At 28.8% G+C, this 72,089-nt stretch overlaps 4 protein-coding genes, 8 long non-coding RNA genes and 1 other non-coding gene across 14 annotated transcripts; 11 read left to right on the forward strand and 2 right to left on the reverse strand.

Moving 5' to 3' along the window:
• The first annotated feature begins 4,844 nt into the window (after nt 1-4,844).
• LOC114414375 lies at nt 4,845-5,365 on the forward strand. The gene is made up of 2 exons (XR_003667202.1): nt 4,845-4,964; nt 5,063-5,365. It is a non-coding gene; the product is annotated as an uncharacterized LOC114414375 (long non-coding RNA).
• Nucleotides 5,366-17,685: 12,320 nt separating this feature from the next.
• Nucleotides 17,686-18,263, forward strand: LOC114414367. Its single transcript, XR_003667197.1, has 2 exons — nt 17,686-17,802; nt 17,929-18,263. It is a non-coding gene; the product is annotated as an uncharacterized LOC114414367 (long non-coding RNA).
• A 1,817-nt stretch (nt 18,264-20,080) lies between these two features.
• On the forward strand, nt 20,081-20,677 carry LOC114414335. The gene is made up of 2 exons (XR_003667187.1): nt 20,081-20,198; nt 20,326-20,677. It is a non-coding gene; the product is annotated as an uncharacterized LOC114414335 (long non-coding RNA).
• A 1,894-nt stretch (nt 20,678-22,571) lies between these two features.
• On the forward strand, nt 22,572-23,139 carry LOC114414346. The gene is made up of 2 exons (XR_003667190.1): nt 22,572-22,681; nt 22,804-23,139. It is a non-coding gene; the product is annotated as an uncharacterized LOC114414346 (long non-coding RNA).
• Nucleotides 23,140-24,793: 1,654 nt separating this feature from the next.
• On the forward strand, nt 24,794-25,378 carry LOC114414278. Its single transcript, XR_003667172.1, has 2 exons — nt 24,794-24,917; nt 25,040-25,378. It is a non-coding gene; the product is annotated as an uncharacterized LOC114414278 (long non-coding RNA).
• A 1,650-nt stretch (nt 25,379-27,028) lies between these two features.
• On the forward strand, nt 27,029-27,625 carry LOC114414328. Its single transcript, XR_003667185.1, has 2 exons — nt 27,029-27,162; nt 27,287-27,625. It is a non-coding gene; the product is annotated as an uncharacterized LOC114414328 (long non-coding RNA).
• Nucleotides 27,626-29,283: 1,658 nt separating this feature from the next.
• Nucleotides 29,284-29,871, forward strand: LOC114414285. The gene is made up of 2 exons (XR_003667174.1): nt 29,284-29,408; nt 29,533-29,871. It is a non-coding gene; the product is annotated as an uncharacterized LOC114414285 (long non-coding RNA).
• Nucleotides 29,872-31,520: 1,649 nt separating this feature from the next.
• LOC114414207 lies at nt 31,521-32,118 on the forward strand. Its single transcript, XR_003667157.1, has 2 exons — nt 31,521-31,654; nt 31,779-32,118. It is a non-coding gene; the product is annotated as an uncharacterized LOC114414207 (long non-coding RNA).
• A 6,000-nt stretch (nt 32,119-38,118) lies between these two features.
• TRNAA-AGC lies at nt 38,119-38,191 on the reverse strand. The gene has a single exon. It is a non-coding gene; the product is annotated as a tRNA-Ala (tRNA).
• A 5,859-nt stretch (nt 38,192-44,050) lies between these two features.
• LOC114417031 (kinesin-like protein KIN-14N) lies at nt 44,051-50,189 on the forward strand. Of its 2 annotated transcripts, XM_028382113.1 has the most exons (17): nt 44,051-44,291; nt 44,377-44,687; nt 44,873-45,017; nt 45,111-45,220; nt 45,320-45,439; nt 45,565-45,747; nt 46,725-46,934; nt 47,021-47,095; nt 47,271-47,417; nt 47,504-47,642; nt 47,749-47,858; nt 48,189-48,350; nt 48,431-48,630; nt 48,933-49,014; nt 49,139-49,243; nt 49,327-49,431; nt 49,757-49,936. In XM_028382113.1, the coding sequence occupies exons 2-17, from the start codon at nt 44,418-44,420 to the stop codon at nt 49,934-49,936; spliced, it is 2,343 nt and encodes a 780-aa protein (XP_028237914.1). In that variant the 5' UTR covers nt 44,051-44,291; nt 44,377-44,417. The 2 variants fall into 2 exon arrangements, with proteins under 2 accessions (XP_028237914.1, XP_028237916.1); XM_028382115.1 differs by having other exon boundaries at nt 44,051-44,687; nt 49,757-50,189.
• Nucleotides 50,190-53,661: 3,472 nt separating this feature from the next.
• On the forward strand, nt 53,662-55,419 carry LOC114417032 (thioredoxin-like protein CXXS1). Its single transcript, XM_028382116.1, has 3 exons — nt 53,662-53,844; nt 53,960-54,082; nt 55,001-55,419. The coding sequence occupies exons 1-3, from the start codon at nt 53,743-53,745 to the stop codon at nt 55,154-55,156; spliced, it is 381 nt and encodes a 126-aa protein (XP_028237917.1). The 5' UTR covers nt 53,662-53,742; the 3' UTR covers nt 55,157-55,419.
• A 4,182-nt stretch (nt 55,420-59,601) lies between these two features.
• Nucleotides 59,602-63,802, forward strand: LOC114417033 (transcription factor ILR3-like). The gene is made up of 5 exons (XM_028382117.1): nt 59,602-59,893; nt 61,466-61,528; nt 62,448-62,525; nt 62,636-62,798; nt 63,203-63,802. The coding sequence occupies exons 1-5, from the start codon at nt 59,754-59,756 to the stop codon at nt 63,467-63,469; spliced, it is 711 nt and encodes a 236-aa protein (XP_028237918.1). The 5' UTR covers nt 59,602-59,753; the 3' UTR covers nt 63,470-63,802.
• Nucleotides 63,803-67,645: 3,843 nt separating this feature from the next.
• Nucleotides 67,646-70,858, reverse strand: LOC114417034 (probable galacturonosyltransferase 12). The gene is made up of 6 exons (XM_028382118.1): nt 70,389-70,858; nt 69,717-69,772; nt 69,453-69,608; nt 68,768-69,358; nt 68,366-68,668; nt 67,646-68,217 (listed from the first exon to the last, which is right to left on the reverse strand). Exons 1-6 carry the CDS (start codon nt 70,597-70,599, stop codon nt 67,933-67,935), a joined length of 1,602 nt encoding a protein of 533 aa, XP_028237919.1. The 5' UTR covers nt 70,600-70,858; the 3' UTR covers nt 67,646-67,932.
• Between the last annotated feature and the right edge of the window lie 1,231 nt (nt 70,859-72,089).

The raw sequence follows: 72,089 nt of genomic DNA on the forward strand, positions 1-72,089 counted from the left end.
GGGACATCCTTATTTTTTTTTTGGGGAAATTATGTTTTTAATTTTGAATACGTATGTTTAGATGTCATACAAATTGATAAGTGATTAAAAATATAATTAATTAATAAATAATTATATATTATTTTGATGATATGACGTGTTAATAAAATTCTAACATCATTATCTCATCAATTAACATTGTTACTTAATAATAGGAATTTAAATAACAAAAATTAATTAATAAAGGAGTATCACCACTGGGGATCGAGTGGAGGGAAGGGATGTTCAATATTATACGAGGAGAAAAACTATAGATTACTGTAGGATTATAAAACAAAGAGATGTCAAGTGTAAATTGTAAGCGAAAACCTTAGGAACATGCATAATTTACTCTAAAATATATATTAGAAAAAATGTTAATTAAACTTAAATTATGACAAATGTTACCGTGGAACAACTTCATAGGTGGTCTACGATGCACCATCTTTATGTGGTAGGATTTAACTAGTCCTCATAATTATACTATGCACCTCTCACACTAGATTGCTCATTCTCTAATCAAGAAAGACTGAAACTCCCTCACTTCCACTGCCTCCACCACCAACGCACAACCGCTGCCATCTCCGCCTCATGTCAGAAACTTTTCCAATATTGCCTTTACCACTAGCCACAACTGTCATGAAAACACTAGAAGGCAAATTCAATCCAAAACTCAAATAAAAAACATATGGCAGTTGGTGGTGATCAGGTGGTGGATCCATATTTTCTCTATCATGTCACTCAAGCAAATAATTAAACTTGCATTTTCTTTTAGTCAAACATTTTGAACTGCTGCATGTTATAATTACCATGTTTTCTTCTACATGGTAAATGCATGTTATGAATTATGATTAAGTTAACTTTCAAGAGAATATATATACCATCGAATTTAATATAAAGGGGTGGTTGTATTAATTGTATCTACTTGCTTTTGCTTATTGTTAATGTTATTTTATGCTAATTATCTAAATTTTTAAGCAACTAAAGATTTAACAAAGTATTATAGTTTTTTAAAATATAAAATCACTTAATATTTATGAAATTTGCCCTTGGCTAATCTTGTTACATTAAGTATTTTTCCACTCAAATAATTCTTTTGTTATATTAAGCCTTTTGATTTTACTTACCTTTGTTTAAGTCTCATCAGCTTTAGATCAGCCCTGGATCTTGTGAAGGAGGCCATTAGCAGAACTGGTTATGATGAGAAAATAAAGATAACACTTGATGTTGTTGCTACAAATTTTTGCATATGTAATTTTAAGTTTCTCCCAGTACTTGTGTACTTTTAGATTCTCAAGAAGATAGCACTTGGTGATACTTGTTTTATCTAATTGAATAAATTTGGAAGGAAATTATTGAGATAAGATTATTGTTGTTATTATTAGTTTTATTTGATTTGTCCGTTGCTATCATAATACTTGTTGCAATGTGAGTTGGATTATTTTACTAGAAAGCAATTGAAAATATTATTTTTATTTTAAAATGGAAACCAATCCAATGCTTAAAACTAGTTTAAAACCAATTTAATTCATCAAATTAGTTGAAAAATTCAATTTACAAACCGAACCATTTAAATCAGTTCAAAACCATTCGGTTTGATTTTTCCCCGAACTAGTTTGTGATCTAGTGCTGATTGGGCAATCTCTATTTGTGATCCACCATCAACTAAACAATGCTTTGACATAAAACATGGTGCATGCAAATTGTGGTCTTAGAATGAGTGTGGTTTGTGTTAGGATATGAGACGTGGTTATGTCTTTTTTCTATGGAAGAATATACTATAAATGTATGATAGAAATGACGGGAGTAGGAAGATGATGAGTTTTCAAAAAATTGACACATTAACTTAAATTGTGCTTATTAGTTTCTTTACTTACATTACATGACTTGTTACAATTTATGCCTTTATATAGGTTACATAGGTGATTTCTAGACACTTCTATACTACTTAGTCCTAAAGTCTTCTAAACTCATCTATCATCTATCATTCATCTCTATAATGTTCTAGGTGTTTTTATGACTTTAGATAATAAGATATTTTTCTACATCCATTAAGAAGTTTCTACACACTACAACATCTCCATAGATGTAGAACTCTCTCGATAATAGACCACAAATTATACATCTACACTTTTCTAGATTAATCTTCAATAGTTTGAGGTATATCAATAAAATGTGCAATTGTGAATCACCATGACATTGTTGAATTAAACATTAGTTACCTTAATAAAATACATATAATTTTTTTGATGATTTTTCCTTAGTTGATAATGTAAAAAATTTACACTAATATAATACATAGAATTTCATATTAGACTATAAATAATCTTTACACTAATAATGCAAATATTTTTTATATTGTGATCAAATTACAAACTAATAATTAACCACCTTATAATAATCATACCGCTAGTGATTTCCGATAGGTCGATAGTGTAAATCACATCAACCGAGCATAGAAATTAAATTCTTTCTTTGAAGATGGCTTGACTTGTGACATGTGTATGTACTTTGATGTTAAAGCCAAACCAATGAGCCACAGAGTTAACAAGGAGGCAGAATTTGCATATGGTGCTGGTCAGGTGAACCTTACAAGAACTGTGAACCCTGGATTAGTTTATGACATGGATGACTTTGCATATATCCAGTTCATATGCCATGAGGGCTATGATGTTGATCCTCTCTATCAATGTTAGTTGGTTCTCCCGTGAATTGCACCTCTTTGCTTCCAGGGCTTGGCCATGATGCTATTAACTATCCCACCATGCATGCAACTAAGTGTTAAACAACACAGGCACAACAGTAGTAGGGTTTTTAGGAGAAGATTTAGGATTTGAGATCATGAATAATCTATATACACCCTTCTCCTTTAACGGATGGAAATGCTTTTAACAGAGACAAAATCGTGATGAGCTTCCAAGCTCCTAAGCCAACTAAACATCATACAATGATCCCAACCATGTTTTTGTATATATCTTCTCAAATAATGCAAAGATAAATGGAAAACAATCTCTTGCAAATCATTACAACTTTTTTAATTACTATAATTAGAATGTTTTCCTCCTCAGCAAACTAGTTATGGAACTAAAGTTCAACTAAAGCATGAGTTTTCTCTCTGATCTGGACACAGTATCAAATCTCTCTCCCTAAACAGTCCAACATGAATTTCAAATATATGCCAAATAATCTTCCAAATGGACAAAACCTTTACACACACTTATGTATTTTTATTTTTTTGGATAACCCAAATAGGGATTATATATATATACATACATACGTGTGTGTATATATATATATATATATATATATATAAGTAACAGTAATAGGGTAGTCTACACGCACAAGAAGTGCTGGTTTACATGTAGGCAGACACACTAACACAGAATATTGCCAAAGTATCCTCCAACTAATACCAGTAAAATATCAAAATAATCACTCAAATCCCACTTAAATAGCCCTGATGCCTAAGTACCTGCAGAATGTTTGCATATACATGTTAATGATGCATATATGAAGATTTCAAGGTACTGACCCAAACGGTAACCCTGTGTTTGAGCCCCTACAACTTCCATCAGTTTACCCTCAGTAACCCAAATCTTACTCATCCATATATATGGACATATATGGGATATTACAGAGCATCTTTAGCAAAATATGATAGTAACTTAAGTGGAGTACGTGCCGATGGTTTTTGTCAGCAACTTAAGCTGAAGTTGAACGCCCTCTCTAATGATGTATTTTACAGGAATAAAATTTAAGTAAATTAATCATATGTTTCTTAGTGAACTACATCTTTTTGTATACAATTAATCAAATAATATAAAATACAACCTATCAATTGAAAGCATGCTATTAAGGTACATTCTAAATTATTAGAAATTCATCAGGAATGCATGGTCCATGAGATGAGATTCTTTCTGCTCATGGTCTCTTCATGGTTTAAATTTAAAATTATAGACACTAATTAAACACCCAACAATAACAACTAACAAAAACATGAAGCGATGAAATTAATTTTCAGAAGATGAAAAAAAAATATTAATACTTGTGCTCAAGTCAAAAAGTATTGAGAACGAATTGTACGTGTTTTATAAAACAATTTTTACAAAGGAATACCATTTCAGAAAATAAACAACTATTCAAACCCTTTTATAAATTAAAAGAAAAAAAAATTAAAAGCAGTTTTCGGAAACGTCTCAATAAATTTTAGTCAAACTCCTTGGAAAGACATGTAAGGTCCCAATAACAAAATATAAGATAACTAGTAGAAAGAACGCATCAATTGCGTTGGTTTACGTTACCTTGACTAGCTACTATTATATTCATGTACATATATTAATCTATTAAACTAATAAATATATTATATTCAATAAACGTAATATTGATTATAATTATAATTTTAATATTGAATTGCATACTATATAATTAAAAATTAAAATTGAATTTTATATATATATATATATATATATATATTTAAATATTAAAACTTATACTATTAAGGAAACATGACCGGCCATTTAATAAACATTAACATATAATTAGGCTAAAAAAACGGTTAAAACGTGTATTAACTAAATATATAAATATATATACTACTTGTTTAATTAATATTAAATGCGTATATAATATATTGAAAACAAAATAGTTTTTTACCTATAAAATTTTATAGAAAACTGCATTTTGAAACATATTATATTTAGTCAAATTAAAAAACATTATCAAAGGTTATTTTAATAAATATAATATATTTATTAAATTTTTGTAACGAAACAATTGATTAGATAGTACTATAAATATGTAATGGAAGGTATCAAACGAATCCATAGTTAGAAAATTCTATTGTTTAGGTCTCAACCTAACAAACACCACACTAAAACAAGGCGTAGGGATGACTTCAGTCAAGATTACTCTTGCAGCGCTGGTTCTTGCTTTAATAGCTTGCAATGGTAAACTCCCTTGACGTCTTAAATTGAGCACATGAAAACACATAAAACTCAAGGAATGTTCTAGTAATACCAAAATTTGTATTTTTTTTTTTTTGCAGGGCTTGGATTCATGGGTATACCAAGAATGCTGGGCAATGGTGAATGTCATCTAGATGTTGAATGCATCTCAATTTTACCTTACTGTAAAGAAAAAACTATTTGCAATAACGGCATTTGCATATGTGACCAGACTAAAGCAAGCCTAAAATCTGGATGTAAAACCAATGCTGATTGCGCAATCTTTATTTGTGATCCACCTTACGTTAAACCGTATTGTGACATAAAACATGGTGTATGCAAATGTTCGCGTTAGAATGATCGAGATTTGAGAGTAGATCAATAAAATGTGTAATTAGGAATGACCTTAAGTTAACATTATTATAAAATACACTTTCAACATCGGTTATTTAGAACATTCTACATCGATTTTAAAACTGATGTTGAAAGTGACGATGTTGAATGTATGAATGTTAACATCGGTTTTGGAGAACCGATGTTAACATACATATGACAACATTAGTTCTCTAAATAAACGATGTTAAACACAATAAACAACAGCAAAAAAAGTGTACGCATGATGAACGTTGACATCGATTTTCTAGTAAAATCGATGTTAATATGTTAGTTTAACATCAGTTTTTTGAGAAAAATCGATGTTAATATATGCCCTTAACATCGATTTTTCTAGAAAACCAATGTCAACGTTGATGATGCATACACTTATTTGGTGTAGTTTTTTGTGTATAACATCGGTTAATTATAAATAACCGATGTTAATATTCAAATATTCACATCGGTTATTTATAATTAACTGATGTTAATGTACACTAGTTGACATCGGTTATCTACAGATAACCGATGTTAAAATACAAATGCTGACATCGGTTATTCTCCAAAAACCGATGTTAATATACAAACGTTAACATCGGTTTTGTATTATAACCGATGTTGGTAACGATATTAACATCGGTTTTTGTTAATAACCGATATTGTTTTCAAATATTTTTTTTATATATACTTTCTATTTTTACCGTAACCCCAAAATTGTACCTGTCAAATGCAATTTCAGGAGGCCCAATTCACAGCAAAGAAACATTTTATTCTGTTTTCCAGCAGTTTTAATGATAATAAACATCAAATAGCAGATTTATATATTATAAAGAACAATCAACAAATGAATTCAATGTTCATGTTACATAGAAAATGTAAAAAATGTAAAAAATGTTAAAAAATGTCCCTAAATCCTAGGCTTGATCTCTAATTCGGAGATAAAACTGTGCCCACTGGATCTGCAATGCTTTTAATCTCTCATGCTCCAATGGTCTAGGGTCGTTAACATACTGCATGATTAAATAAATCATATTAAGTTAATAATGTAATACAAATTATAAATAAATCAATTTTCTTTGAAATAAACTTACTGCTTCCCAATTATTTGTAAAAGTTCCTAAAATGATGGTGAACATCCAGTGCATGACATAGTAGCCGCACTCAGTAGTTCCTTTTTGTCTATTACACTAAATACATAATGAAATTTGGATATTAATTAAACAACTAGTGTGCAGACACATAAAGAAATATATATAAGTAGAAGTTTTATGTAAATGACGTACCTTGACGACAATCCACCTAGCAGGAGCCTTTGATTTAGGCTGTGGAGCATCATCAAGACCCTTGATAGTACTGTTCCATATGAGTAACAATTAAAAACTGGTGTTATACGTTGAGGTATTACAATGCAAATGTATTGAAAACAACACTAACCTATTAATAATCCCCTTAAGGTAGTTGTCTGGCCTGTTATGCAATGAACAAAACCAGACAACTAAGTGTTCCTTGAGCAGGATGACCACCATCTGCCAGTGTCCGCTGCAATGGAACCTAAAATGGGTTAGTACATTAGTAACATTAATTAAATTTTGTTATTTTGTGACTTACCCATTTAGGTAGGCTCCAAGATACACATCGCGTTGTGAACTCTGCATCCAACTCTTTATGTAACTTTCATATTCAAACTGCGATTGCCCAAACTCTTGAATGGATTGAGGCTCGAGGAATCCATAGATATCAGAATTCCCCGCTCGCATACATGTTTCAGTGAGATGCCTGTTTATGTTAAGTCAAAGTTAAATATTTATGAATTGAAAGCCATAACTTAGGTAAATAAAAGCCTTTTATATAAAGACTTACAGAATCCACAACTGTAACACTGATATGCTGAGACATTGACCACCGTGTGCGATTTTGGAGAGGTCTTCGTGCTTTATGTACAGTGGGAAATCTGGATTAACGACCCCGAACACGGTGACATCCCATCTAACCTGATAAGGCCTCAAGAAAAGCTCTGGGATGGTCAATGTCATCAGATAAAGCGGATCATCGACCTCCGAATCGCGCTTCAGAGGTGGTTTTGACGGAGACACAGCTACCTGTTCATGAAACAAAGTTAAATAGCCAAATTTGAGGCACGCTTAATGAATTAATTTAAAAAGAAGAAACATATAGTAAGGACAATAAGTACTTGGTTTGATAAAGACTTGATCAGATGTGTCGGCCAAGCAAGGAAGGTGTGAAGTGTCTGCCCCACTAAGGAAACCTCAGCAGTGGGTACAGGAACTGCAGCATCTGCATCTTTAACCTCGTCCACACTCACCTTTACTTGGCCAGGCAACAAAGGAGTGTTATGAACAAGAGTGGATCCCTCATAAACTCTCCCCAAGAGTAGAAAAGTAAGAAGAAAATAACAAAATACAAGATAACAAGAAAAAAGAAAAGAAAATAGCAATACTGATAACAATTGCTGCAATCGAGGTTGTAACACCCTCTACTCCGACATATATATAAATAATAAAAAAACATATAAAAAAACTGAAATTTAATTAAACTAATTTTATTCAAATTATGTAAACAAAATCATGTGGGTAAAAGTATCACATTTGCTTTACTATTACCAAATAAAACTTATTAAAAGTATATCTAGCTCAGAACAAGGTTGTCCAAGTTTACAAAAAACTCAAGTTAAGCAGTGTAATAAGATAAAATAAAAAAAATCTTCAGAATATCATGCAATTGAAATAAAAATTCATGCCTCAAATGTCACATCCTATCAGAGCATTGTGTCTCAACGTCCTCTAACAAGAGATTCTTTAAAGTCAGTCACCTAATCTTTTGCTCCCACGAACACAAGGTTCAAAATCATCAGAGGAGGATCCAAATACACACAACACACAGGAAATGAGTTATCACATTCATAAACAGGTAGAGATAAACAAATCACACATATCTAATATAAGTATAATGAGCTCAACTCAGCATAATTCACATCATTTTATCACTCATTGTGTAACATTACTTATCCCAAAGATTTAATCACAAAATTATATTGCACACCTTCACATTAATCACATGTTCAAAGCAACACATCTCAAGTACAACACAATGTCTCACACTCACATAATTCATTACCCATCATCACATAACGAGTCACAATAGTCATTACACAGACATTATGTAACAGATACACTAAGACTCAATCCTATATATAATGTGGTACCATGTCAGTGAAAAATCTCGTCAGGCGCCTAGGAGTACATGACATGACAAATCACACACTGGTAACTTAGGTTACTTTCACAAGGTAAAATCATAGGAAAACTAATTAGAGTCACGTTATTTTGTGAGAATGCTCCAATCATGTGGGATCAGCAGATCGAGGCTTAAAGGAACATTCAAATCGGATGTATTTACCTCCAAGGCCTAGACTCTAAAGAGTCTGTTAGAGTTTCTCCCTCCTAATTCAGGTCCAATCCAGAAAACATTTTAGCATCCAGACTCTATCTATGAACTATATAAAACACACGACTCCTCAATTGTTCTCAAAATAATTTTATCTTCTCATGCCTCAAAGTAATTAAACTCGTCGGGTTGCATAATGGTTTCCATCACAATACTCATTGCGCATTAACTCGTTGCCCTTAAAGGGTCTTACATATGTGTGATTGTACGGTTCATAGCTCACAACTCAATGCACACAACATCTTAATACACATGTATATTACAATTCAATACATACTCAATTTATCACATATACTTAATCTCAATCACAATGGTATAATCTTAAAGTAACATAGTATCACACCTCATGAATCATATACACATCATATAGTATTAATACATGCATGGCACAAACATAGACTTTACCTATGAACTATGCAATATATACAACTACACAATTGTTTTCAAAATCATTTTAATTTGTCGCACCTCAAAGTGATTCAACTCGTCGGGTTCCCACAATGGATCCCATCACAATACTCGTCGCGTAAAAAATCGTCACCCTTAAAGGGTCTTATAATTGTGCGATTGTACAATTCATAGTTCACAAACTCAATACATGCAATATCTCAGTACACATGTATCTGACAATTCATCACATATTCAATTTATCACTTAAACACAATTTCATGATCCCAATATAATAATTTATCATGCTAATCTAGTAACTCTTGTCCAAAACAAATAAATTATACAAAAATGTTTCTCACAACATGGGGAGTAAAATCCCTCAAACATTTTCACATAATCATATCAAAATTAAAGGAATCAAAATCATAGGTCAAAAACATTAAAACACTAAGAGCACTCAATTTTATCAACCAATTCGCATTAAGACATCAATTGGTCCGTTAAAAACAACAATATCATAATTATAATTGTAAAATAAGAATAATCATTTAATAAACATCCCAAAATTAATTCCAAATTAATTCTCTAAAGATTGTTACACATGTTTATTTAACCCCAATTATGATAAATTCATCCTTACATTTTTAAGCGGGCACACATGTATAGTCTGACCGTGATAACAACGTCTCTAATGATTTCCTAAGATTTCTCAAGCTTTTCTTCTTGTTGCTCTGCTACGGTTTCCAAGTGTTAGAGAGAAGGAGAAGAGATTGGAGTCTCAATTTCATTGTCTTTGTGGGAGACAAATTTCTCTCTATAAATATTATTTCACAAACCCCAAAGATGAGAATGTGCAAAAATGAGTCCCGGATGTGGTGTCCAAATTGCACAATGATCCAACAGTCAAAGGGTCTGAGATCGTAGTTTTACTATAACAAGTTTGAGTGCATGCGAGAAAAAGATAGAATTTTGGGAGAGGGAGAAGGAAAAACGAATTTGAGTGAGAGAGAGCCTAGAGACATATTGTAAATGTAAAATCTGACCTAATATGTTTCTATTTATAGTTAAGGTACTCTCAGCCTATTATTTACTATATTTTTTCTTTATTTTATTATTTTATAAAAAAAAGAACTCTATTTTGCTCTCTATTAAATGAATAAATAAAATATCTTTTTTATTTTCTGTGATATATATATATATATATATATATATATATATATATATATATATATATTATTTACCTTAAAAGCATTATTTTAATTAATAAAACTATTTCTCCTTATTTATTTAATTACAAAAATCTCATTATTTTCTTAGAATTCTATTTATTTTTAAATAAAATATTTTTTAATTTATTTTATAAAAAATAGGATGTTACAGAGCTGGCAATGAAAAAAGCAAACAATAAAATAAATAAATAGAGGAGATTGCGACTAATGTTTATTAAAGCAAAACAATAGAAGAAAAAATCTTCTTAAAAAAAGAAAATAATCTTTGAAACTAAATTTGGTTTTAGGAGTAAATTACACGTAGAAAATTTATTAGTATCTTACAATATCTGTCCTAGAATGATTACTTTTGGTTAATCGTGAAAAATAAAAATACTTATAATTTTTTTCCCTCACGAATGAAAATAAAATCTTTGTTGTTTGTTATATACCTATTGTGATGGAAATAGGTGTGCTAATTGTTTGACAAATGCGGGCCTCAACTCTTCTAGATTCCTGATGGGATGAAGACCCTCATTTTCTTAGAGAAATCTATGTTAGGAATAATATTGACCATCCTAATTATAAGCTTTGTTTCGTTTTATTGTCATGGCTTTTGGTATATTAATTCCCCCATGGTCTTTGTTAATTTTCCTTTTCTTTTTTATCAATAAAATTATGTTGGCTTTCTATGGAGAATTCATTATTTATGGGGTGCCAATATTGTTGGAATGTCATATTTCTATGTGGATGTTGCTTGAGATCATTAAAAAAAATCTGCCGTGAAATAATGGAAAACCAATGCTGTAATTGAAACAGAATGAAGTTGCACGGTGCTTTAATTTCGTCTGGCGACGAGGTGTTATGAGAGACTCAAAAAGGGACAAAATAATTGGAACAAGCAAGTTGGCTCTGAGATTTTTGGTGTCCTATAGAAAAACCGAGATCATTTGAATTTTGTCTTTTTTTATTATTTTTTTCCAGAATTATTAATAATACATGTAAGATTGTTTAATATATCTTGTGACGTAGTATATTTCAAAGACAATTTTTACAATTTCAAATTTGATAAACTTTTTTAAGTATATACAACAATAACAACAATAATTAATCTTATTTTATTAGTTGTAAATGTATTACAAAAATAATTAAATGTCTTACAATAACTTAATATAGCTTGATTTTTATTCGATTGTTAAAACCTCTCATGACTTTTAATTGTTCAAATGAAATTGTCATAAGATCATAGGAATTATCATATGTTAGTTAAGTTTTTACTTTTTATTATTTTCTTTTATATTCCTAACTTATTCATATTTACATTTTGTTGATAAAATTGTCCATATACAATCACAACCCTTTTGTAGTTTTTAAAAAATTGTGATACAAAGTACTAATAATTGTATTCCTGAAAGAAATTTATTGAAAATTATTTCATTTTGTATAACAGTTCTTTATATAATTTTAAAATTGTATAAAAAATTTATTTTAGTATTCATATAATTAAACTAAATATTTTGTATGCTCCTCTAAAAATGGGTCTGTGGATGGTATTCCACCTTGACCGTGTTTTGGACTATAATTGGGAACAAGCTAGAAATGAAGCGAAATAAAAGAGTTATTGGAATGTTGTTGTCAAAGATGTTAGTGTTGGGTGTAGCTCTGAAAGGCTCAAAATGGACCACCATGACTTATTTATGCCTAAAGAGTAAGAAAATAAAGGTGAGAAATAAGGGTTGTGTTTTGTCTTTAAGCCTCCAAGAATACACATGTGAGGATCAACTAATTTAGTTAAGGCGTGTGTGTGTGTGCATTGAGGTTGAGGGGAAGAGAGTAAGGCTAGGTTTGAGAGTAACATATCAAGTTTATTACACCATTGTTTTAGAGAGAATAAGCAAATGGGTAGAGTGCTTACAAGAGTGAAGATGTGAATGAACAAGTGAGTAACGCAATTGAAACCTTATTCAGAAAGGGTGGAGGATTAGTGTGTGTGCAATGTGCTCGTGTAATTGAGTGTAGAAGATGAGATAGTGTAATTGGGAGTAGAACAACCGAGAGTAAGTATTTTAGTGTTTGTTATTTATTATGTGTGAGTGAGGGAATCTGTTGGTACTATAAGGATTTGAAATTTGATGGGTGCGCTCCCTGTTGTTATGATGAGAGGCAAGAAAGAAAATGTTTGTTACGTGTGATATACATGCATGAATTAATGGTATAGATCGTGAATGATGTGTCTTTATTTTACCTTGAACATAATTTAAACGTGCATGCTAGGTAGTAAACGAAAAATTATTAGATAGTTCAAAAGATTAGGGTCATCACGCATCATCTATAGTCCCAATTGATTAATAAAGAATCATGCAACATGTGGTGGTGGTCCTAGACCACCTAATAATGTCTCAATTTTTTCATCTTTTTTTTTTGTTAACTCTTTGGTTCATTAGAGGAAACAAACTATAACTAATTCGGAATTTGACTAAGCGGTAAGTAAAGTCTGATTAAGAATTGTTTTCACACTACTACAAAAAAATTATACTGCTTCATCAATATTAGTTCAACAAAAATCGTCATCAAAATTAACGTGATGACATATTTGAAATTAATTCCAAATTGTCCACATCGGTTATCAAAAAACCATTGTGGAAAGAACTTTTCAACATTGGTTTTTGTATAACTGATGTTGAAATTTGATGGCCAATATTAGTTTATTTAAAACCATCATTGAATGGGCTTAGGTCCTCCCTCGTGCTCTTTGTGACATCCTCTACCCCGACATACATATTTATATAATATCATACATAAAAATGCAAAATTAATTGAAGAGATTTTTTTTTCAATGAACATAAAAGAGTTTACGTGTGTAAAAGGTTAATATCCATGTTAATCATCATATTAAAAACTTATTAAATAAGGGTATGAAAACATCTTCCACCCAAAATAAGGTTGACTCCAATGAATGAACTAAAGACTCAGCATGTGAAATAAAATGATAAAACTACATGTCCAAAATTTCATGCTATTAATATAGAAACTCATGTCTTAATGTTATATCCTATCAGAGCATTGTGTCTCAACCTCTTTTAGCACGAGGTTCTTTAAATTCATCCATGTAATCATTTGTTCTCATAAACACAAGGTTCGAGATCATCATAAGATTCAAACACAAACAACACACATGGAGTGAGTTATCATATTCCTAAAGAGGTAAAGATAAACAAAATCACATATATCTAATATAGTATTACAAGCTCAACTTAGCACAGTTCACATCATCTTACCACTCATTGTGTAATATCACTTGTCCCAAGGATTTAATCACACAATCATATTCCACACCTTCACATTAATCACATGTTCATAATAACACATCTCAAGTACAACACAATGTCTCATACTCATATAATTCATTATCCACCATCACTTAACGAGTCACAAAAGTCATTCATTACACAGACGTTATGCAACAGATACACTAAAACTCAATCCTATATATAATGTGTTATTATGTCAGTGAAAAACCTCGTTTAGCGCCTAAGAAAAAACAATTGTAGCACAGGCTCAACTATATGCCAAATACTTAATCCCAAGCCTTTCAACCAATAATCTTCTTCAATGCATTCCTAAGTTCCTACTAACCTAAAACATTGTTCTTCCTATGGTGTTAGCTTTTGGATTCACTACCTTAGCACATGTATAAATGTATGAATACATGAATTTTGATGATGCCAAAGAAAAATCAAACAAGACCGCTTCAAAGGATAAGCATTTGCTTCAAGATTAATTCAAGATTGCTTCAACAAACAAAGTCTTGTTTCAAGATTCACTTAAGATCAAGCCTTGTCTCAAAACAAAGGATTTCAAAGTCATGCAAGGCTCTGACAATCGATTACCAGGAAGTGTAATCGATTACCAGAAGGGAAGAATGAAAAAGAACTGTTGAAAAGGGTTTTGAATTTGAATTTTGAACATGTAATCGATTACCATATGTCTTTAATAGATTACCAACAATGAAACTCCTGAAATTCAAATTCAAAAGTCATGACCCTTCAAATTATAACTGTGTAATCGATTACACAAACATTGTAATCAATTACCAGTAGAGAGTTTTTAGAAAATCTACCAACAGTCACATCTTTTGATTGAATTTGTGAATGACCATCAAAGGCCTATAAATAGGTGACTTGGGCATGAATTTTGAAGAGAGAGTTTTGCTTGTTCAAAATGTCTTATCCTCTCAAAAGGAAATGAGAGAGATTCCAAGAGAACTTCATTGTCAAATGTTCTCTCAAAAGAAACTCTTGGGCAAACACTTGCAAATCTATTAAGAGTTTCTCCATGGACTTCAATTGTAATATCCTTCTCTTCAAGAGAGAATTCTTCTTTCTTTGCTCTCATTCAAAGAGATTTATTAAGGGATCGAGGGTCTCTTAAGTTGTAAGGATTCCTGAATACAAGGAATGGGTTGTACATGTGTGGTTCAGACTTTGTAAACGGATTTTTACAAAAGGAGTAAAAACATTCAAGTGGGTTGCTTAAGTACTGGATGTAGGCACAGAATTTGCCGAACCAGTATAAAACTGTGTTTGCATTCTCTCTTCCCTTATCTCATTTATTTTGTTGCAATCAATCTTGTCTTTCATGTTTAAAGAACAATTAAATTGATTGCTTCTTCTTTTGCATTCTAAGTTTATTCCTCTTAAGTTGTTGAGGTCGCTGGTCCAACAAGATGTCCTTCTCTGTTAGCTTTTGGTTCTAAAATTTGGGGTTGGCATCAAACGAGCTACCATTACTTTTTGCATTTCAAATCAGGTTAACGTGGTGTTATTAGTACTTTACATCAAGTTCTCCTCTTCTTGCAAAAGCACTTGGAGTAGTCTCTCAAAGGAATCCTTGCAGAACATTCCTTAATTTTTTAGACTTGCTTTTTCTTCAGCATTCATGGTCTAGTATGATCTTCGTTATTGAACCAAAATTAACCTCTATAGAAAGATAACAACTTGCACACCCAATTCATGAGCAAATTTTAGTACTCCTAAAGTAACTACTCATTTGATAGTTAGGGTCTGATTGGATAAACTTCTTCTAAACACACAATTAGTACTCTTATTTTGGTATTTTTATTTCATTTTAATCCCCCAAAAAATATAAAAAAAAATAGCTAACATGTCAAATGTCATGATTTTAATGAAAGGAGTTTGTACTTCTTGAGTATTGAATTTTTTTCCCCTAAATTAGTTAATCTTCTCATTCAACATCAAATACATGTGCCTTAAGAAAAACTCATTTCTATTCCTTGTGATTCATAATGTGTGTTGGAAAGTCTCATATAGTCTACCCTAATTCTCAAGGTAAAACTTATATACTTGTCAGACAAATCCAGTTAATGCTAATTGGTTGAGATGAATTTTAACATGGCATTAGAGCCAATTAGTCCATGTCCATGCATAGCCTATTCTAGTAGCCAGTAGACATTTGAGGGTTAAACAACTTTACTCAATGTCAAATGATTTTAAAATGAAATCTAACAATGTGAATAACCAATGTGATAATATGATCTAATTTCTAATCTCTGCTACTACCCTGTTACAGCCTAGAACAATAGACTTTTCAGATAATGGTACTCCTGTCTGAGGCTCTTCCTAATCCAAAATTGCAAACATAACTACTTTCTATATGGTTGGTTACTTTTTTTTTAGTTAAGGTCTTAGAGCTATTCTATTGTATAATTAGGATTTTATATGGCATGTCGCTACATAGATCTTTATCATTTGGATGCACCATTTTAATGCATTCTTATCAATAACCAATTGAAATTTTCTCATCCCCGACTTTAATACAATTGGTTTGTTATGGATGATACCATTTGGGGTCAACATTGATGCAATGTTAGTCTTTGATGATATTCGTTCTATTTATAGTATTATTAAAAAAAGTATATTTGTAATTCATAGTTCATGAATAGTAGTCAACTAGTCATCGTTAAAAACATGTTTTCTATTACAACCATGAAAAAAAAAATTAATAACTAACTAACTCACCACAAAAAATTAAATATTGTAATATCATGTTTTATATATTATTGTTGACTTACCAAGTCTAATTTTATTTTATATCTTTACTCTCAACAATGCAAGGATATCAAATGAACTAGGGGCTGGTTGACCAAAAGTTGCATATTTAGTTGTTAAAGTCACCTTGTTAATGTACTTCATGGTTGTGGTTTAGTATTTAGTCTCCTCATAGTCACAAGAAACATTTGAGGGCATATTTTCACCAATATACCTGAAGTAATCCATTATGTAGCATCCATGACATGAAACATCAATTATCAAAAAATTGTCTTATAAAGAATTGTCTTATAAAGTTCACTTTCTAAGACAGTTGTTCCAAACAATCGTCTTAGAAACATCAATTTTTTTTTAACTTTTTTAAAAAAATTCTAGGACAATTTTGTGTAGAGCCTATATAGAAGGGTGAAATTTAAGACGATTTATGAATTGTCATAAAAAGTTTTGATTTTTCATGACACCTGTTTCAAAGACGGTTCAAAATCGTCAAAGAATGTGTCTAATAACCATTTTTAAAATGCTTAATTGTACTTGTGTTATTATATATAATAGGTTTATTAAATAGTTATAGTCAAATTGTCAAAGTTCATGTTGACATTTTTCCTCAATTTAGAAGCGTCAAGAATCATCGATCTTTTATAATAAAAAAATCATAAAGTATTATTTAATGTGTCTAACAAAATAAAATGTTTCAAAGTAAATTACTATCTCAAATTCTTTTGTAGAATAAGTAAAAAAAGATTGAAAGCAAGTTAGTCTATCATCTAAAAAATGTCCTAGTAAAATTCATTGATTGGACAAGTTGTAACAACATAACAAAACACTACACAAGTGATAAGAAGAAAACACAATAGTTTAGGCTAGTTTATATTCTCTTGACTAGCATATTCATGTTCAAATGCATACATTTTATTATAAACAATTTCATTAAATAAATTAAAAAAATTGCATTCATTAAATATAATATTTAATTATATTTTACATTAATTACATATTACATTAATAAATATTAAATTAGTACAACAAGAAGATTTGACTAACCAACTCACTTAAATAATGTATTTATATGTATTTATATTTATATAGATATAAATATAAGAAGATAAGATACAAAAATTCTTACTTTTGACCATATACACCTGTTAGAAAATAAACTTTCCTTGTACAAAAATCATTTAGTACTATAAATACATAGTAGAAGTATCAATTGAATCAATAAACTCAATAAGCTATTGTGTAAGTGTCAACCTCATAAATACTACACAATACAAGCCGTAATGATGACTTTGGTTAAGATTGTTTTTATCTCGGTCATTCTTACATTAATCACTTCTCATGGTATTTTTCTTCAACATCTTAACATTTGAGAACATGAAAGCACATATGTTTTTTATGTGTATGAAAGCAAATATATTTTATTGTCGGATTGTACTAACATTTTTGTATTTGTATATCATATTGCAGCGTTTGGATTCACCAATACACCAACAACGACCGGTCCTAATCAATGTCATGATAATGTTGATTGCACGATGAAGTTACCTTATTGTAAGGGAATAGCCCTTTGTCGTAATGGAGTTTGCATATGCTACGATGAGAAAGCAAGCATAACACAACAATGTCAAAATGATGAAGATTGCATTCATTTAATTTGTGCTCCACCATGTGAAGTTTCTTATTGTGATACAAAAACTTCCACATGCAAATGCAAGTGTAAGAACTAGGGAGATGCTAGAGATTTGATCATTAAACATGTAGTTGAAAATGATTTTTAATAATAAAAAAAAATGATTTTAATAGTTATTTTGTGGTATCCATTTCATGAGATGCTTCAAATTTGTTATCTATATACAGGGTAGGATTCAATGTTTGATGTTCTATTTATTTATTTTTTTTTGTTATTTCATAAAGGTTTTCCTTCTTGAATTTTGTGAGCTCACATGTTGGGTCTAAAATTTAAATTGGTAAATTAATCGACACATGTGGAGAATAAAATACACATTAAGTGGTGTTCAACAATTTAAGAAAAATAACTAATTGACTATAATTGTTTTTTTAAAATAATTTATGCACAAAATATACTAATGTATTGATAATTAATTATATTCTAAAAATATTATCACATTGTAAAAACATTTCAAAAAGTACAAACATCTTTAAACTAGTTTACTATTCACAATCTTTTATAGATTTAAAGGAAAAATGTTTAAAGCAAGATAGACATACATTAAAAAAAACTAAGTTAAGCTCCATGGTTAGACAAGTTGAAAAATATGAATAAAATACATGTTGTAAACATAAAAACAACAATTTGTGTTGATATCCTGATTTTAAACTATTGTTTAACTATTTTTTTCATGATAGATGACATTATAAAAAATTATTATTGATGCAATCTCATTTACAATTACAATGTGACAAGGGTTAAATTCTTACACACAGTCACGTCAAACTTTAAGTTTGTGGACTAATATTTAAAAATATGGTTAGCATGCATATCCTTAACCATCGCTCATATCGAAAGATATACATTTAATGTAAATATATTTTAGGCATTAAATTAGAAATACAATGTTTCATATTATAATAATCCTTAATTGAATTATTATTATTATTATTATTATCCAGTAAGTGTGCTATGTATATATTAAATGTCCATCTAAGATAAAAAAAATCATTTATTTAGAATAATAAATAGTTGACCATACCGAATATTACAAGTATCCATCAAATAAATATAATATATTCATTTCATTAAAAATGAAAATGTATAAGTATAAATACTATTTGAATTGAATTACTTTTTTATTTATAAACTAATATGAAACTTTATCTATACGATCAAATTAACTCACATTATAAAGTTTATGTTTATTATAAATGATTATTTTATTAAATGATTATAGTTAAATTGGCAAAGTTAATTAGAAAAAAAATGATCATAACAACTATCAAAAATATTTAACAAATATTTGTGCTTAATTTCATGTTGACACTTTTGTTCAATTCCGAAGTGTCAAGAATGACCGGTCTTTTATAATAAAATTCACAAAGTAATACTTAGTGTTTGAAAAAATAAAACGTTTCAAACTAAATGACCATCTCAAATTCTTTCATAGACGGAATACAAAAAGTTTGAAAGCATGTTAGTTAATCATTTATAGATTTCTTAATAAAATTCATTTCTTAGACAAGTTTTAATAACATAACAAAATACGACACAAGTAGTAAGAAAAAAACACAATAATTTGAGCTAGTTTACATTCTTTTGACTTGTATATTCATTTTTCAAATGCATACATTTATTATAAAGAATTTCCTTAAATAAATTAAAACAATTTTGCATTCATTTGATATAGTATTTAATTATATTTTACATTAATTACATATTATACTAATAAATATTAAATTAATACAACAAGAATATTTGACTAACAACTAACTTAAATAATATATTTGATATGTATTTATATTTATATAGAAATAAATATGGAAAGATAAAATACAAAAGTTCTCACTTTTGACCATATACACCATTTACAAAATTAACTTTCCTTGTAAGAAAATCATTTAGTACTATAAATATGTAGTAGAAGTATCGATTGAATCAATATATTCAATAAGCTATTGTGCAAGTGCCAACCTAACAAATACTATAACAATACAAGTTGTAATGATGACTTTGGTTAGGATTATTTTTATCGTGATTGTTCTTACTTTAATAACTTCCAATGGTATTTTTCTTCAACATCTTAACATTTGAGAACATGAAAGCACATATGTTTTTTTATGTGTATGAAAGAAAATATATATTGTTGTAGGATTGTACTAATATTTCTATATTTGTATATCATATTGCAGCGCTTGGATTCACTAGTACACCAACAACGTCAGGTCTTAATCAATGTCATGATAATGTTGATTGCAAGATGAAGTTACCTTATTGTGTCGGAATAACCTTTTGTCGTAATGGATTTTGCATATGCAACGAGGAGAAAGCAAGCATAACACAACAATGTCAAAATGATGAAGATTGCATTCATTTAATTTGTGCTCCACCATGTGAAATTTCTTATTGTGACACAAAAACTTCCAAATGCAAATGCAAGTGTAAGAACTAGGGAGATGCTAGAGATTTGATAAGTAAACATGTAGTTGAGAATGATTTTTAATAATAATAAGAAAATGAATAACTTCAGTAGTTATTTTGTGGTATCCATTTCATGAAATGCTTGAAATTTGTTATCTATATATAGGTTAGGATTCAATGTTTGATTTTCTATTTTTTTAGTTATTTCATAAAGGTTTTAGTTCTTGAATTTTGGGAGCTCACATGTTGGGTCTAAAATCTAGATTAGTAAACTAATCGACATATGTGAAGAACATGGTACATGATAAGAGGTGTTCAAATTTTTTTAAAAAAAATAACTAATTGACCATAATTGTCTTTTAAATAATTTGTGCACAAAATATACTAAAGCATTGATAATTAATTATGTTCTAAAAAATATTAGCATACTATAAAGACATTTCAAAAAGTACAAACCTCTTAAAACTCACTATTCAAAATCTTTTATAGATTTAAAGAAAAAATGTTTAAAGCAAGATAGACATATAGACAAGAAAAAAAACCAAGTTAAACTCCATGGTTAGATAGGTTGAAAAATAGAAATAAAATACATGTTATAAACATATAAACAACAATTTGTGTTGTTATCATGATTTTAATATGTTGTTTAGATATTTTTTCACAATCGATGACATTGTAGAAAATTATTACTTATACAATCCCATTTGCAATTGCAATGTGACAACAACGAGCCAAATAAAATCTTACACACTTACGTCAAAATTTGAGTTTGTGGACAAAAATTTAAAAATATGATTAGTATGCATATCCTTAACCACTGCTCATATCGAAAGACATACATTTAATTTAAATATATTTTGGGTATTGAATTAGAAATCCAATGTTTCATATTATAATAATCGTTCATTGAATATTTATTATTATTATTATTATTATTATTATTATTATTATCTAATAAGCAATTTGTGCTATGTATATATTAAATTAATAAATAAAATAACTAATGCCCCAAGTCAAAGTAACTATCCATCTAATATTAAAAAAACATTTATTTAGAATAATAAATATTTGACCATATTGAATATCGCAAGTATCCATCAAATATATATAATATATTCATTTCATTAAAAAATGAAAATGTATAAGTATAAATATTATTTGCATTGAATTACTTTTTTTATTATTTATAAAGTAATATGAAGCACTATATATATTAAATATATACGCTCAAATTGACTTACATTATTAAGTGTTATGTTTATTATATATGACTATTTTATTAAATGATTATAGTTAAATCGACCAAGTTAATTAGAAAAAAAGGATCATAACAATTAACAAAAATATTTAACAAATATTTGTGCTTAATTTCATGCTGACACTTTTGTTCAATTCAAAGGTGTCAAGAATAACTAGTATTTTGTAATAAAATTTACAAAGTAATACTTAATTTGTTTGGAAAAAATATAAAACATTTCAAATTAAATGACTATCTCACATTCTTTCGTAGACTAAATAAAAATTTTTGAAAACAAGTTAATATATCATTTAACGAATACCTTGTAAAATTTATTTCTTTGACAAGTTGTAACAACATAAAAAAACACCACACAAGTAATAATGAAAAAAATATAATATTTTAGGCTAGTTTATGTTCACTTGACCGGTATATTCATGTTCAAATGCATACATTTCATTACAAAGAATTTTCTTAAATAAATAAAAACAATTTTGTATTCATTAAATATAATATTTAATTATATTAATTATACATTAATTATATATTATACTAATAAATATTAAATTAATGCAATGAGAAGATTTGACCAACCAACTTACTTAAGTAATATACTTGATATTTATTTATATTTATATAGATATAATTATAGAAAGATAAGATACAAAATTTCTCACTTTTGACCATATACACATGTTACAAAACTAACTTTCCTTGTATAAAAATCATTTAGTACTATAAATATCTAGCAGAAGTATTGATTGAATCAATATACTCAATAAGCTATTGTGTAAGTGTCAACCTAACAAATACTACAATACAAGCCGTAATCATGATTTTGGTTAGGATTATTTTTATCGCGTTCGTTCTTACTTTGATAACTTCCAATGGTATTTTTCTTCAACATCTTAACATTTGAGAAAACAACACATGTTTTTTTATGTGAATGACAACAAATATATATTGTTGTAGAATTGTACTAACATTTCTATATTTGTATATCATATTGCAGCGGTTGGATTCACTAGTACACCAAAGACGTCGGGTCCTAATCAATGTCATGATAATGCTGATTGCTCAATAAAGTTACCTTATTGTAAGGGAATAGCCTTTTGTCGTAATGGAGTTTGCGCGTGTTACGAAGAGAAAACAAGCATAACACAACAATGTCAAAATGATAAAGATTGCATTCATTTAATTTGTGCTCCGCCATGTGAAGTTTCCTACTGTGACACAAAAACTTCCAAATGCAAATGCAAGTGTAAGAACTAGCGAGATGCTAGAGATTTGATCACTAAACATGTAGTGGATAATTATTTTTAATAATAAAAAAAAATAATTTCAAAAAGTAATTGAGTATAATTTTTTTTTAAAATAATTAATGCATAAAATGTACTAATGTATGGATAAAGAATTCTGTTGTAAAAAAAAATTATCACATTTTAAAGACATTTCAAAAAGCACAAACCTCTTAAAACTCAGCGACTATTCACAATCTTTAATAGATTATAAGGAAAAATATTTAAAGCAAGATAAACATTCATATGAAGAAATCTCGGTTAAATTTCCTGGTTAGACGGGTTAAAAAATAACAATAAAGTATATGTTGTAAACATAAAAAAAAACAATTTGTGTTGATATTATGATTTTAAACTATTGTTTAGATATTTTTTCGCAATCATGACATTGTAAAAAATTGTTACTGATGCGACTGCATTTGCAATTGCAATGCACCGACAGTGAGTCAAATAAAATCTTGCACACGTTGTCACAAAATTTGAGTTTGTGGACCAAAATTTAAAAGTATGGTTGATATGCATATGGTTGACCATTGTTCATATCGAAAGACACACATTTAATGCACATGTATTTTAGTTATTAAATTGGAAATACAATGTTTCATATTATAATAATCCTTAATTGAATATTTTATTCTTTTTATTATTATCTAATAAGAAATTTGTGCTATGTATATATTAAATTAATAAATAAAATAACTAATGCCACAAGTCAAAGTAACTATACATCCAATATTAAAAAAAACATTTATTTAGAATAATAAATAGTTGATCATATTGAATATCGCAAGTATCCATCAAATATATATAATATATTCATTTCATTAAAAAATGAAAATGTATAAGTATAAATATAATTTGCATTTAATTAATTTTTTTATTATTTATAAAGTAATATGAAGCACTATATATATTAAATATATACGCTAAAATTGACTTACATTATTAAGTGTTATGTTTATTATATAAGACTATTTTATTAAATGATTATAGTTAAATCGACAAAGTTAATTAGAAAAAAAGGATCATAACAATTAACAAAAATATTTAACAAATATTTGTGCTTAATTTAATGCTAACACTTTTGTTCAATTCAAAGGTGTCAAGAATGACTAGTATTCTGGAATAAAATTTACAAAGTAATACTTAATTTGTTTGGAAAAAATATATAACATTTCAAAGTAAATTACTATCTCGCATTCTTTCGTAGACTAAATAAAAAAAAGTTTGAAAACAAGTTAGTATATCATTTTAAGAATACCTTGTAAAATTTATTTCTTTGACAAGTTGTAACAACATAAAAAAACACCACACAATTAATAATGAAAAAATATCATATTTTAGGCTAGTTTATGTTCACTTGACCGGTATATTCATGTTCAAATGCATACATTCCATTACAAAGAATTTCCTTAAATAAATAAAAACAATTTTGTATTCATTAAATATAATATTTAATTATATTAATTATACATTAATTATATATTATACTAATAAATATTAAATTAATGCAATGAGAAGATTTGACCAACCAACTTACTTAAGTAATATATTTGATATTTATTTATATTTATATAGATATAATTATAGAAAGATAAGATACAAAATTTCTCACTTTTGACCATATACACCCGTTACAAAACTAACTTTCCTTGTATAAAAATCATTTAGTACTATAAATATATAGCAGAAGTATTGATTGAATCAATATACTCAATAAGCTATTGTGTAAGTGTCAACCTAACAAATACTACAATACAAGCCGTAATGATGATTTTGGTTAGGATTATTTTTATCGCGTTCGTTCTTACTTTGATAACTTCCAATGGTATTTTTCTTCAACATCTTAACATTTGAGAAAACAACACATGTTTTTTTATGTGAATGACAACAAATATCTATTCTTGTAGAATTGTACTAACATTTCTATATTTGTATATCATATTGCAGCGGTTGGATTCACTAGTACACCAAAGACGTCGGGTCCTAATCAATGTCATGATAATGCTGATTGCTCAATAAAGTTACCTTACTGTAAGGGAATAGCCTTTTGTCGTAATGGAGTTTGCGCGTGTTACGAAGAGAAAGCAAGGATAACACAACAATGTCAAAATGATAAAGATTGCATTCATTTAATTTGTGCTCCGCCATGTGAAGTTCCCTATTGTGACACAAAAACTTCCAAATGCAAATGCAAGTGTAAGAACTAGCGAGATGCTAGAGATTTGATCACTAAACATGTAGTGGATAATGATTTTTAATAATAAGAAAAAATGAATAATTTCAAAATGTAGTTGAGTATAATTTTTTTAAAAAAATAACTAATGCACAAAATGTACTAATGTATGGATAAAGAATTCCGTTGTAAAAAAAATATCACATTTTAAAGACATTTCAAAAAGCGCAAACCACTTAAAACTCAGCGACTATTCACAATCTTTTATAGATTTTAAGGAAAAATATTTAAAGCAAGATAAACATTCATATGAAGAAATCTCGGTTAAACTCCATGGTTAGACGGGTTAAAAAATAACAATAAAGTATATGTTGTAAACATAAAGACAACAATTTGTGTTGATATCATGATTTTAAACTATTGTTTAGATATTTTTTTCGCAATCGATGACATTGTAAAAAATTGTTACTAATGCAACCGCATTTGCAATTGCATTGCACTGACGGTGAGTCAAATAAAATCTTACACGCGTTGCCATATAATTTGAGTTTTTGGACCAAAATTTAAAGATATGATTGATGTGCATATCGTTGACCATTGTTCAAATCGAAAGACACACATTTAATGGACATGTATTTTGTTTATTAAATTGGAAATACAATGTTTCATATTATAATAATCCTTAATGGAATATTTTATTCTTTTATTATTATCTAATAAGCAATTTGTGCTATGTATATATTAAATTAATAAATAAAATAACTAATGCCACAAGTCAAAGTAACTATACATCCAATATTAAAAAAAACATTTATTTAGAATAATAAATAGTTGACCATATTGAATATCGCAAGTATCCATCAAATATATATAATATATTCATTTCATTAAAAAATGAAAATGTATAAGTATAAATATTATTTGTATTTAATTAATTTTTTTATTATTTATAAAGTAATATGAAGCACTATATATATTAAATATATACGCTCAAATTGACTTACATTATTAAGTGTTATGTTTATTATATACGACTATTTTATTAAATGATTATAGTTAAATCGACAAAGTTAATTAGAAAAAAAAGTATCATAACAATTAACAAAAATATTAAACAAATATTTGTGCTTAATTTCATGCTGACACTTTTGTTCAATTCAAAGGTGTCAAGAATGACTAGTATTTTGGAATAAAATTTACAAAGTAATACTTAATTTGTTTGGAAAAAATATAAAACGTTTCAAACTAAATGACTATCTCACATTCTTTCGTAGACTAAATAAAAAAAGGTTTGAAAACAAGTTAGTATATCATTTTAAGAATACCTTGTAAAATTTATTTCTTTGACAAGTTGTAACAACATAAAAAAACACCACACAAGTAATAATGAAAAAATATAATATTTTAGGCTAGTTTATGTTCTCTTGACCGGTATATTCATGTTCAAATGCATACATTTCATTACAAAGAATTTCCTTAAATAAATTAAAACAATTTTGTATTCATTAAATATAATATTTAATTATATTTTAATTATACATTAATTACATATTATACTAACAAATATTAAATTAATGCAATAAGAAGATTTGACCAACCAACTTACTTAAGTAATATATTTGATATTTATTTATATTTATATAGATATAATTATAGAAAGATAAGACACAAAATTTCTCACTTTTGACCATATACACCCGTTACAAAACTAACTTTCCTTGTATAAAAATCATTTAGTACTATAAATATGTAGCAGAAGTATTGATTGAATCAATATACTCAATAAGCTATTGTGTAAGTGTCATCCTAACAAATACTACAACAATACAAGTTGTAATGATGACTTTGGTTAGGATTGTTTTTATCGCGGTCGTTCTTACTTTGATAACTTCCAATGGTATTTTTCTTCAACATCTTTACATTTGAGAACACAGCACATATGTTTTTTTATGTGTATGAAAGCAAATATGTATTGTTGTAGGATTGTACTAACTTTTCTATATTTGTATATCATATTGCAGTGGTTGGATTCACTAGTACACCAAAGACGTCAGGTCCTAATCAATGTCATGATAATGCTGATTGCTCAATAAAGTTACCTTATTGTAAGGGAATAGCCTTTTGTCGTAATGGAGTTTGCGCGTGTTACGAAGAGAAAGCAAGCATAACACAACAATGTCAAAATGATAAAGATTGCATTCATTTAATTTGTGCTCCGCCATGTGAAGTTTCCTATTGCGACACAAAAACTTCCACATGCAAATGCAAGTGTAAGAACTAGCGAGATGCTAGAGATTTGATCACTAAACATGTAGTGGATAATGATTTTTAATAATAAGAAAAAATGAATAATTTCAAAATGTAGTTGAGTATAATTTTTTTAAAAAATAACTAATGCACAAAATGTACTAATGTATGGATAAAGAATTCCGTTGTAAAAAAAATATCACATTTTAAAGACATTTCAAAAAGCGCAAACCACTTAAAACTCAGCGACTATTCACAATCTTTTATAGATTTTAAGGAAAAATATTTAAAGCAAGATAAACATTCATATGAAGAAATCTCGGTTAAACTCCATGGTTAGACGGGTTAAAAAATAACAATAAAGTATATGTTGTAAACATAAAGACAACAATTTGTGTTGATATCATGATTTTAAACTATTGTTTAGATATTTTTTTCGCAATCGATGACATTGTAAAAAATTGTTGCTAATGCAACCGCATTTGCAATTGCATTGCACTGACGGTGAGTCAAATAAAATTTTACACGCGTTGCCATATAATTTGAGTTTGTGGACCAAAATTTAAAGATATGATTGATGTGCATATCGTTGACCATTGTTCAAATCGAAAGACACACATTTAATGGACATGTATTTTGTTTATTAAATTGGAAATACAATGTTTCATATTATAATAATCCTTAATGGAATATTTTATTCTTTTATTATTATCTAATAAGCAATTTGTGCTATGTATATATTAAATTAATAAATAAAATAACTAATGCCACAAGTCAAAGTAACTATACATCCAATATTAAAAAAAAACATTTATTTAGAATAATAAATAGTTGACCATATTGAATATCGCAAGTATCCATCAAATATATATAATATATTCATTTCATTAAAAAATGAAAATGTATAAGTATAAATATTATTTGTATTTAATTAATTTTTTTATTATTTATAAAGTAATATGAAGCACTATATATATTAAATATATACGCTCAAATTGACTTACATTATTAAGTGTTATGTTTATTATATACGACTATTTTATTAAATGATTATAGTTAAATCAACAAAGTTAATTAGAAAAAAAGGATCATAACAATTAACAAAAATATTAAACAAATATTTGTGCTTAATTTAATGCTGACACTTTTGTTCAATTCAAAGGTGTCAAGAATGACTAGTATTTTGGAATAAAATTTACAAAGTAATATTTAATTTGTTTGGAAAAAATATAAAACGTTTCAAACTAAATGACTATCTCACATTCTTTCGTAGACTAAATAAAAAAAAGTTTGAAAACAAGTTAGTATATCATTTAAATAATACCTCGTAAAATTTATTTCTTTGACAAGTTGTAACAACATAAAAAAACACCACACAAGTAATAATGAAAAAATGTAATATTTTAGGCTAGTTTATGTTCTCTTGACCGGTATATTCATGTTCAAATGCATACATTTCATTACAAAGAATTTCCTTAAATAAATTAAAACAATTTTGTATTCATTAAATATAATATTTAATTATATTTTAATTATACATTAATTACATATTATACTAACAAATATTAAATTAATGCAATAAGAAGATTTGACCAACCAACTTACTTAAGTAATATATTTGATATTTATTTATATTTATATAGATATAATTATAGAAAGATAAGATACAAAATTTCTCACTTTTGACCATATACACCCGTTACAAAACTAACTTTCCTTGTATAAAAATCATTTAGTACTATAAATATGTAGCAGAAGTATTGATTTAATCAATATACTCAATAAGCTATTGTGTAAGTGTCATCCTAACAACTACTACAACAATACAAGTTGTAATGATGACTTTGGTTAGGATTGTTTTTATCGCGGTCGTTCTTACTTTGATAACTTCCAATGGTATTTTTCTTCAACATCTTTACATTTGAGAACACAGCACATATGTTTTTTTATGTGTATGAAAGCAAATATGTATTGTTGTAGGATTGTACTAACTTTTCTATATTTGTATATCATATTGTAGCGGTTGGATTCACTAGTACACCAAAGACGTCGGGTCCTAATCAATGTCATGATAATGCTGATTGCTCAATAAAGTTACCTTATTGTAAGGGAATAGCCTTTTGTCGTAATGGAGTTTGCGCGTGTTACGAAGAGAAAACAAGCATAACACAACAATGTCAAAATGATAAAGATTGCATTCATTTAATTTGTGCTCCGCCATGTGAAGTTTCCTATTGTGACACAAAAACTTCCAAATGCAAATGCAAGTGTAAGAACTAGCGAGATGCTAGAGATTTGATCACTAAACATGTAGTGGATAATGATTTTTAATAATAAGAAAAAATGAATAATTTCAAAAGGTAGTTGAGTATAATTTTTTTAAAAAATAACTAATGCACAAAATGTACTAATGTATGGATAAAGAATTCCGTTGTAAAAAAAAATATCACATTTTAAAGACATTTCAAAAAGCGCAAACCTCTTAAAACGCAGCGACTATTCACAATCTTTTATAGATTTTAAGGAAAAATATTTAAAGCAAGATAAACATTCATATGAAGAAATCTCGGTTAAACTCCATGGTTAGACGGGTTAAAAAATAACAATAAAGTATATGTTGTAAACATAAAGACAACAATTTGTGTTGATATCATGATTTTAAACTATTGTTTAGATATTTTTTTCGCAATCGATGACATTGTAAGAGATTGTTACTAATGCAACCGCATTTGCAATTGCATTGCACTGACGGTGAGTCAAATAAAATCTTACACGCGTTGCCATATAATTTGAGTTTGTGGACCAAAATTTAATGATATGGTTGATGTGCATATCGTTGACCATTGTTCAAATCGAAAGACACACATTTAATAGACATGTATTTTGTTTATTAAATTGGAAATACAATGTTTCATATTATAATAATCCTTAATGGAATATTTTATTCTTTTATTATTATCTAATAAGCAATTTGTGCTATGTATATATTAAATTAATAAATAAAATAACTAATGCCACAAGTCAAAGTAACTATCCATCTAATATTAAAAAAAACATTTATTTAGAATAATAAATAGTTGACCATATTGAATATCACAAGTATCCATCAAATATATATAATATATTCATTTCATTAAAAAATGAAAATGTATAAGTATAAATATTATTTTCATTTAATTAATTTTTTTATTATTTATAAAGTAATATGAAGCACTATATATATTAAATATATACGCTCAAATTGACTTACATTATTAAGTGTTATGTTTATTATATACGACTATTTTATTAAATGATTATAGTTAAATCGACAAAGTTAATTAGAAAAAAAAGATCATAACAATTAACAAAAATATTAAACAAATATTTGTGCTTAATTTCATGCTGACACTTTTGTTCAATTCAAAGGTGTCAAGAATGACTAGTATTTTGGAATAAAATTTATAAAGTAATATTTAATTTGTTTGGAAAAAATATAAAACGTTTCAAAATAAATGACTATCTCACATTCTTTCGTAGACTAAATAAAAAAAAGTTTGAAAACAAGTTAGTATATCATTTAAATAATACCTTGTAAAATTTATTTCTTTGACAAGTTGTAACAACATAAAAAAACACCACACAACTAATAATGAAAAAATATAATATTTTAGGCTAGTTTATGTTCTCTTGACTGGTATATTCATGTTCAAATGCATACATTTCATTACAAAGAATTTCCTTAAATAAATTAAAACAATTTTGTATTCATTAAATATAATATTTAATTATATTTTAATTATACATTAATTACATATTATACTAACAAATATTAAATTAATGCAATAAGAAGATTTGACCAACCAACTTACTTAAGTAATATATTTGATATTTATTTATATTTATATAGATATAATTATAGAAAGATAAGATACAAAATTTCTCACTTTTGACCATATACACCCGTTACAAAACTAACTTTCCTTGTATAAAAATCATTTAGTACTATAAATATGTAGCAGAAGTATTGATTTAATCAATATACTCAATAAGCTATTGTGTAAGTGTCATCCTAACAAATACTACAACAATACAAGTTGTAATGATGACTTTGGTTAGGATTGTTTTTATCGCGGTCGTTCTTACTTTGATAACTTCCAATGGTATTTTTCTTCAACATCTTTACATTTGAGAACACAGCACATATGTTTTTTTATGTGTATGAAAGCAAATATGTATTGTTGTAGGATTGTACTAACTTTTCTATATTTGTATATCATATTGCAGCGGTTGGATTCACTAGTACACCAAAGACGTCGGGTCCTAATCAATGTCATGATAATGCTGATTGCTCAATAAAGTTACCTTATTGTAAGGGAATAGCCTTTTGTCGTAATGGAGTTTGCGCGTGTTACGAAGAGAAAGCAAGCATAACACAACAATGTCAAAATGATAAAGATTGCATTCATTTAATTTGTGCTCCGCCATGTGAAGTTTCCTATTGTGACACAAAAACTTCCAAATGCAAATGCAAGTGTAAGAACTAGCGAGATGCTAGAGATTTGATCACTAAACATGTAGTGGATAATGATTTTTAATAATAAGAAAAAATGAATAACTTCAAAAAGTAATTGTGTATAATTTTTTTAAAAAATAACTAATGCACAAAATGTACTAATGTATGGATAAAGAATTCCGTTGTAAAAAAAAATTATCACATTTTAAAGACATTTCAAAAAGCGCAAACCTATTAAAACTCAGCGACTATTCACAATCTTTTATAGATTTTAAGGAAAAATATTTAAAGCAAGATAAACATTCATATGAAGAAATCTCGGTTAAACTCCATGGTTAGACGGGTTAAAAAATAACAATAAAGTATATGTTGTAAACATAAAAACAGCAATTTGTGTTGATATCATGATTTTAAACTATTGTTTAGATATTTTTTTCGCAATCGATGACATTGTAAAAAATTGTTACTAATGCGACCACATTTGCAATTGCAATGCACCGACGGTGAGTCAAATAAAATCTTACACGCGTTGGCATGTAATTTGAGTTTGTGGACCAAAATTTAAAAATATGGTGGATGTGTATATCGTTGACCATTGTTCAAATCGAAAGACAAACATTTAATGTACATGTATTTTGTTTATTAAATTGAAAATACAATGTTTCATATTATAATTATCCTTAATTGAATATTTGAGCATATTGAATATCCCAAGTATCCATCAAATATATATAATATATTCATTTCATTAAAAAATGAAAATGTATAAGTATAAATATTATTTGAATTGAATTACTTTTTTTATTATTTATAAAGTAATATGAAGCACTATATATATTAAATATATATACGCTCAAATTGAGTTACATTATTAAGTGTTGTGTTTATATATGACTATTTTATTAAATGATTATAGTTAAATCGACAAAGTTAATTAGAAAAAAGAATCATAACAATTAACAAAAATATTTAACAAATTTTTGTGTTTAATTTCATGATGATACTTTTGTTCAATTCAAAGGTGTCAAGAATGACGCGTCTTTTGTAATAAAATTTACAAAGTAATACTTAATTTGTTTGAAAAAAAATATAAAACTTTCAAACTAAATGACTATCTCAAATTCTTTTACAGACTAAATAACAAAAAGTTTGAAAGCAAGTTAGTATGTCATTTAAAGATTTCTTAATAATATTTATTTATTGGACAAGTTGTAACAACATAACAAAACAAGACACAAGTAATAATGAGAAAACATAATATTTTAGGCTAGTTTATGTTCTCTTGACCGGTGTATTCATGTTCAAATGCATACATTTCATTACAAAGAATTTCCTTAAATAAATTAAAATAATTTTGTATTCATTAAATATAATATTTAATTATATTAATTTTACATTAATTACATATTATACTAATAAATATTAAATTAATACAACAAGAAGATTTGACCAACCAACTTACTTAAGTAATATATTTTATATTCATTTATATTTATATAGATATAAATATAGAATGATAAGATATAAAATTTCTCACTAATGTGACTGCATTTGCAATTGTAATTGCAATGCATCGACGGTGAGTCAAATAAAATCTTACACACATTGACACAAAATTTGAGTTGGTGGACCAAAATTTAAAAATATGGTTGATATGCATATCGTTGACTATTGTTCATATCGAAAAACATACATTTAATGTACATATATTTTAGTTATTAAATTGGAAATACAATGTTTCATATTAGAATAATCCTTAATTAAATATTATATTCTTTTTATTATTATCTAATAAGCAATTTGTGTTATGTATATATTAAATTAATAAATAAAATAATTAACACCACAAATCAAAGTAATTGTCCATCTAAGATAAAAAATAATATATTTAGAATAATAAATAGTTCATCATACTAAATATCCCAAGTATCCATCAAATATATATAATATATTCAATTCATTAAAATAATGAATATGTGTAAGTATAAATAATATATGAATTGAATTATTTATTCTTTATTTCACGTTGATATTTGTGGTCAATTCAGAGCGGTCAAGAAGGACATGTCTTTTATAAACATTTTTTGCAATATAATACTTAATGTGAGTTTGAAAAAAAAACTTTTCAAACCAAATGACTCTCTAATTATTTCATAGATTAAATAAAAAAATTTGAAAGCAAGTTTGTTTGTCATTTAAAGATTTCTTAGACAAGTTATAACAACATAACAAAGCACAACACAAGTAACAAAAAGTAAAATATAATAGCTTGTGTTATGTATTAACCACTCGTAGCTTGATTTAGATAAGATTGTAATTGAAAAAAACTTTCTTTATCTTAAATTATGGTAAATTCTCATTAAATCTAAGAGTTAGGAATATGATGAAGATTAATGGTTATCTTTTTTGTTATTGAGCTTAAAGTAAGTTTCTTTGTTAAATGTACAAGAGATTGACATTTAATGGAGGAACTTAGGTTTTTTCACCTAAGTAATTAGGGATTAAAATATTATTTTTGAACTATGATTGATATTAATATTGAATTTTAAGTTGGGTATCTTATTTTAGTGTAAAGAGAATTTGATTCGATGAAATCTAGTTCCAACAACTTTTATCATTTGAACTTCATATTGTTTTATTGTGTGTTTATAAAAAATCTAAAAAATATTGTAACTTGTAACTTTGTTTAATTTATCTTTCTTATTGAATGTCATGTTCAAATTATCATTATTAATTTGTTAGTTTAGATAGTAAAAATTTGTGATATTTATTAAATATTATATAAGTTTTGTGAAAATAATAACTTTTATTTATCAAATGATACTGGACGATTTGATATGGTTGTGAAAAGAGTTCACAATTTCTGAATTAGAACAAGACTCTTTTTTTCTGTAGGCTTAGCCTTGTTTTGAAATTTAAAAAGTCCTGACTAACAAATATTTGTAAAACTTGTGATTTAATTTTGTTAAAACAGGAACTGGGATAAGTAACATTCAAGTCCATGTTGATAAAGGGTTGACAGTGGAAGCTGCAAAGAGAATTAAAGGCAAATAATGAATGGAGGTGTGGCCATTGGTGGGAAATTGGATATATTCGAAGGCTAGAGATGCCAGAGGATGCAGATTTGAAGATTATTGAAGCGTACATATGTAATAGCAGATTTTTGGAAAGGGCTCTCAGGGAAAAGATGTGGATTGAACTTTGAAGCAGTGTAAAATTAAGAGAATAGTACAATATAATTTTATAGTTTGTAATAGCTAGTTTAGTTGCAACTTGATATATTTGACAATAGTTGACATTTGACAAACTTAGAACAATCTAATATACTTGTACAAGAATATATTGTTTTGGCATGAAGGACCTTTTGTGAAATGTGTTACGAATGATTCTCTTAACTAATTAAGAGAATGATAGGCATATGGCATTAAGTGAAGTCACATATTATTGGCCTCAATTCCTATATACAGTTGTGCAAATTGAATTGATATTAATGTTCTGTTTGGATTTGAAATAAAATAAAGAGGAAAAAATTGAGAAGGAAAGAAATATAAATGATAGAAATAGAAGATAAATTGAATGAAAAAAATTGTGTTTTTTTTTTCAAATGGACAGAAATAAGAAGAAAAATAGAAAAAATTCTCTTTACCTGTTTGGATGAATGAAAAATAAAGTAAAAAAGAGAATGATAACATATAAAAAATAAAAATATTTTTATATTCATTAAAAATTTAATTTTTACTTTATAATTTTTTAACATAAAAATATTTAATAACTTTTTACTCCATTATTTAATTCTCTTATTACGGGAAAAATTATTCAAGTTTGCAATTGTGTGAAAGATTAATGAAACCATACAAATGAGTTAGATAGCCTCTCCTTTGTGCCATCATTAACTCTTTTAAAACATGTCGTAGATGGGAAGAATTTTTTAAGTGAAATCCGTACAATTTTAACATTTTCCCCTTGAATTTCACCTCAAACAAACATATTAAATTATCTAAATAGGCAAATCTCTTCTAATTCACTTCCTTCAAATTTTTTCCTAACAAATAAATGAAAACAAACAAAATGTTAAGTATAAGTAAAATTATCTAATAAATATATAAGTTATGCCCATAAATTAAGTGAGTGATGTGAGATTTTTTTTAATACTTTTAACCTTTTTCATATTAGTAGGCATGTGTGAATAAGCACGTTCCTTCAAAATAATCTGAATACAAAGTTTTCTATATTAGTAGTTTTTCATATAAGCATGTGCCTTAAAAAGGGTGTAACTGTTTTTTATTTTTATTTTTACTGAAAACAAAAAATGGTGATAAAAATGTGTTTGGTTGAATTTTTGAAAATATTTTCAGTGAAAATGAAAACAGAAAACAATCAAAAATTTAAAATAATAAAATTTCGTTTTCGGTGTTTTAAGTTGAAAACAGGAACTTCATTTTGGATAAAATGAAAATATCTTAAGCAACTAAAAATACAAAAAGACAAAAAGTCAATATATCATAAATTTTTTCAGTATTTTTATTTCTTAAAAATAGAAAACAAGAAGTCAAATCAAATATATTTTGAGAATTCTAATATTTTAAAATGAAAACAATTTTCAGAAAATAAAAAAAAAATACAAATACAAATCAAACACACCCTAACTGTGCAAATTCAAGAAGAAAAAACAATACAATAATGCTAATTAATAATTAATAACAGCTTAAGTTCAGGTAAATGTTCGAACCATGATTAATCCAAGAAAATGAAATCGTTGGAGACAGGATAATGATAGAGGTCCCACCGATGGGCGAAAATTCTTGTTGCAATGAAAGTTTTACATGTGACAACAGTTACAATCAAATCATACTGAATACAAAATGCAATGAACAAAGTTGTTTCTTGTCATTTAAACAACACTTTGGTCACGAAAACTATAATGACATGATTGTTATTTGTTAATCTGAATTAATGGGCCAACTATACACATATTTTATTTGTTGGATTCTCTTGAACGTGAGCCTGATGACAAATGAAAAAAATGATGATCCTAAAACTTTATAAAGGATGAAAATAAACAAAATTATGCATATGTTAATCCAACTCAAATTCCTACCTCCTTAGCTACACTAATTCTTCTTACTCATTGTGTACATCCACATGCCATTCCGTACTACCAAACAAAGAAAGCATTATCTTGTTGGCTTTGTTCCTTTTTTCTTCTTGTTCTTTTCCTTTTTATTGATGTTAGTTCCAATAATTTATAACCTTATACCTAGACATGGAATATTGTGAAAAACGGTCAACGAAATTAAAAATTAAAATTGTGAAAATTTTATATTTCTCACCGGCATCTCACTTCACATGGGGTGTGTTCTCCAAGGGGATGAGTAAATTAAGATTTTAATGCTAATAACTTGTAGCTTCGTGAACACAATTTTTTTCTCTCTTAAAAAATGCTGCAATTTAAATGAAAAGGGATATTGTCGTGGTAAATTCTTGTTAGTTATACCCGATTAAAATATTAGTTCTAATTGGATAAAGTTCTTCATATATATATATTTGTTAGAAAAATAAAATAATAAAAATAAATTTAATTTTTCTTATAGGTTAAATTTAGTTTATGCATAAATTAATTTACATAAATTCTCTCATATTAGTTTCTCCAAAAGTCAATATTAGCCTATGTATAAACTAATGTTAACTAATAAAATAAAATAATTTATTTTTTCTTCTTTCATAAATACTTAAGAAGAAATTTATCTAAACAGGTCTAATAAATAATAAAAAAAAAAGATGACCACTTCTTTAGGGGTATTAAAAAATGCCCATTTCATATAATGATAATGATGTGTAACCTTTAAATGTTATTAGTGAAATCAATAGATCTCAAGAATGTAAAGGAGGATTTTAACGAGATGGGGTAGGCACAAATGGACCTAAAAGACTACTGAAATTGGTGGGATGTGACGGCATAAACTTGCATTGCACAATACTCCATAACATCGCACCCAAAAAGTCAAAACATTCACATAGGCAATTCCACAAACAGGTATAAGACAATCTAGAAATTGTCGAGTTTAAGGAAAAAGATAAATTAGAAACATTATTTAAAAGATAATGCTAAAATGGAGATGCGGGGTATCGATCCCCGTACCTCTCGCATGCTAAGCGAGCGCTCTACCATCTGAGCTACATCCCCTTGCAGCAATTGTGCTGTCCTTTATATTATGTGAAATAAAAAACTATAACGCTTTATTCAGTGCAAGGATATTAACTTGATAAATATATGGAGAGTGTAGTAAACTTATTTTCAGAAAGAAAATAAAAAAGGTTAATAAATGGTATATCTTTTGTACTAAGCCACAAAAAGTTAACAAATGATATAATTTTACATTTTAGTCTTTTATTATATTGTTGCACCAACTATTTAGGCACATACAAATTAAGTTTTGAAAATACAGTGGGGTAAGCAAATTTGTACATCTAATTTATTCACTTTTTATACAGTAAAAAAACATATTTCAAGTACAAATAGTTTCTTTTAGTTTTCTTCCGGATTTTTATTAAAATAAATTGTTTACCTTAAAAAATAATTTTAAAAAAGCATGTATATTAAATTTAAGACTAATTCACATTTAACATTTAATCTTTTTTAGTTTAACCATCTAATTTTTTTTTAAAAAAAATCATTTTGATCCCTTCAAATGTTTCTATTAGATTAAATTAGCCATTTCATAACTTGAGGAAGTAAAGAAATGTCACAATGGAGATGTTCATTTGATATGTCAACCAAAATTATCATTATAATCGTAAAAAATAGATGAAAAGAGAAATTTGATATAATAGAAACATTATATTTATCAAGGGGGATCTCACTCAATTGACTGGACAAGATATACAAATAAAATCTTTAATATCCTGTTCAATTGTACTTTAAAATATTAAAGTAAAACATTTTACACTAACGAAATAAAATAAAATATGATAATGGATTAACCCTATGTTTGATACGCGAAAAATGAAAAGAAGGGAAGCACGAGGGGGAAAAGATCATTGTTGAATGTCACAACATTGTCTTTCTTCCTTGGCTAGTGATTGATCTGTCCTCTTTTTCTAAAATCATTATTTTATGAAAAAATCACTAAACAGTTTTATCTTATTTTTTCACCTAGCAACTTCCTCTTTCTCTATTTCTTTTTCCTCTATCAAACAAAGCATAAAGTATATTTTAGTATAACATGATTTTGAATAATTAATTGGGATTTTCAGACTTAGCAAATAGGATAGTTTTATTTTAAAAAGTCTTAGGAGTCAAGACTATGTCAAGAGACTCAGGACGGTAGATAAATAAAATATTTTTTTTTCTGTCACTTACTGTACAAAAGAATGTGTTTGTCCCTGGCGATTATAAACACTTGTAGTGCTTGCTATGTCACAAATAAACATTTGTTTTTATTTTTATTTTATGTTTTTTTTTCTGAAGAACCGAATTTATTTAGGGAAAATATTCTTATTAAATACTCCTTAGTTGTTTACATCCTGAGAGATAAGAAAAACAGAAAAAATAGTGGCTAATTTGATTCTTAACATAAGCATGATAGGAAAAGAGATATAGAGAGAAATTAAAAGTGTTCATGAGATGTTCTTATTTTTAGTTTTAAGAGAATGTTCAATTGTGCCAAAACGAAAAGAAATAAAAAGAAAGTTTTAAAATTTGATATGAATCCCATACTTTTATATACTTAATTCAAAAATTTTATCTCAATTTCATTTCTTTCCAAATTTTTTTTATCTTAATCTCATTTATTTCCGCTCTACTGTACCTAGGTTGATATACATGGGTTATACCCTACCAATACTAAAGAGGTAAACCAACTTGTCCTATTAATGTAATTTTGAAAAATGCTAAAATCCATAATAATCTTCCACATGCCTAGCTAGCTATATGCATCTAGTGAAGTCATTCAGAGGCATAAGTATGCAGGCCACAATGCAAATTTTATGCTTTCAACTGCATTGATTACTTTATTCACTTGTCTCATACCACTTTGGAGTTGTTAAAATAAAGAGATCTAGAGAAACTAGCTAACCACATTCAGTTTATCATGTGCAACTCATCTATAAAAAAAACCAAAAAAATCAAATCTGGTTCAATTCCAGAAATTATAGATCCACTAAAAATAATGCTCTACCATCTATAAAGAAATTACTTGAAATTGTGGAATCCCTTGTGATTGGTAGATCGCAACACCTTTGTGTATATAACAACCAAATGATAACCACGACATGTGATTGTGATTGGTAGATCAATCTCTTTGTTGAGCTTCAATATTCATCACACCAATGTCCAAACTGACATATGATTATGCATCTGAATGGAGACCTAGTGAGTTTCTATGTAAGATGAAACTTTTTTTTCTTTACCATTTACCATGATCGGACCAAGGTTCGAACCTATCACATCATGCATATTACTTCAACCTCCCACCACTAAACTGATTCTATTGGGTTCCAAACTCTCTGTACATATTTATGCAATAAACATTGCTTGAGAAACTAGCAATCCTAATAAAGGAAATTAAATAGCACAGGCTACTTTTTATTATTATTATTATTATTATTATTATTATTATTATTATTATTATTTTTGAATTCAAAAAAAATCTTTTAGTAAGATTTGGTACCCATTTTCAGATTTTTAGAGCAAGATAGAGTAAGTGACCTGCTAGCATAGACTTTGTGCAAAGAAAAGGCTAAAGGGTGTCTCATTGATCCCTTGGAACTTTAGCTGACACTGAATTGCTACCTTTAAAGGGCAAGATCTGAGATCATGTGTGAGATTGTGACAGGAAGAATTTTGAACTTTATTCTACTTAACATGGAAAAAAATGAGGTGAGCACAGTTACTATAGTGCACCAGGCTCAGTTCAAAACTTTATTTGGTGCATGGAGAAGATGAGTAAATTCCATAGGCATAGCTGAAGAAGAAGCCTCATAAAGGGGTCATAGGAAAAGGACACAGAATGTTGCCGAGTACCAAGAAGTAAATGGAGGCACCAACTACTTGTAACATGTGAGGTGGTATGTGACTTGCTTTCACTGTATATTCCAATTCTGCTAAGTTGGCAAAGAAAGTTGTGTACTAACTTTTCTTGGAAAATGAAAGGGAAAATTCTTAGCCCCAATCTAAAGCAACAGAGAAAATATAGTTGTTAAATTCTAAGCAGGTTGGCAAACGTTTTGGATTTGGATGAAGTAATGTTGGATCCTTACACAGGAAGAGGGTTGAATAATGACCATTAATTTATTCTTTTTTTATTGGTGAGGAACATTAAAGTAGAAATCTTGGAGATTTGGGAATAAATTAACTTAATTAAGGGATCTATCTAGTTTTGCGGAATATTTTTGTCTGAATTCACAGATATAACATAATTATGCTTAAAGATTCTTTTACTAAAAATATATGGTTGAAGGTAGCTAGGGAAAGTTTGATTAAAATGAAACATTCAGCAACAGTCGTTTTCAACATAAATGTTGCATTTATATTAATAATATATACTGATAGGAGTGAAATCTTGAGTATAAAGTGAAATAATCATGTGTTATATTTAATGCTTAGATACATCTTACATTATCAAAATTTAATTACTCCTCCTCTTTAATTTTTCCTTAGTGTTAGGTTCTCACCAAGTACAATTTCTCTAATGGGTAAAATAACAGTACAGCATTAAAAGTAGGAGTTAATTACATGTCTGAAAAAAAATCTCAATTGCATTTACATAAAACCAAAATAGTTCTAGGGACGCAAATCATGTTTTAACTATCAACAACTTTTTGATTTTCAACTTTATACAACACTTCAGTCTAGCATTATTATCAATTTTTAATGAAATTCAAATAATATTAAAAGATGTTTAGGGAGTAATGTAGTCTAGCAAATCGTAATTCCAGTTTGTACGAATTGATGTTCCAATTTAAGGAAACAGAGAGTTCAATAATTCGTTCATATTAAAGCATCCATTTCTTATTCTTTAAGGTAACTTGATGCCACCAAACTATCAATTTTTATACATCGCCCTGTTCATCAATAATACTTTTGAATTTCTTAAAATCTTAATCAGTAGGTATATATAGCTTTGTTCAATCTAAGCCGCATATCATAACACACAATAAACTATGCATAGTCGTCTTGTTAGTTTTAAGTATTTTTTTTATACGATTTTATCACTGTGCTATGTATGAAACAATGAAAAATATTAAATATTGAATGAGTGTAATTTAATTGATAACTTATATTGAGTATGAGAATTTGGGTTTAATTTTCATATAATATACTCTTTTTTAAAAAAATAATAAATTTTAAATGTGATTAAACGTTTACCAAAAATCAGTGTTAATGAGTCTAAAGAATCAAAACTATAAGTTTATAAGCATTATTTAGGAAAAATGCTTTATGTATAGTTTATACGCATTATTCGGGATACTTTATAACTACGCAGCATTTTGCAATTTCTTTTTTATTATTTTAAGAAGTAGATACAACAACTCAAACCTATAATTAGTATCTAAGTTCCATTGAATCTCACGCCTAAGTGATGACTAACTAATATTCCATAATTTGATAGTTATCTTGTCACCAAATTAAATAATTGATGTTTAGGATACTAGTGAATAGAAGTTAGATATATTAGTAAAAGAGTGAAAAACGATAAATTTTCTAGAAAGGTATTTTTTCTTCAATATAATTTTGTCTCCCGTTTTTTCCTATAAACTTTTTGGTATATCATTTCATCTCCCCTGTCTTAGTCAGTGTATAAATCAAAACATCTATTATAATGTTTTTTTTAAGAAATATATTATAGTAACGTTGAACATTTAAAAACACAACTTTTCGATTGTTACTATTTACTCTATAAACTATTGAATTTTATAATCAAATTTATCGACATCATGGCATGAGAATAGACAAACTATTGCCCAAGAACTCGGATCTAAGAGTCATATTTTCCAATTTCAATGGTTAAAAGCTTCAAGAATTTTTTATAATGATGAATATTATGATTGGTACACCTGTCAAGACATAAGGCAATAATGGGAAAGGAGACTATATACTACTTATACATAAGAATCTTACTACACGTGACCCCCATCGCATTTAAGGGTTAGAATTTAATGAATCTACTCAAATTATAATTATTATTTTATAAAACATTGTTATTATCCTTTTAAACTTGTTCACACAACTTCTTGAAGTAACCAACACCTGCATTCTGATACTTATTGACTTATGGTTAATATTCATAATATATGTATTTTGGGATTCTTTAGAAAAAAAAAAAGGTTAGTATTCACAATTTGTGATTTTGAAAACTCAAAATGAGTGAATCTACCTCAAATTATCATTACTATTATTATAAAATATTCATACTTTTTTATGTTAATCATCTGATTCATTTCATCCAGACACAAAGATTCTGATTAATTTGACATTCGAACAAAAATAAATAAATTTTAATAAAAAATTATTTATATAAATAATAAAACTCGAATAATACTCCAACGAGTTAATTTTAATTTGATCTTAGTATTAGTTACCTGTATGAATCATCACTTAGTTGTTGTTATTATTATACTTTTATTAAACTTTCTCACAACTTCTTGAAATAACAAACACGTGCATTCTGATATATATTGTTAAATTAACTCCTTTGAATATGCAAAACAATAAATTCCCCAAATAACGTTAATATTCACAGTTTGTGATTTAAACGAGTCGTTTTGAAAATTTTAAACTCAAAAAGATTTCTGTAAGCAGGGAATTAGAGTTAATTTGAACGTTCAAAAGAAACAGTGAAATCTAAACTAATTAAAACTCAGTCCCTCACTCACAGTACCAAACAAAGTAGCAAACAGAACATCATGTAATCTATCATCATCGTCTAAAGCAAAACACGTTAAGAAACACATAAAAGTTTCACTTTGTTTTATGATTTTTATTTTTTATTTTTACTTTCTTCTCTCTCACTATTCACCTCTCTCTCCCTCTTCTTTGTGTTTGTGGATCATCCTCATTCATTCATCAATCTTCCTGCCTACTAAAGCAACAGTTTTTTTTTTTTTATATATTGTTATTTGTTATCTTTCAAAACAATTCATGGCCCCACATTAGTCATAGTCTCTCTCTCTCTCTCTCATATGCTTCTCTAACTAAGTGCTTGTGCTTCAAAATGGTCACCAAAAACCAGAACTGGCCACCATTATCACTCACATCCACACCACCACCTCCTTCAAATTTGAAGGTACCATTTTGTTTTTTTCTCATTTCTATATCCATTTTTCCAATCTCCAGCTCATTTTAAATCATGGGTTGCTCTTGTTCTTCAGTTTCATTGCACCACCATGCTTAAAAATATAGTCTTTTTATCATGTTGAGGATTCAAAATTTTGAGGGTGATGTGCTCTTCCTAGACAACAAAGAGCAAAGAGTTGGAGCAGAAACAATGGTGGGGACTCCAATTAATGGAAGAACCAGGCAAGCTTTCACAGTTGTCAATGGCGGTGGCCACGATCTTTGCCCCAGTAGTACTCCTCCAAGCAATGCTGGATCGGACTATGGTGTCATAGAGTTCACCAGAGAGGATGTGGAGGCATTGCTAAATGAAAAAGCCAAGAGAAAGGACAGATTTAATTATAAGGTTGATTAAAGTTTGGAATTTTAATTAAGGAGTGTGTTGCTTGTTCTGATATTTGGATTTGAGATCAAATTGTTCAAGGTTCATGGCTTAGTGTGTTGTTTGATTTACATCGTACAAGGTGTTGCTTGAATTATTGCTTGATTACTCATATATTAAATTATTAACATCATTCTCTATGCTTTTAGGAACGATGTGAAAATATGATGGATTATATAAAAAGGCTTAAGGTTTGTATCAGATGGTTCCAAGACCTTGAGATGTACTACTCTCTAGAGCAGGAGAAGTTAAAGAATTCACTGGAAATGACCCAGAAAAAATGCATAGAAATTGGTAAGATTAGTTTTCATTTTTTGCTCCCCTTTCAATTATGAAACACTCTTGCTGATTTTGACTATCAAAATGCTTTGAATTGTTTGATCATAGAGTTGCTGCTTAAAATCAAGGAAGAAGAATTAAATTCAATTATCACAGAAATGAGAAGGAATTGCACTTCCTTACAAGAAAAATTGATCAAGGAAGAAATGGAAAAGTCGGTAAGAAAGAATTTTTAGTCAATTGGAAGAAAACAAAAATGGTGAAAGGAAATGTCATATGATGAACTCTAAACTTTTTATTATCTTTGTAAATACAAGGCTGCAGTGGAGTCTCTTGTTAAAGAGAGAGAAGCTAGGCTTGACATTGAGAGGTCACATAGTACTCTGTCAGAGGACCTTGGAAGAGCACAACGAGAGATGCAAAGTGCAAATCAGAAGGTGAAATAAGCACTACAATTCCAATTCAATGAATTTCTTTGATTCTTTCCACTTCTCCTCATATTTTTTCAATCTTTCGTGAATTATGTTAAAAAATAAATGTCTTCATCTGTGAACTTCTGCAGATAGCATCACTCAATGAAATGTATAAGCGGTTACAGGATTACATTACAAGCTTACAACAGTACAATGGAAAACTTCACTCTGAGCTTTCGTCGGTTGAGGATGAACTTAAACGCGTAGAAAAGGAGAAGGTTTCGGTAGTGGAGAACATCACCTTGTTAAGGGGTCAACTTACTGTATCCGTTGTGAGTTTGCTTTCACATGTGAACTGTTTCAATTTTGAACTGAACTAGACTATATACGTAATACTTGCTGTCTTAGTAGATACATAAAAAAGCTTTGTGATGAGCACAAAAATATGGAAGCTGCAATTTTTGTGGACATGGATAGATGATTAGAGAGAATCTGATGATTTTTACCCTCTTCGTCATCAACTGGTTTTGAATGAGTGATTTGTGAATAGAGTAATGCTTAAGGAAAATAGTTTATTTTCAAAAGTAGCCTCATGCAATGATAAACCTTCAAATTCAATGATAAAATGGAACATAGAAATTTATCTTTTCCCTAAAACATTATCATTTACAATATTAGAATCTTTGGGACTATCTTTCTATGTTTGCAAGGAAAAAAATCACTCCAGAAGAAAATCTTATACCACTTTGAATCTTTAAGTCCAATGATAGTATCTCTGACTAAGGTTCTATTATTTCTCATAGTGTTTTGAAAGTGGAGGATAAGATATTTTACTAAAATCAAATGTACAAGAATTCAATAACACTTCATATATTAGAGAAATTGGAATATTAGTGAAAATAACAGAGAGTAACAAGATGTTGCTCCTACGGGAACTAATGCTTTTGGTCATTCTGCATTTTTTATAGTGGTGGAAAGTGAAAACTATTTGATCTTAAGGCATAACTGCCCTATAGATCTCATAAGAATCCTTGTTAAGAAGGATCAAAGAACTGAAAGTGCTAATATCCTGCCAAGTTTAGTTGATAGCAAGAGATGCTGTAATATTTTATTTTATATTATTTTTTTATTAATTTTAGGCATAAGTAATTGTTGGTTTTGGATTAAAGATAACTATCTTAATCTTTCAAAAAAAAATTCCGATTACCATAGTTATTGAACTTCATTTCCTGTCTTTTTTGTTCTATCTTTTATTTCTTACTTATCATGCAGCTGGTATATTACCCAGTTTCCTTGGTTCTTTTATTAGTCTTCTCAAGAGGAGGCCATAAAACAGAAGGATGTCTTGGCTACAGAAGTTTCCTCTCTTAGAGGAGAGTTGCAACAAGTAAGAGATGAGCGAGACCGGCAATTATCTCAAGTACAAATTTTAAGTTCTGAATTAGAGAAAGTTAAAGAATCTACAAAACATTCCTCCACTGAATTGGACAGCTTGACGTTTAAAGCTAATGATCTGGAGGTTGGTTTGTATACCCTATTTATTTATAAATATCACATCATTCTGTTATTGTGGAGTCTTGAGAGGATGAGCTTCCTTCCCTCCAGGAAAAATGTTCTCTGAAAGATAATCAAATAAAGGCATTGGAAGAGCAGCTAGCAACTGCAGAGAAGAAACTGCAGGTAAGCGAGATTTTTTTTTTTTTTTAAAGTTGTATACTATTAGGTATAGAACCATTTTATATATTGTTAGATAAAGAATGTGAAATTTTACCTAATAACTTAATCCTTTAGTTGGTCCTTGACATATACATTATGATGATTATTTATCTTATTCATGGATTTTGTTCCTTGTTAGGTGTCTGATATATCTGCATATGAGACAAGGACAGAATATGAGGGACAACAGATATTTGTGAATGAGTTACAAAGACGCTTAGCAGATGCAGAATATAAACTTATAGAAGGGGAGAGGCTGCGGAAAAAATTACATAATACCATTTTGGTAATTCGCTGAACCAAAGTATTTGTTGATAATATTAAAATAATAATAATAAAAATTTGACACCTTAATATTCTTCATATTAACAGGAATTAAAAGGGAACATTCGTGTATTTTGTCGTGTGAGGCCTTTATTAGCTGATGAAAGTTGTAGCACAGAAGGCAGGATTTTCAGTTATCCAACATCAATGGAAACTTCTGGACGAGCCATTGACCTAGCCCAAAATGGTATATCGATTGTGATGACATATTTGAAACTATTCTTATTTCATTTTCCTTGAATTAGATTATGCTGTAAAAATGTTAACTCATGTTGCTCTTGTTTTATTCTTAGGCCAAAAACATGCTTTTACATTTGATAAAGTTTTTACACCAGAGGCATCACAAGAAGAAGTTTTTGTGGAAATTTCACAGCTTGTGCAAAGTGCTCTTGATGGTTACAAGGTAATTTAAAAGTTCTTCTGTCATCTCTAAAGCACTATTTATTTAAAATCATCAATACATAAGGATCAACCATTTCACACACTATTACTAGTCAATTTTGAAAAAGCAGAATTCTAAAACCCTTTTAATACTAGTCACTTTTATGCTGTATGGTATCTTTGCCCTTCTCTGCTTGCAATTCTTTGGTTCTGACATATTTGTGTTGTAAGACACATGTCTATCTGTTAGATTTGGTGTAGGATGTTGCTTTTCTAGCAACCATGTTTCTAAATCAATATGTAAAACTGTATACATAGATGTATAGCAATATGATGATGTTTTCTTCTTCAGGTTTGCATCTTTGCCTATGGTCAGACAGGGTCAGGGAAGACCTATACAATGATGGGAAGGCCTGGACATCCAGAGGAGAAGGGCTTGATACCTCGTTCATTAGAACAAATATTTCAAACTAAGCAGTCTCAGCAACCTCAGGGCTGGAAATATGAAATGCAGGTAATATAGAGTATTTTTCTTCTGTTTATAAATTTTTAAATGCAGAATTGCTGATAAGGTTTTCCTTGCTTAATTTACAGGTGTCAATGTTGGAAATATACAACGAAATGATCCGTGATCTGATATCTACAACAACACGTGTGGAAAATGGTACTCCTGGAAAACAATATACAATCAAACATGACGTAAATGGAAATACACAAGTTTCTGATCTCACAGTAGTGGATGTTCATAGTGCTAAAGAGGTTGCATTTCTTTTAAATCAAGCTGCAAATAGCAGGTAACTAATTTCTTGTGTTTATTCTATTATATCTTGTAATCTTACAATCTACTAATTATTATTCTCAATAAGATACTGCAAATGAAGTTGCTATTTTATGGCCAACATTATATACCTACACTTCTTGATGCATTTGGAAATTATCATTTCATAGCTTAAGAGAAATGAGCAACTGGTTTAATATAACATAATTTCGATACAACAAAATATTGATTTGTTTTCTCTTAGTAGCCACAACTCTCAACCTTTTTATGTCCAACTCAACTTTATTGATTTATTTTTTTCTTGTTATCTCCTTTTAGATCTGTGGGAAAAACCCAGATGAATGAACAATCATCAAGAAGTCATTTTGTATTCACTCTTCGAATATACGGTGTAAATGAGGTAAAGATTTTCTATTATGACAATGACTAAAACCATGTTCTATATTCAATTTTTAATTTCCATCTCAACCAGTGATAGACACACTGACTTGCGTCACAATGCAACCTATTTGTCTTTCTTCCAGAGCACTGACCAACAAGTACAAGGTGTTCTGAACCTTATTGATCTTGCTGGTAGCGAGCGGCTTTCAAAGAGTGGATCAACTGGGGACCGGTTGAAAGAAACTCAAGTATGTATAAGCATGGTGCTTTTCATTCTCTCTTATTCTTATTTGATTTCAAATAGTTTAAACTCTCTTTCATTTCTGATCAGGCAATCAACAAAAGTTTATCATCACTGAGTGATGTTATATTTGCCTTAGCCAAGAAGGAGGACCATGTGCCATTCAGAAACTCAAAGCTTACATATCTGCTTCAGGTAATGCATTATTATTCTTTCACATGGCATTCTGAAGATTTTAATTGTCATGCATTATCAGTGTAAATTTTTTTGCACTATCAATCGATCAAAACTAATCAGTCATGTATGATACGTTTATTGACTTTTATGTTAATTACCTTAAAAATCATTCCAAGACTGATTTCTGATGGGTTGATATATAGTGTAAAAAGTTTCACACTAATAGTACATGACAATTAAACTCGTTTTTGAATTCCACACTATATTGACGATTTCTTTGTTGTTTGCCTTGAACGATTTGAGATGATCTAATAATAATCTCTTGAACATGATGGTTGAACAGCCTTGTCTAGGTGGAGACTCCAAGACACTAATGTTTGTGAACATATCACCTGATCCTTCTTCAGTTGGTGAATCACTATGCTCACTCAGGTTTGCATCAAGAGTCAATGCTTGTGAGATTGGAACACCTAGGCGTCAAACCAATGGACGTTCAATAGAGTCTCGCTTGAGCTATTTCTAATCTTCAGAAATGTGTATTTGTTTTTTTAACCATTTGTGGCAATCAAGAGCCTGTGTGAGTACCACAATAAAGTGAAAATGAAAATGAGATTGATTCTAACAGCGGCATATAGCTTGTATAGTGAAGAAAGTTACTAAGCTTGCATTTATAGAACCCATTCTAGTAGTCCAATTATTCTGCTTAACGTTATGTATTTATTTATTTATTTATAACATTTCTCTTATACAAATCTCGGAAAGGGGATTGTTTGTGATAATGGGAGTGGTAAACTAGTTTGATTAGAAGCATATCAATAAAAACAGATTTATTATAATAATTCAAAAGTGAAAGTAGTAAATAATCTCACTTTGACTAACTAAACTAGTTTGATTTTTAGAATTATGATGATGAATTATTTTGGTGTCCATTTAAAAATAGAGTCCTGGGTGGTCGCCCATCCTCAGGACCGCCTCTACTTCAATAATTAATAATATAAAAATTTACGTATTAAAAATTAGAGAAAAAAATCATAAATTAAGAATATTAAAAATTTTACACTTATCATTTAATTATAATTCATCGTATATGATAAGTTTGTAAACTTTCATGATAAAATCGTATTAATGATAAATTGTTATTAGATGATAGTTTTACGATCATTATTTTCTAAAAATTCTAATTAAATAATTGCAACAAATACACCTAAAGAACACTATTTAAATTTTTTAAATTAAGTATGCTGAATATTTAATTATAATTCAGTGTATGGTATGTGATAAGTTTATAAATTTTTATGATAAAATCATATTAATGATAAATTATTATTAGATGACAGTTTTACTATCTATTATATCCTAAAAATTCTGATAAAATAATTGCAACAAATACACCTGAAAAACAGCATTTAAAATTTTCCAATTAAGTATGCTGAATACGTTAGCTGATAAGGTTAATCATCCTTAGTTGTTTCAGCAGTTAGGGATAAGATTGATTCATGATAATCATGATAAATAATATGCAGACTTAAATACCAACAAGAGTGACCTACACATCACAAGAGGGGCAGTCTCACATAATTTAGCTACGTATTTATATAAAATGGGCTACTTGACAATTGTCATTCATATCTCGTAAGAATTTGGAACGTAAAGAAATTGTGGCTGTGAAAATGACATGAGATATCCAAATACATATATCCAAAATTCCAAGTTCCCCACAGGAAAGAAATACGTTAAGGTTAAAGATTTTGTTGTCACTTCGTAGCCTACTAAAACTGAAAGACTAGATTCCTTAGCTTATCTTGTTTTTATATTTTTGGGGGATTAATAATATTAGACCTAACCAGCACGTAGGAGACTATAACTTATAAACTTTCCTTGTAATGTAAAAAATTCGAATCAAATGTCTTAACTTCAAGATGACTTATACGCAATTACTTCATCGGTTTTTAAACCATGCATGCCATCAGGAATTTTCAGTTTTGAAAGAATTTGCAAAAAAATAAAATCGGTTTTGAAAATAACAAATGCCAGCAGGAGTAAAATTTTACGAGAAATTTTATGATACCCTACTAAATTTTGGGGTTTTGCTTAGTTTTTGAATCGATAGCGGCATAAGTTCTCGTTTAATGAAGCATGCCATTTGTTTTATTATAGCTTCATAAAGTGGGAATTTGTTATGACTTCATTAAATGAGAACACGTACAACTATTGATCCACAACTCTCAAAATTTACTTTATATATTCATTAATAAATTTACATGTTTTACATTGTAAATGAAATAATTTTTGCTTTTACTTTCTGTAAAAAAATTTTATTGTTTATGACCCCTACAATATTTACCATTACTTGTTTTGATCATTGCTTGTCCTAATGATGAGGAATAATTAAAAAAAAATGCTATATTTTGCGAGAACATGAAAATAGAAGTGGCTATATTTATAGGGAATAAAACAAAAGTTGATACTCCCTCTCAAATGAAACAAAAACAAAATTAACGCATATTTAGGCTAATTAAGTTAATTAATATTATTTAAGTTAAATTATAATTTGGTACCCTACAATTTTAAATCTACGATTTTGGTCCCCTACTTCTAAATCATGATATTTAATTTTTTTATTTTCCATAATAAGTAATTTCAGTTCATTTATCAATTGATCATTAATTGACCATTTAAAGTTAAATGTTGACTTTGAGATAATATATTGGTGTGAAACTTATGTATGTTGTTGACATAACATTTATGTGAAAAAAGATTAAATACAGTGAAAAATAATGTATCTTAATAGGAGTTGAAATTGTGGCCATTTAGTCATAGAAAAAACAATAAACAATTAACACATGTTTTGTTTAATTAATTACATTAAAATATTTAATATATAAATATTTTTAATAATAATTAGAGTAAAAATAATTTGTTTATTAAAATCTATTTACAAAATAATTTATATAATTAATTTACATATTAATTTATGAAATTTAATTATAAGACACTTTTTTTTATTTTTCATATCAGATAATCTTTTTTCACATAAACACAATATCAATATTCTACATAAGCTCTATGAAAATATCAATATATCACATCAATATTGACATTTGACTTTGAATGGTCAATAAAAATCAACTGATAGAAAAATAAAATAAAAATTTGAAAATAGGGAACCAAAATCGCAGATATAAAATTATAAGAAGATCAAAATTATAATTTAGCTTGTTATTTAATTATACTAGTCACATTTTAAAATTATTTTTCTTTTCAAAAATACCATTTGTTGAAACTTAAACCAAACATAAAAAAGATTTGTTGGAAATAAGATATCAATTAATTGAAAGGTATTTTAAAATAATATTATTAAATAGGATAAAAGTAATTAAATTTTGTTTATATTTAATTCCACATTTTTTATTTTAGTCTGGAAGTAGTACATTTTTATTTTTTAGGACATAAAACCAAAACTAGCTATTATATTTATAAGGACTAGAGGAAGAGAGGGACTCCCTACCTCTTTAAATTTTTTAAATAATAAAAACTTAGAAGTTACATATAGTTAATAAAAAATGAGAATAAAAGAACTGATAATATAATATAAAAGTAGTGAGAAGTTAATATAACTTAAAAGAAAAATTTAAAATTTAAGAAGTGGTTTAAGAATAAAATTGTCCAATAAAATATCTACACCAAATAAAATAATTCTAATTATTAATAATTATAGATGGAAGACAGGTTACTATATTCACAGGTTCGTTGAGGGGACTAATGAGGATGAGTATTACAATGATATAAAAACTCTATTAAAACTACTATGTTTGTATATATGGATCTTAAAAATATTTAACCCCTGTTAATATTGATAATAATATCATCTGTATTTTTTTTTTTGTGGTTAGCAATGGTAATTGTATGGGCATGGCCAATTCTTCACAGCACTAACAAGAGTCAAGAGACCAGAAGTTGCCAATGTTTGCTGTGTTTTTTGCATGTCATCATTACACGAGTCCGGGGCAATCATGACAATAGCAAGATGTGTTCTTTAATTTGGCAAAATTCTCATATAGTTGTATTTATTTTTGTTATCAATATATAATTAATGTGTTTCTTGTCTAACTTAATTTTTATTATTAGGCCAAATGAACCTGACCAAAGAATTAGCTAAAACAATGACCCCAACTAGATTAGATTGGTTATATCCTGTATTATATAATTCAATTAGACAAATGTATTATTCAAGAAAAAATCAGCATTTCTTCTACAGTACTGATATTTCCTCCTAGAGTATTATATATATAAATCAACATTTTGAAGAATCAGCTGCAGCAGAAAGCAATGAAAGGTCAACAACAGCTAAAAAAATCTAAGGTGGTGAAAATTGACTCAAGAAAATCATGGGAACACCACATAACTAATGCAACCAATAAAGGCTACCCTGTGAGTATCATTTGTTTACTGGGGATTAATTTAGTTATAAATCTCTGTTTGCATTTCTAATCATTACAGTTGGTTGGTTAAGGTTATTCATAACTCTTTATTCTTCATATTGCAGGTTATGGTTCATTTCTCTGCTTATTGGTGCATGCCTTCAATTGCTATGAATCATTTCTTTCAACAACTGGCCTCCACCTATCAAAATGTTCTCTTTCTGAATGTTGATGTTGATGAGGTCAAGGTAATTTATTTGTATAACCTATGGTGGGGAAGGACATCCTTCTTGGTTTGGTGTTTATATAAAACTATTTAGTCCATATACCACCACATCTCTGTGATTTTCAATTCATCTATTTCTATAGTGCTTCTAATTGGCAGAACATGCAATGCTATCTAATATCCATAAAATCATGTAAAGGGTTGTCCAGAAAATAACATTTCCTAGTTGTTTAATTTTGAATGCATGTATAATATCACTAGAGCTTCTATTTTATTCTTAAGAAAGAAAGAAAAAAGAAAAACACTCTCAGGTTTCAAGCCTGTATTGATTCTCAAATAAAGTGTGACTTTGCGGATGATATAATAAAGTTACCTATAAATAAATATGATAAATAATATCTTTTGTTATCTTTTGTGAATGGTTTGAAAGGACAAATTCTGTGCATGATTCCTGAGTATATATCACTCATATTTATTATTCTCTTAACCACTTTTTGTTCTACTGCTATGTGCTCATATTTTGTTCTATCTAAGAAGTTGCCTCCAAGTTGGAAATCAAAGCCTTTGTTTTGATGAGTGGAGGAGCTCTGGTGGATAAGACTGTTTACTTTTAGATTCCAAACCCAACTTTGAGGTCATGTGGGCTGTTTTTATGTCACCAAAGACAATATTATTAAGATTATTCCTAATCTAATCTCAATAATAAAAAAAATCATGTAGGTTTCTAGCCTTTTAACTTATAATAATGGCATTATTGGTCATAAGAATAACGAAGTGTGACTTTGCTGATGATATCCATTCGTGACTTATAATAAATTAATAATATATTTTCTAATCCTCTTTTATTGGTTTCAAGAGACAAATTCTGATGCATAATTGTTGAGCATCATCACTTGTATTCATAATTCTCTTAATGCGTGTGTTGTGTGGCTCTATCTAGGAAGTTGCTTCCAAGTTGGAAATTAAAGCAATTCCTACCTTTTGTTTGATGAATGGAGGAGCTCCAGTGGATAAAATTGTGGGTGCAAACCCTGATGAATTAAGGAAAAGGATCAATTGTTTTATTCACCAGAAACATTCACCCAAGTCAGTGTGATGATGCTTGAACGAACACATTGAACAGTTGCCGGAGCTGTAAATATGACCCATTATGTTTATTATCTTAATAAAATAAAGTACTAAATAAAATTGATTCCTTGTATGTCACAAATTCCAAGTGGTTGATCTTTTGTTATTTGTATAAGTTTCGGTGTGTACATGGAATAGTGTCGGTACGAAAGGGCAAGTTGCTGTACAATAAAAGGGTATTTATTGTATTCATTTTCTTCAGAATGCTATTTTATTTTTCTCTTTTTTATATACTTTGTGGTCGTATATATCAAGCTATCAATGCAACTTGATTGCCAAGTCATATTAGTTCAAACCAATTATCAGTTTAAAATTAATTCACACACTTTCGAGGAACATTTGGAAAAGATAAGTAGTTTCAAATTCTAATTGCTCTAAAGCAACTTCTGAAAAGTCGAATTAATTGAATTGAACAGTAAGAACTCAAGTCAGAATTTAATTGCTTGAATCCATTAAATTTATGGTTGAACAATGATGTTAGGGAGAGAAAGACATGACAGAAACAAAACATTTTTCATATAAGAATGAAATAAGCAAAACATAACTAATAGGCCATACAACTAATCAGGAATGTTTGTGTTTGCTAAGTTTAGAATACTTAAATAGATAAAAAAAATATTATTGTATTTGATCATACTATATCATAGTTTGGTTTAGATTGATTTGAATATAATATTAAATTCAATTTGAATTCGATTGAATGATTTGATTTGTCTTTATTTTTAGAGTTTAACAGGATAAACACATTAGTTATCATGGGAGTTACAAAATTTTAATTTGGTCTTTATACTAAAAACACTTATTTAATATGTTCTTATTTATGCAAAGGTTATGAGTTTGGCCCATATATATATATATATATATATCATTTTTAATTTAGTCTCTAGTACATTCTCATTCTCATTTTTTTTAGGTATCAACTTAAAAATATGTTACACATAGATATTAGATTAAGAATATAATACACATGTTTATAATAAGAGTGTCTTATGCATATTTAAATGAATGCATTTGCATATATGTATATGAATTATTTAACTATGTGTAAGTGTAAGTAAGTGGTTAATAATATATAGGTTTTGATCTTAGTGTAGAAAATATTTGAGATTTTATTTTGAATAGAAGTAGTAAAACAAAAAGACACTCGAATATTATTCTATAGAGCACAAAAAATTTAAGATTGATTTGTTTCTTATATTTTTATGATTGATATTTTTTAGTCCTTATAGTTTGAAAGTTATTTTTTTAGTTCATATAATTTATATTTTAATTCTTTTTTAATCTTTATAGTTTAAAAGTGGTATTTTTAGTCATTATAGTTTATATTTTAATCCCTATAATTTGTATTTTACCTTTTAGTCAAGCTAAAAAAAATATAAAAAAATTAATTACAAATTAGTTATATATTATCGACTATTTTTTAATTACAAATTATCTTGCGATAAATTAGTTACGAATTACTTGTTAATATTTTTGTAATTGATAATACTATTCAAATTTTGATGATAAGGACTAAAAAGGAATTAAATATAAAATATATGTACTAAAAAATCACTTTCAAACTATAAATATTTAAATAGAATTAAAATACAAAGATTAAAAAATTTATTTTCAGAGATTAAAATAGAATTAAAAAATAGAATTAAAATATAGGCGATAAAAATTAAAAAAACTACTTTAAAACTAAAAAGGTTAAAGTGTATAAACGATAAATCAGAAACAAAATGAATAATTAAACATTTAAGATGTAAGATGTAGTATTACCAACCTGTTCTCCTTAAATAGCTAAGCCACTTGGACCCGTTACTTGTTATATCTCTTATCCTGGTGAGAAGATAGGTTACGATAGACAAGATATAATTAGAATTATTTTTCTTTTTCTCTCTATATCTATAATATTCAACCCACTACATAATATATATATATATATATATATATATATATATATATATATATATATATATATATATATATATATATATATATATATATTTAATCGACATACTATCTTTTATATATAATAATAATAATAATATTGATAAATAAATTTAAATTAAATATTTATTATTCAAATATTTTTTGAAGAAAAGTATTTGACTTTTTATAAACCTTATATAATTTGTTTATAATTATAAGAAAGGTTGCTGCGTAAATAAAATTCAATTTTGTATAATTTAGTTAAAAAAATGATATAATTTCCATAGTTTATAAAAAAATTTAAAAATTTATAGATATTTTTAATGAAATAATATTTTTAAAATTTGAACGATATCATATCGTTATCTGATTTGTTTGTTCTTATCTGTTTCGTATAATATTACATCATATTTTATATTTTATTCCGACTACCAAACATAGTGTCAAGTAATCCTCCTTAGCCTTCTGTCCTCATGTTTAATTAAGGAAGAAAAAAGAGTATAGTGATCCACACTATTCATCCAAGGAATCCATAAAAGGAAAAAAATAAAATTTAGGAGACCAAATTAAAAAGAAATAGAATAAAAAGGCAAAAACACTTTTTCGATTATGTATCACTACTTTAACACTATCCTTACTACTGTACTGGCATCACAAAATGCTATTAGCAATGGCTTCTTTAAATGATCACAAATATTATTATACAATTAATTAATCTTAAGATTCTGGTTAACCATATTATTTTTTCTTATTCTAGGGTCAATCGAGAGTAAAAATTAATCTTTTGAAATATTAAAATTCATTTAACCGTATTGATTTTTTTTTTCAAGCAAATATTTTTTCATACGTACTAAGGATCAAATCCCTTAAAACATATTTAAAAGATAAATCAATCATGTCATATTATATTGATAAATTAAATTTTAATAAAGTGATTTTTTTTTCTAGAATTAGTTTTTACTTGTATTTAGATTTTAGGGTTTAAGATTTTTATTTGTGTATTATATAAGATGAATATTTTCAAGTATATTATACTAATCACAACTTAAGGTTTTGTGAAATTACACAAACTTTTTAACTTTTACATTAACTTTCCTTTATAGGAGATCACATTATAATTTTTTTAAAACAATTAAAGAGGTTAGTATAATGTATAAGAGGGTATGAGTGTACATTCTTCAAACAATTAAGGGGCTAATGGAAGAGCAGAAAAAGCAAGAAAAGTTTGTATAATTTCACAAAATCTCAATAATAGCTAGTGGCATTTACTCTATTTTAAGAGATCACATTTATTCTTCACCAAATATAATCTTCCTTGAGTAAGATAAAACCACTATTAGAGACAACAAAGTTAACTTTTCGAGTATTTAACATAGATATACATTAAAAAATTAAATAAAATCAAAATCACTAATTGAACTATACGAATTTGTGTTAGTGTATCCATGCGCTCAATAATATGTAAGATAATTTTATTTTATATAATTAAAATCCACAATAAATAAAGAGTATTAATCTATAAATTATATTATGATTAAATTATAAAAAATAAATATATTCAAATATATAATTATATTTTATATTTGTAATAAAAATTTAAAATGCAATATAAAGTTACTTTTATTTTTTAACAAAAAAAACTATTTCAGTTCAATTTAAAAATAATTATAAAATATGATAAAATGAAAGAGAGATAGTAGACTAAAATGATTTTTTAAACTCATTTATGTGAATAATGTGTGAAATGTTCTTAAAAAATGAAAAATAATATTAAAAATGTTTTACTTTTTTATGTTCGAACTCTAGATTATTTGATCAAAAAAGGCAAGTCTCTACCATTTTGTCAACCATTATTTTTAAAAATCTCTGACTGAGAGAACAGAAAGTGTAAGTCTCATTTTTTTAAATCTTGTATTTTAATTTATATTACAAAATTAAATTATTTGTTCATTCTGAAAAATAAAAAAGTAAACAAAGAGAGATTGGAAAAATCTCAAGCATCGGCCTATACAAGCCCAACCCAAGCCCAAGACCAAGCCCAAGCCCAAGACCAAGCTCAAGCCCAAGCCCAAGCCCGAAACTCCTTTTTTGTCGTAAAAGCTGACGACGAAGGATTCAATCACCACTTGCCAGTTGCCACCAATTTTCCCCATCTCCTCACTCTCACCCACGCAGATTCCCCTTTTCCCAGAAAAAATTATAATAATACCAATAATTATTAATAACAGTAAAAAAATAATATTAACTATGAATTGACCCATTAAGTAATATACTCATAAAAAAATGTGGGATTCCTACTCTAAGAATCTTTTCAGTGAACAATATATAACTATTTTTATATGTATTTTTAAAATTTTAAAATATGTCCTAATTTAAATAAGTCTCGAGATTCAGTTCACTTTCTGTCAAAATAAAATATTAACGATGAATATATAAATATTAAAATTAAATAATATTAAATTTAATAAGTTCCTTCTTTTTTTTTTTTTCCCTTTCTCCCTCTCGGAACTTTGAAAACGTGGAAGCACACCCCAGACCCCACACCAGTCCCCGTTTGTTCCGCAGCAAAACAAAAGCACCGCGTCTTCCCCGTGCGGGGAAAAAGAAAAGAAAAGAACCCTCAATTTTCCGGGAAAACCCTCCCCACAATGGTTTCCCGGGAAAACACCAATTGGCTCTTCGATTACGGCTTGATCGACGATATTCCCGTTCCGGACGCCACCTTTGGCGTCAATTCCTCCGCCTTCACATGGCCCCCTAATGCCTTGAACGCTTCCTCCAATGTCGGGTACTCGCAGATCGCTTCGCCAATTGCGTCTTTCCTTTTCTCGCTTTCGTTCTCGCACTCTTTTATTTTGCCTCCTTTTGCTTATTGTTGATGATTAGGGTTTCTGAATCGGTGCTTGATTGTGTTGGTTTTGTGAATGTTTGATTTTAGGGTTTTGTGTTTCTGAAGTTCTGCGCGGTGCTGAATTTTGTGGTCTTGGAAGAAATGTTTTTTTTTGGGGGGGATTGCTTAGTCACGGGTGGTTGTAGTGTTTGTTTTTTTTAATGTTACGTGGTGGAATTTGATCTGTTTTGGGTGTGTAAATGTGCGAGTTTAGTTGCACGTGCGAGTTTTATTTGCTTCTACAGATTTCACAATGCTAATTTTCACTTTAGAACATATAATTAATGTATGTTTCTGTATTTTTTTGTCAGTGTAGTGTGTGTGTTTCTACTTTCTTGAACTGTTGATTGCCTTGTAATTCATGTTTTTTAATTGATATTTTCGTAATTATGTTGTTGGCATATGAAATTGGGGATCATTTGTACATCCCAAGTTGGGTGGTTAGTTGTTTTCTGAAGTCACAGGATCATCTTAGGCAGGAATCAAGTTAGGTGCATGATATGGAGACATGCTTCAGGTTTAATTTGTAATCATGGAGTGGTTGTTTAACTCTAGGGAAGATTCTTCTGTGTAGTTATGGCTTACAAGTTTGTTAATGCTCTATTGAAGCAAATGTTGGGAGTAGGGAAAGTGCAGATAAGGGCAAGAAATAAATGTGGAAGAGATTAGAGTGATGAGGTGGCTTAGTGGATAAATGCAATATTATGAAGAAAATGAGATGGAAGGAGTAGCACCTATTGTGGAGGAAAAGGCAGAACTCGTGTAAGATGGTTTAGTTTATAGTGATTAGTCATTTGAAAAGAAGATTGATAGAGTCTGTGAGAGAAGTGGGTTAATAGAGAAGAGAATATTCTAATTTAGGGGAAGAGGAAGACCTAAGAAAGTGTTATGAAAAAACCATTAAGAAAAATCTTCTGTAAACGGTTTTACTTAAATTTGTCTACTGCTAGAGCGCATAAAAGCAACTCCACCTAGTGGGGGGATAAAACTAGATTATTGTTATAACTCCCATTACTGCAATTTCCTTTGGTTCTTGGTTTTATTATGAGAATGGGTAATAGTTATACCAGAATCTTGCATATTTCTTTTGCTTGACAGTTTTTTTTTGGGGGTAGAGAAGTGGATTTAGCCTGAGAACTTGAGTGGCTGAACGACTGATAACATACCAATTCAGGAAGGGTTTTTCCTTAGAGGCCTATGGAATATGGAATGTTGCTTTTGTTACCATTCTTAATAATCTTAGCAATACATTCTTATGTAATTAATATATTTCTATTCCCTTTTACTGTTAGATAATTACTTTTTCCTTTCTAAAACATATATGCTTGGGATTTGAGGCCATATACATATTTGTTTGGTCAATTATGGCTGCTGACATTTTATTCATGACTATATCTACTACTCCACCGGTGTCCCTAGAAAAAAAATTATTGACTGGATTTTCTTTATTACAATATTATCTGCTCCTAGCGTTGAAATTGATGGCTCGTTGGGGGATTCTGACAGTCTCAAAGAGTCTGGCTCAAAGAAAAGGTACACAATGTTCTATTCCCTGTTCATTTTTATTGAATAAATTAATTTTGTTAATTAAAGGGGGAAAAAAAAATAAAGAATCAACATGTTTAGCGAGTTGGCAATCTTATCTTGAACCTGCTCTTCTGAAGTTCTTTTCTCACTTCTCCCTCTATCCCTAATTATATACAACACAGTTGACTAATTTACGCATATTAAGAAAGTTGGTTAATATTGTTAATTAGCATTAAATTTGTCTATAATTATAATATTTTTCCAAATTTATCCTTAACTTTATTGGGAACCTATTCATCTTCTCCCATCTACATAGGAGAGAGAAAGAGATAATTCTGGGTATTTTAGTAAAAAAATAATTAATGCACAAGAAAATTGAAATTAAATCTTATAAAGAGGAATTTTTTTTCTTTCAAAACTATGTCTTATAAATAGGGACGAAGTATTTCCTAATCTCTGTTTTGGTTGTGCCTGGCTACTTGCTAGTACAGTCTTCAGATGATTTTCTGTTCTGTTTTGTTTTATTTCTTTTTTATACGATAATGAATTAATAGTAATGATTGAAAACTGAAGTGAAATCCGAGGGCATTGTTAATTTTTAAATAAACTTGCTAGGCGCCACTAGCCATAAGCCCACAAGTGATCTCCAGCAAACTGACAGATGTCTATAATGTAGTTAAGTCAAAGGATGAGGTTAGTTAGTGCAATTGATGTTAATCATGAAGAAAATAAACGTCACAGATCCTATTGCATTGCATATGTTATCTTGTTCAGGTATAAGATTTCCCTGTCTAATAGCATTGACTCCTCTTTTGTACATCAACATTATAGCAATGATTAAACTCCAAAAAATGAGTCTACCCAATCCAGATGGCTTATCCTTGGAAGAAGTTATCCTCATTTTCTTGTTTGTTTCATGTTGCAGGGTTAGGTCTGAGTCATGTGCTGCTTCTGGCTCCAAGGCATGTCGGGAGAAGTTGAGAAGGGATAGGCTTAATGACAAGTACACCTTTTACTCCAAATTCCAACTATCTCCCGTCTTTCGATTATCCTTTTTAGTTTTTGTGTAAATGTGTAGTTGAGGCACGTACCTAATATGATAGACGTGATTAGGTTTGTTGAATTGGGCGCCATTTTGGAGCCTGGAAGGCCTGCCAAAACAGACAAGGCTGCTATCCTGATTGATGCTGTCCGAATGGTGACCCAGTTACGGGGTGAAGCCCAGAAGTTGAAAGACACTAATCAGGGTCTTCAAGAAAAGATTAAAGAGTTAAAGGTAAGGTTTCAAGTTATACTCATATTCATATTCGAACGACTTCTTGGGAGTTCTGTATTCAGGATCACTTAGGCCATTTGGTTTAAGAGAATGTTCTGTTTTCACCTTTAATTATTAAAATGCTACCTTGTTTTCATTTTGTTTTTTGTTATAAAAAATTGTATAGGAAACAGGACAAACAACTTATTTTCATTGTTTCCTTTACAAACTATTGAAAATAGGAAATCTAATTAAAGCAAGGTGGTATTTTTGTAACCAGAAGTGAAAATAAAAATAGAAAACATTTTTTTCAAACCAAACAGCTCCTTAAAATTTCTGCCTTAAAAGTAGTACCTTTTCCTGATGGTGACTGAAAAACACAATACAATCTGAATTAAAAATCAAATTCCTTATCTGTTGTGTAGGCTGAGAAGAACGAACTTCGCGATGAGAAACAGAGGCTCAAGGCAGAGAAGGAGAAACTGGAGCAGCAGCTGAAATCTTTGAATGCACAGCCTAGTTTCATGCCTCCCCCTGCTGCAATGCCTGCTGCATTTGCGGCACAAGGCCAAGCCCATGGCAACAAGTTGGTACCTTTTATTAGTTATCCCGGAGTTGCAATGTGGCAATTCATGCCACCTGCTGCAGTGGATACCTCACAGGATCATGTTCTCCGTCCACCAGTTGCCTAAGCTGGCACTGTACAATTCTCTGGGCCAGCATTTTGGCTCAAGGTTGTATCCATTTTACCAATACCTTCTTGGCTTTGTTAGTTCTCTTCTAAGTATTCTAACTGGACCCAGTGGTGACTTCTGACTATATCTGGCATATGATACTATTATGATTAATGCTGGTAGTTGCATGTAAATCAGTCAATGTTAAATAAGCTTGTCTGGCTGTCTTCACTTCCGTTTTTATTGTTGCTACTGGGTTCTAAAGATAATCCAAGGTTAGGTTGGCAGTAGCATTATTTTGGTTTAGGCTTTGCAAGATATATTTTAACAATGAAGGAAGCAATAGAGCTATGGTGCTATAGTTTTAGTTTTAAATTTCGTGCAACCATATTTCCCCATGTACGCCAAATAGATGAAGTTCCGATTTTTGAAAGTTTCTCAACCATTAGTGAGATGTGTGGGGCTGAAAGTATATATGGTGTCTCGGTGACGGGTTTATTAATCCTACAGCATTTGTCTATAACAGAGGGGATGATGACTCTTGTAAATCTGTGAGGCTCTGAGCTAGAGTGACCATGATGTTTTAGTTCTATTGTTATTCCTTCATTGTTGTAAGCTGTTGGCATGTTCTAGCTTTGGAGAAGACACTCATTCATTATTCCCGTAACCCTTGATAGCTGAAAGGTCAAAACAAAGTACTCTATTTATTGGAAAAAGAGACCCCTTCATTCCCTTAAACCTTAATAACCGAGAGTTAAAAACAATCATTATTCTGTTTAAAAGCACAAATTACATCGTTCCATCCTTCAAAATATGTTAATCTACCCAAACTTCCAAGCCTTCAAAACTCCGCATGCTAACTATAATATTCGTTTTACGCACATTTCAATTGCCACTCATTAACTTTACCGTGTCAAAAGCACCTCTCTAGTCCAACTGTTTCTCTCTGAAAGTTACGTCCACTTACATCCAATCGGAGTCCCCTTTTCTTAAACCACAACGACCTCCTTCTTTTGTTTTTTTTTTTTTTAAATGAAAAATTGAGGTGAGTTGGATTTTGGAACCTCATCAAGATCATAACATGCCTCAAAGCTCACTGAAAGCTTATAGAGATACTCACAGTATAACCTTTGTTGATTAATTATCTCACTCTTAAAACACTCTTTGATATATATTCTTTTAGACACATTCTCTAATCAATTCAAATTTATTAAAAATTACTACAAAATTAAGAAAGAAACATTAAATATGATGTGAGACTCATAAAATTATTATTTTTAATAAATTTTAACAAATAGGAGTGTGATTAGAAAGGTGAGTTTGGGAATATATTCCTAGCATTTCTTAATAGAAAAACTAAACTAACCGGGATTAAATATTGAGATGCCTTTGGTTGATGACTTGCCATACTCACTATCTAAATTCCAAATCCACTCTGATCTTCAATGTATTTAGAGACATGAAACATCTTTTCTGATTCACAAATTTATAAAAAATTATAAAAAGAAAGTATTCATTAAATCAAAGTGAGATAAAAAAATATTTATAATTTTTTAATAAATTTTAACTAATGACAAAAGAATGTATTTATGAGAGTGTTTTAATGAATGTGTTGATGATATTTTTCTTTGGGACATAAAAAATAATATCCTGTGCCCTGACCCCACCTTAAACAAGCTGTCATGCTGATGCCGTCCACCTTAGTTGGACAAATGGATAATCCTTCAGCTGCCAAAATTGACCCAGAATTTATCAGAGGCTGTATTGTATGCTCATTATTCATTTCTATTTTCAGAAGGAATTAAAAATAGCAACCAGTAACCAAAAGTGTTTTAAAAAATAAGTAGAAAATGAAATAAAAATGAAGGCGGAATGATTGTTTTGTCTTTTATTTTTGAAAGAAGAGGAAGGGCCCTAAGCACGGGCCTATGGCGACGGCGCCACCGTGAATATAGGTTGGAATGGATATAAACATTGTTTTTCTTTCCCTTTCAATATGCAGCCCATGCTGATGCTACATTAACATTTACCTATCAATTTAATATGCTTACTTTTATATCTGAACTGAAGATAATCTTTGTTCATCACATTTTTCATGTCATCGGCTTTATAGGGTTCTCTTGGGATAAACTTCTTTGTAAATACTCATAGGAAAAAAGCTAAGAAGTCAAAATAAATTGAAGTTTTTCAGTAAGGTAAAATTAATTTATACACTTTAATTTTTTTAAGAGTTAAAATGTATAAGTTGATTTTAACTTATAAGAGAAATTTAATTTATTTTAAATTCTTATTTTCTTCTCCTATGTGAAGAAATTTCTCCAAATAAATCCTTGGCCTTTGACAGTTCTGGAGGAGGTTTTGGAACGGATGAAGCATACATAGACGTTTCATTATGCATATTTGATTAATGAAGTAGGATCAATCTTGTTTAATGATATATTTGGAATCAGGCTAATAACCTATCATCTTGTGCGTGGCACTGTGAATATTTATTTACCTCTACAATATCATTAGCATGGTATAGTATAAGTTTATAATGTTATGTATAAAGCCTAGAATCGAAAATTTGTTGTTGACAATTTTTAGTGAAATAGTATAAATGGTAATTATGTACATAAATTTAGGTTTTAATCATTTTGTTTGATAATTGATCTTCAGCATATAAATCCATGATTGAGGATATAAATTAGAAATTTATTTATTCGTAAACTGTTTATTACTAAAGATGTGAGTATATTCTTGTCATTTAAATTTTGTTTGTAAACTTTACGTAAAATGTATTTTATAAAATTTTATTGAAAATAATTAGTGTGTGTTGGGTGAGTGTTGACAAATTTGATGTTGAATGAAATTGATTTTACAAAATTGATTTTGGTTGAAATTGATTATGGAGTTATATTATTTATATTTAGATGTTTTTATTCTAAAAGTAAGTAACAAAATTAAGTATAATTTTTTATCCAATTTAAAAGATATTTAAAGTTATTTTTAACTCAGAATTTCTAAACATGTATTTAATATCATGTTAGCTAGTAAACGTGATTATGGAGAATGCAACGTAAATCCAAAGAAGCACTAAATCTATCACATTTTCATTTTTTGAAAACAGAAAAAATAATAAGTCAAAATAAACATGGCCTTAAATTCCAAATCTAAAAATTTGAAAATGAAAATTTCTTTTTTAAAAAGCAAAACAGAAAATAAAAATAGAAAAATGTTTTCTGAAAACTAAATGGGCCTTAAATTCTGCAGTTGTCGCAATAGTTTGGTGTCAAAGACTTCTCTGTGGGTGCTCTGATGAAAACAGGACATGATGCATTGGAGGAAAAAAGTAGCTTTGATGATCTCATTGGCTTTGTGGGCTCATGTGAGGTTTTCTATCGTTGAAGGGGCTGTAGAAAAAAGAAAAAAGATAGTTTTAAGTGTGAGAGATGGGGTTGTCAATGAAAAAATGGAATTTTCTTGTTGAAGGAGAATAAATAAAGGTGGTTACATATATAAGGTTGGTTGGATGGTTAACAAAGATGAGAAGGAGAAAAAGGTTATGAATCCAATTCCTCGTGCTGACCAAAATTAACAAACTAACAATTAATATTTATCAATAAAAAAGTGTTTGTATCTAAGTTCAAGGCCCTCCTAAGCATTGGTGAAGTTCATCAGTGATTTGGTCTTCAATGGGGCCAGATTTCTTTTTTTTTTTTTTATTAACACCAACACTGGGGAAAACATGTTTGTGAATGTGTCTCAATGAATGTATTTCACGTTATGCCACTAATTTTTGGATCAGAATTTGGGTTGATTTGGGAGGTAAGTCTTGACTTCTTTATATTAAGCATCAATATAGTTACATATCTTTATGTAACTTTTTTCTTGATCAGTTTTTTCTATGTCTTTTTTTTGGTTAGATTATAGATTACGGGATGTCTCTCAATTTATTATATGATTGTTGTTGATCCAAATGAATTTTATATATGGTGAAAATTGAACACAATAGATGCGGTGAAACTTTATACCATTGTATTAATATAAAATAATTACATATTCATAGCTGAGCCTTGGTGTCATAATGAGGTTGTTATTGTGTGACTTCAAGCTCGGTTCAAAAACAATTTAATTTTTGTTTGATCCTTTAATCTCTCCCTTATAATCTTTTATTTGTTCATCTTACATCTTAATCCATTAGCTTGCATGTTGGTTTTCCAAAAGAACTACATTTTCTTTTATATATATATATATGAATATGATCTACAAATACTCATGCTTATAATTGAAGAGAAAAAAGAATTTCAACCCAAGTGTTAACAATGGAAAATCAAAACGAAGGTGCATCTTGCAAAGTAGTCATATCATTGTTGTCTTGTCACTTGTAGTGGTGGGTGGGTATATATGCTTTTGAAGAAGTCCTCTCAATTTTCATCTTCCTCTATGCAAATACCATTCCTTCCACTCATAAAAAAGACTACATCTTCTCATGATCAAAATTACAATGCCCTAATGTGACAGCTCTTTATGAAGTAATCTGAAAAGTCAATGTACTTGGTCCACAATGGCCTTAGATGGGGAAAAGCTATTTCTAGCCATGGTTTTGCCCTGCCATTGAAATGGATTACACCAGCAGTCTCAGCATCAGCAAAACTTGTATTTTCCTGATATCCCAATCCCAACATGTGCCAGAAAGGATCAATAGTGTGGACATGACCATGGAATGCTATTAATCCGGGGGGTAATGTTCCTAGCTGCCACAAACTGAGGTCTGATTTTATATTCTGCATAAAACATAACACAAATAGTGGATTATTATACTACCTTTCTCCAATATGGAAATTCAAATTTTAGTTTTGAACAAATCAAAAGTAATTTACTTGTTCTTTTCCTGTACAGTATTATAGTAGGATGGAAAGTACTTATATATACCTGCTCTACCCAGTAATGGTATGTAGAGCTTATATTGGTCTTCCTCCAAGCATCAAGGTCAAAAATGTTCATACCATAAGCCCAAGCACATTCATTGGGATCAAAATTTTGGGATATTAAAGGGTGGGAGAAGTTCAAATAGCTTTTCAACCTCTTTGACATCACAAACTTATCTTCTCCACTGCAAGTTTTTACTGCTCCATTGACTTTTCCATTCAAGTCAATGTCCCACAGAGGTGAAAGATCAGTTTGCACCACAATGTCATCATCAAGGAAGACCACCTTGTTAAGACTTGAGAACAACTGAAAAATGTATTATGGAAGTAAGCATCACAGGAAAAAAAGGTTAATCAGTTATACAAAAATAACTTTGATTCATAATTTTTTTTCCATCATTTTTACCTCTGGAAGATGTATCCGAATGTGATTCATTACTGAGTTATACTTAGGACTAAGTGCTTGCAGCTTTGCAGCAATTACTTTTGGCTTCTCAGTAGTATTTGCTACAATAGCTGATGATCCCCCTCTAAACTGTGATCGAACATTTTGATCCTTTTCCATTGCTTCCAGCACAGGCACTTTTCCCTTTGTAAACCAATCAAAGTGGTGCAATGCCTTGACCTCAATTATGGCAGGTGACAAAGGGTGCAAGGAGAACCAAGCCTGCATGGGATAGTATGTCTTTCTATCTGTAATTATGTGCAGAACAACCCTCTGAGGTCGCAAACTGCTGCGAACAAGCGATGTTGCAACCACAGAGGCTGCAAGAACGTTGTCTGAGGCCAGGACAAAGTGAAAATAGTTGTTGTCAACCAAGGCAGGGACAAGTTCTGCAGAGGGTAGTTGAAGGCGCGCGGCTGCGTTGTTGGTGTGCTCGTTGGCCAGCCTTAAGGCAAGGCAGTGAAGCTGTTTCGGTATGCCACTTGAGGCGACATGGCGATATAAATATTCTTGAACTATGGCTTCTCTGGTTCTTTGTTCCATAAGCGTTACCTAAGAAAATGTTCAGAATTTAAGTTGAGACTTGAACTTGGAAAACTGTTGCTTCTGCATTAGTTTGAAAGAGTGGGAAAATGCAAAATGGTACCATTTCTCTTAGTTTAATTGCAAATGTCTTGGCATCATATCCACCTTCCTTCAATTGGGTCATGAACTCTTCTAATGTCTGGGGAATATCAGACCTTCCCTCTAATTCCTCTTTGCCAAGGGGTTGATCTAATATTCCGTATATCACTTCTGGAACCTATTAGAAATCAGTGTCGTTTTCAGCCACCATTAGATAATTCTGGTCAAATAGTTACACATGGATTCACATGCTGACAAATTTAATTAGAAGAGTTAAGGAGATTACATTTGATTCAAGACTTCTTCCCAAAATCTTTGGCCTCAATTTTTTTCCCAGACAACCTGCAAGCATTATTTTTTGGTAAATTAAAAGGTCATATACATACACAATTAATCAAACTTACTGGAATTCTAATATCTATATGTTAAAGAGTCATGAACCTGTTTCAATTGAAAGAAGGGTTACCGAATGTATCATTACCCTATATTTGTGAGTTTAGAAATTAGAATTTGATATTGGCGAAATGCAAACCTATCTACTTTTAGAAAGAAAACACAAGTCGATGATATCAAGTTTACCTAACAGTATTCTTACTACACTTATATTGCACAAAATATATATTACAAAAATTACATTTCCAACAAAAGAAACTCTTCATAGATATTTAAGTCTAGTGCTTCTTCTAAATGAATACTATACTTGAGCAGCCGAAATTGAAAAACAATAGACACAATTTTAATAGAAGCGCCATTAATCATTAATCATAAAACATTGAATGCAGACAAATAGCTATTGCAAATCATGAAAAGTTCAAAGCATAGTAAAATACATGCGTGCTTTGATATATTGATAATATAAGCCTCATTCACCCTGTGGTACCTCTTTATGTGTTTCTGATATGCATGTATGTGTTTTGTGTGTGTGTGTGAGAGAGAGAGAGAGAGACTGATAATGTACCTATGGAAGAGCACTTGTTTGCTCCATCAATGTTATCCACTGCTGTCAAAACAAACACAAACCTAAGAAGGAAAGTGAAGAACAAGAGTGAATAAAAGAGCATCCGATAAGAAAGCTTCCTTGATGCAACCTTCACTTTGATAAACTCCTTCAACCCTTTTCCCGGAAGCACGGTGACATGCCTCAAACTCGGCGATATCTGCAGCAACATTTTGTTCCAAAACACAAGGCAACGCCAAAAACAAAAAGTAGAAACAACAACAACACTGCTTGGAGTCCCTCCTCTTCAACTAGTACTTTTAGTTCTTTTTCATTTGTCAATTAAATTCACCACCCTGATCAATGACAATGTTGAAAAAAACACTGCAAGATCCCACGTCAGGTTATTCTGTAAAAGGAAGGTTTTGATGGTGCTTAAGGTTGCTATCTTCACCTAACCTTGCTTAGCATTTGGGACTGAGAAGCATGTCAATGAGGGGTGTTTGAAGGCTTTTAATATTGTGTTGGAGAGATATGAGAGGAGGGGGTTGTTAAAGAGAAAGAGACATAAGACTGAGAAGGACCATGTTGGTTTTTGTTTCAAGTTTTGTGCTATTGACTTGGTTTTGAAGGAGGCAAAGTTAAGGAACAAAGCAGAAGACAAAGAAACTAAAATATGTTTGTTACGTGATAAATTTTTTATATTATAAATTAACTAATTCTGCATTTGTTTTTTTTTAAATATTTTTTTCATTTGTTATATATAGTTTTTTTTACTGATAAATGAGAAAATTATCATGAATAAATATAAAATTTACTAATTTATTATAAACTAAAAAGTTGCTAAGAAATAAAAAAAAATTGTTTTATTAGAAAATAAAAACGAACAAAAAATTATTAAGAAAAAAACATAAAATTCAAATGTTTTACTAACAATCACAAATATATTTGAGAAAAAATAATATATGTAATTCAAATTAATTTGGGCCAAGTTCTAATGTTTGGCATGTAGAGTTAATTTGGAGTTTGGATACTGTGACACAACGGCACTTCTACATGGAAAATGACTGCCTCTCTTTCTTAGGATGTGGTTGTTGGAGTAAAAGTTCAGAAAACATTAATTTTTATGTTCCTTGGAAGAAATTAATTAAACTGAATTTTTGAAAGGGTGGCTGACCCTCATTGGTTGTGGAATGTTGTTTTCTTTGCTGAATCTAATTAAATTTTATTTCTCACATTGCTTAGTTCTGCAGTCATTTCTTTTTTTATTTACCCTCTTAACAATTGTTTATTATTATAAATAATTCACATTACTGTTTGTATAATAATAACATATTTGTGATTATCTTTCTCTTTTATGTCATTTCTTATATTTCATAATAATGGAGAGATAAACCCAAAAAAAAGTATTAATTATTGGATAAATTATTGTATGTGTATATATCACATCTTTTATATAAAAAAGAAGATATTACACATAAGTTTAAATGGAGGCGTTAGTAACCATTTCCAGCCGCCAAAAGAAAATATTGTCGATATTTAGGGACAATAAAATTATTGGTATTGTTTCAACATACAGATGACTAAAATTTGCGTCTAATTACCAACAATGAATATGAGGGTTATTATTTTTCAATGGAAAGTTGGTAAACATATTTAATCATTTTACTTAAATTTTATAAATTTATTAATAATTTATTACTGATTATTAAATGTATTAAT

This window comes from Glycine soja, chromosome 6 (assembly GCF_004193775.1).
Source record: "Glycine soja cultivar W05 chromosome 6, ASM419377v2, whole genome shotgun sequence".
NCBI classification, from domain to species: domain Eukaryota; kingdom Viridiplantae; phylum Streptophyta; class Magnoliopsida; order Fabales; family Fabaceae; genus Glycine; species Glycine soja.

Bases quoted from the DNA above. Each gene is read 5' to 3' on its own strand.
- LOC114417034 (XM_028382118.1), bottom strand. From the start codon at position 70,599: ATGTTGCTGCAGATATCGCCGAGTTTGAGGCATGTCACCGTGCTTCCG. The intron at 69,773-70,388 runs GTACATTATCAG...TAATGCTTGCAG, and splicing joins AAACAAGTGCTCTTCCATAG to GTTGTCTGGGAAAAAAATTG. The intron at 69,359-69,452 runs GTACCATTTTGC...ACATTTTCTTAG, and splicing joins CAATTAAACTAAGAGAAATG to GTAACGCTTATGGAACAAAG.
- LOC114417031 (XM_028382115.1), top strand. From the start codon at position 44,418: ATGTTGAGGATTCAAAATTTTGAGGGTGATGTGCTCTTCCTAGACAAC. The intron at 45,440-45,564 runs GTGAAATAAGCA...GAACTTCTGCAG, and splicing joins TGCAAAGTGCAAATCAGAAG to ATAGCATCACTCAATGAAAT. The intron at 47,418-47,503 runs GTAATTCGCTGA...TCATATTAACAG, and splicing joins AATTACATAATACCATTTTG to GAATTAAAAGGGAACATTCG.
- LOC114417033 (XM_028382117.1), top strand. From the start codon at position 59,754: ATGGTTTCCCGGGAAAACACCAATTGGCTCTTCGATTACGGCTTGATC. The intron at 62,526-62,635 runs GTACACCTTTTA...AGACGTGATTAG, and splicing joins AGGGATAGGCTTAATGACAA to GTTTGTTGAATTGGGCGCCA. The intron at 62,799-63,202 runs GTAAGGTTTCAA...TCTGTTGTGTAG, and splicing joins AAAAGATTAAAGAGTTAAAG to GCTGAGAAGAACGAACTTCG.
- LOC114417032 (XM_028382116.1), top strand. From the start codon at position 53,743: ATGAAAGGTCAACAACAGCTAAAAAAATCTAAGGTGGTGAAAATTGAC. The intron at 53,845-53,959 runs GTGAGTATCATT...TTCATATTGCAG, and splicing joins CAACCAATAAAGGCTACCCT to GTTATGGTTCATTTCTCTGC. The intron at 54,083-55,000 runs GTAATTTATTTG...GGCTCTATCTAG, and splicing joins TTGATGTTGATGAGGTCAAG to GAAGTTGCTTCCAAGTTGGA.